This window comes from Hermetia illucens, chromosome 5 (assembly GCF_905115235.1).
Source record: "Hermetia illucens chromosome 5, iHerIll2.2.curated.20191125, whole genome shotgun sequence".
NCBI classification, from domain to species: Eukaryota; Metazoa; Arthropoda; class Insecta; order Diptera; family Stratiomyidae; genus Hermetia; species Hermetia illucens.
Window position 1 is genome coordinate 115,577,447 of NC_051853.1, and position 72,089 is coordinate 115,649,535.

Here is a 72,089-nt window from a genome sequence, read left to right on the forward strand (position 1 = left end):
CGTGCAACAATCCACATTGGATCAGGGCCTTGAAGTCTGTTAGAGCACTTCATTCAAGACCGTAGCGGTACACTACAGTACACTGTAGGAGGCAATGTGCTCAGCATTGCGCTCGCCCGAGATTATTACTCTGATTTGACTCAGGTACTCATTCACAGATGAGTCGACTGGCATCCGACGTCAAATCATGATACAAGTCCCACTGCCACCAATGAGATTTGAACCGCGATATATATGCATTTATCCGTAGTAAAAAAAATATAAAGTGTAATATAAAAAGAGCAACTCAGTTTATAACAAAATAAAAAATTCAACATAATTCATTACAGAAAATACTATAAAAATCGTTGTTTTCAAATACATATTTTTTTAATATAATTTTGTAGTTACTTTGCTACAATTGACAATGTTTTCTGACCTATTACACTACTATGACGTTTGGTCAATTCTTTTTTACATCTTTTAACCCCAAGGGTATATTCGCCTTCGTGAGTTTGGTAATTTGTTGAATGATTCATGAAATGGCTAACGTAATAAGTTTACACAATAAAGTTATTGAATATTCATGACATTTAGATCTAGCTTTCCTAGAAGTTTATGAAAATTTGGTACGTTTCATGCATACTTTAACTATCCTTTGTCCTTTGAGCGCTTTGATCCCTCACGCTTCATTACCCAAAACAACGTGTCTATTCCGATGCGTGGGTCCACACCGGATTCTAAACTCGACATTATTAATACGGATTTCGCGACGGCCTATCGAAGGACAAACAGAACGCGAACTAAAATTGGAAATTAAAAGAAAAAAAAAACAAAAACGGCTCGAACGCGCGCGACTACCTCCGTATTCCATCAAGGATCCATCTCACCCGTCACTTCATCCCTACGAAGAAGAAAGAATGTTTACTTTTCTTCAAATTCTTAAACGAAGAGATAGCCGTTTCACATAAAGGTAGGGAAGGACACTCCTCAGAAGCTCGGACGGAAATACCTTTCAGCTTATAGCCGCAAAGGCCCGTAGATCCAGAGGCTTCTGGGAGGCAATCACCTACGAGACGTTAAATCTCAAGTCAAACACAGCAAACGACTAGCTCTTATGGTATTCTACCAACGATAGGGCAGGAAACTCTACGTTACAAGGTGGGAAAGGAAATTGAGGCTTAGGAACACTTGCTTCTCGGGGAAAAGGCGTGAAACCTTAAATTAGAAATCTGAAGGCAAGTGTACGTGGAGCCTAGCCGGGAACAATATTTAGAATCTATTGATTCTCTATCCGACACCACCAAACGAAGTTGGGAGCCGGAATAGGCTATCTTCCACTTGATTCAGAAAACCTGCAAATACGAAATTAGGCCTGAATCCAGGAAATGTTGGGCCCCACGTTGGGCGCCATTTGTAATGATAAGAGTGGGTATAGGAGATCAGGTCGATCATCCTTAGTGGCCGATAACGACCTAGAGGGCAGAACTATCCCAAAAATCTAAACAAATTGGCTAAATTGACCGTGAAGGTCCGCCCACAAAGATTGAAGCTCCATCAAAGTGCTCGGTCGACTCGTTCTTGCACGCCTCTGTGCTAGCCAGGCTCGGGAATGTGGGGGGGTCTTTTGAGCGCTTTGATCCCTCACGCTTCATTACTAAAAACCAACGTGTCTATTCCGATGGGAGGATTCGATAGGGAGGAAGTCCTCAAACTACTATTAGACTATTTATGCATTAATATTCATTGTTCCAATCAATTTCATAACAATAATTAAAATAAAGAGAATGAAGATAAAATTCAACGAAGGAAAAGAAAATAAATAAAAGAAAAACAAGAAAAAAAAATAAGAAAATAAGAAAAAGAAAAATAAAAACAATAACTCACCCAGGACGTCACTCCGAGCTCGGATTGCGGCTGGTGTACAAAGTTCTAAAAACAATTTTATAAGAAAAACGATTATAAAAAAATTAATTTATTTATATATAAATATTATTAGCAGGCGTATTGCTTAAACTTTCTCCGCAATATTTGACACTCACGATCAATCCCGTCACAAAGTAAAGCACTTCTTCTTTCTTTTCCTTCTTCTCTCCCGTCTGGGCCGCTTCGCCTCCTTTCCTTTTTTTCTCTCCTGGCGCACCGCTTCAACACTTTCTTCTTTTCTTCTCACTAGTCACACTTCGCGGCTCTTCCCCGGTGCTCCTCCAACCTTCCACCTTCTCTTTTTTTTTTCCCAGCTGCTCCAGCCTTTCTTCTTTTCTTCTCCATAGTCTCACTTCGCGGCTCTTCCCCGATGCTCCTCCAAACTTCCACCTTCTCCGAAGGCCAAACCGAAACTCCCGCAGAAGACTCGGATGACCTAAAAGCCATCCCAACCTCATAAATTTTTTCCAACTGTGTGCAGAAAACTTCCACACACAGTGTTTTTTTTTATGAAGAGACAACAATCGAGTTGCTCCCCGTCACAGAATATTAAATCAAAAGAACAAGCAAAAAGGGATCGCGAGAATTCAATCTTCCTCGTCTGGAGTCAGAGAACAAAGTGAAGATGAATCATTGAGGACGGAACGGCACAGCATATAGCCGACTACCTCCGTATTCCATCAAGGATCCATCTCACCCATCACTTCATCCCTACGAAGAAGAAAGAATATTTAATTTTCTTCAAATTCTGAAACGAAGAGATAGCCGTTAAATATATATATATATATAAAGGTAAGGAAGGACACTCCTCAGAAGCTCGGACGGTAATACCTTTCAGCTTATAGCCGCAAAGGCCCGTAGATCCAGAGGCTTCTGGGAGGCAATCACCTACGAGACGTTAAGTCTCAAGACACACACAACAAACGACTAGCTCTTATGGTATACTAACAAAGATAGGACAGGAAACTCTACGTTACAAGGTGGGAAAGGAAATTGATGCTTAGGAACACTTGCTTCCCGGGAAAAAAGGCGTGAAACCTAAAACTGGAAATCTGAAGGCAAGTGTACGTGGAGCCTAGCCGGGAACAATATTGAGAATCTATTGATTCTCTATCCGACACCACCAAACGGAGTTGGGAGCCGGAATAGGCTATCTTCCACTTGATTCAGAAAACCTGCAAATACGAAATTAGGCCTGAATCCAGGAAATGTTGGGCCTGCCCTCTAGGTCGTTATCGGCCACGACTTGACTTGATCGACTTGATCTCCTATATTCACATTTATCATTACACTTTCTAAAAGAATCAATTCCAAAGAAACTTCACAAAATTAAAACTCGATGTATTATTTTCTGTAATTTTTTGACGATGAATTGTACATGCGTTCTCGATTTCAAGTTATGATCGATAATCATTCCGAGGTACTTTACCTCATATACTTCCTGCAGGTTGGTTCTCTTAAAACTTACGATGTAGTTCTCACAATATAAATTTCTAATTAATCCTATTCTCATGAATGATGTTTTTTGTTTAAGTTAACTATTAACTTATGGGAACTCAACCCTATTTAATCCATTATTTATAGCAACGCTTCCCTCACTTATTTCCTTACTTTTACCTTTAAAAACTAAGGCAGCATCATCTGAGAATGCTATTAACTTGCTGTTTGATTCGTTTAGGAATAATATTCGAAAATCGTTAACATACAGCTAGATGAGTAAAGAACTCAAAACAGAGCCCTGAAGTTACCGTGTTTAATTACACTATCCTGTCCAGTAATTTTCTGCACCACCGCACTCTATTTCCTTTCCATAAGATAGTCAAAGTGAATGCTCCCTAGTAATAAAACACATTTTTAAGGTTTTGTGTAAAACAAAACCTTGTTCAAATTGATTCAATGTCTGTCTGTCTGTCTGTCACACGCATTTTTCTCCAAAACAGCTAAGCCGATCGATATTTGGTGGACGGATGGAAGCTATGAAATCCCACGCATACAGCGAGTGGCATAAATTTAGGTGGAGTTTAAAGGGGGGCTCCCCATACATGCAAAGGGGAGATTCAACAATTTTTTTCACCGGATATAGTTGTGTAGGGTATCAAATGAAAGGTCTCGATTTGTACTTTCCGAAACTGATATTAGTTTTGGCATAAATTGCAAAGTGCATTAGTAAGGAATCAAAATGCACGCCCTTGAAGTGAGACAGGACTGATTTTCGGAAACTACCCAACCTAAAAATTCGAAAAAAATCAGGGTGGTGTGCCTAGATGAAATCTAGGCCTCAAAATATGTCCTATTACGATATCTGCTCAAATGAACTTACTAATAGTATATTACTTACTTACTTTTTAGAAATTTACTGAAAAACCCCCCTTAAATTCATCCCAGGACTTCCGAATTTTGTACCAATCTGGCAATTAACGCCAAAGTGATGGCAGTTCAAACTTAGCAATTTCACGGAATTTACTGCTTCCAAAGCCATGCAAATCAGATCCTGACGTCATAATTACCCGGACATTCGCGTGAAATATTAAAGTCGCATTTATGAAGAATCTATTTATCTGCAGCCCTTTTTAAGGTTTTGTGTAAAATACTTATGTCAAATCTAATTTTCGAGAGATGTCCCATTCCGGTATCTGTTCAAATAAATTTACTAATAGTATATTATCAACTTTTAGAAATTGACTAAAAAACTCCCCTTAAGTGCATCCTAGGTGTACTAAATTTTGCACCGGACATAGAGGACAGTCTCATGCATACACATGCCAAGTTCCATGAAAATCCAACTATTAATGTCAAAGTTATAGAAGTTCAAACTTATCAATTTCGTGCTAATTATGATAACAGCATCCTAGGCCATACAAATAAGATGCTGACGTCATAATTAATGAGAATAATTGAAATTCGAGTGAAATATTAAAATTCCATTCAAGAAGAATCTAATTCTCTCTAGCCCTTTTTTATATTTGATGTTGGTTAAATTGTTGGCATTTGCTAACAATAGTAAACTCAAGCGTATTGGTTGACCATTATCAACACAGGGCTTTCCATCAAATGACTTATTTAAATCGCTTTCTAGAGAATAGAGGGCAATGGAATTTTTAGCTATATTATACGGAGCTGTCGTGCACTCGTCGCTCCTCACATCTTTTTCTTTTTGTTCAGCCATCAGTTCACAAGCGGGGTCGGCTCGTGGTGATCGGTTTCGTCATTTTATTTTATCAAATGTCTGATCAGGATGTAATCTCGAGACCTTTACATCCAGCGTATCAAGCCACCATTATTTTGACCGGCTTTTTGGCTGCTTACCATTGCTTTCGATGTTCTGACCAATATTGATTGTTGAATTCTCGTTAGTATGAATTACGTAACCACACCATCGAAAACGCCTGTCTTGCAGTTTTCCCACGATCGATGCAAACCCACATCGATCGCGGGTATTCTCATTTCAGAGGTAATCAAAACGTGTCACGCCACCAGTGCAATGCAACAGCTTCGTCCCCATTACCGCAAGACGCCGTCCATTGTCCTTTATAGTCGGCCAACACTCAGAACTATAGAGAGCGGCAGACGGACAACATTGCAGTAAATTTTAGATTTGAGACGTGCGTTGATACGTCGATCACAAAGAACACCAGTTGGGGATGAAACTTCATCCAGACTGCATTAATGCGTGAAACAGTTTCATTACGCGGTTCTCCATTGGCTGATAGTATTGACTCGAGGTATTTAAATCGCTGAGTTCTGGCAATGGCAGTAACCTGCCCTTCGAGATATTTAAATCGCTCAGTTCTAGCAATGGCAGTAACCTGCCCAGAACTGAGCGATTTCAATATCTCGAGTCAATGCTATAAGCCAATAGAGAACTACGTTATGCTCCTCACATAGGGAAACACAAAACCTTTTATATCTGAAGCGTCAAGCTTCCGGTTTCCCGACTTCTCCTTTATCTAGAGATTCATATGCAAACCCAGTTAGATCACACATAACATCAGTCGTATCACAGCTCTTTTTAAATCCATATTGATTGATCGCAATAACATTGTATATGTCTAAATGGGAGAGCATCCTTTTCTTAATGCATTTTTCGAAAATTTTTGCAAATTTGAGATCACTGATATTGGACTGAACTACAAGTTCATCATTAATTCTTTTATTCCACTCTCATGAAATATCTCGGGTCAATGCTATCAGCCAATGGAGAACCGCGTTATGAGGTTGCTTCTGCATTAGCGCAAACTGGATGAAGTGGCGTTTCAAATCGAAAATTTACTGCAATGTCGTCTGTCCTGTCGCTCTCAGTAGGTCTGAGTGTTGGCCAACTATAAAAGGCAGCTTGCGGTAATGGAGACGAAGATGTTGCGTTCGACTAGTGGCGTGATTCACATCCGAAATGAGGATATCTGCAATCGATATGGAGTTGCACCGATCGTGGAAGAATTGCGAGAGAGGCGGCTTTGATGCTATAGTCACGTAATTCGCGCTAATGAAAATTCACAATGCATGGGGATTTGTAAGCCTCGCGATAACATCCATATTAGGCGTTTGATAGATGATAAATATTTACCCTGCATTATACTCGCATTAAATATGTAACAAAGAGGGACGTTAATACGTTAGAAGATATCCCATCAAGAACTGAAACCTTTGGTTTAAGCTGGTTAATTTGATATCGAATTTCTCCTTCTGTTATTTTTGAAAAGTCACATTGTAATTTCAACGTGGTATGTGTGTTCGGATAGCTGAGTGGTTAGAGCGCAAGGCTGTCTTACGGAAGGTCGCGGTTCAAATCTCACTGGTGGCAATGGAATTTGTATCGTGATTTGACATCGGATACCAGTCGACTCAGCTTTGAATGAGTACCTGAGTCAAATCAGGATAATAATCTCGGTCGAGCGCTATGCTGACCACATTGCTTCCTATTCTGTAGTGTACCGTTACGGTCTTGAATGAAGTGCTCTAACACACTTCAAGGCCCTGATCCAATATGGATTGTTGCGCCAACGATTATTATTATTATGTGTGGGGTGGATAGTGTAATTATTAGAGTTTACGACCGAGTTCGATATTTTTTACCTATATATATAAAGTAGTTATTAAATTGATTAGTTACCAAAATATTATCAGTCAATTTTCGACTAGTGTCATTTTTGATTTCAAGTAACCTATCTTCAAATTTTTTGCCATACGCAATCTCTTTAGTTATACTCTATGGTTATAAGGGTGGTTTTCCAGCCAAATGATACTATTCATATAATTTCTATATATTTTATGGGTACTTTTTAAATTAACATCTTCTGGATTCTTATTAGCAAGTTTCGCCAGTTTATCGCGTTGTCTTATCGAGTTTACTAATCCAGGCCTGATTCATGGCTTAATGCATTTTGAACTTACTTTGTTTTTAAGTGTTAAGTGTGATGATCGAGATTACTATCAAATTCTCCCTCGAAAAATCTATCTATCTATTTGTAGTGGTTATAATGGTGAGATGCCCTCTAGGTTACCCAGCGCTCTAACCACTTGTAACCACTTGAGCCATCCGGACATTCTTTATTAAACACTGGTAAAAAAGAATTGCATTTGGGTGCTAATTTTCATCCAAAACTTAGGAAACATTAATATGGTATCCCAAACAAATCAAATTCAGTACCGGATAAAATCAATAATGGAAAAATTAAACCTAGCAGAATCTCAATTCTGAGGAAGCAAATGCCATAAGAGATCTATGTACACGATATAATGACATCAACTCAATCGTACTTCAATTCTACAGCGTAGAATACGCATGAAAAGCGATCAGCCCCGTGTTTGTCAAAAACGATATGGCCTTCCACAATCACACAAAGAGAAAATCAATAAGCAAATAGAGGGTATGTTGGGAAGGGGCGTAGTAACACTATCCTTAGAATTCGCCTCTATTGCTCTATTCAGGTGAACCAAAAATAGTAACGGTGAAAGATGCTTTTCTACTTCCCAAGATAGAAGATATCTAAGACCAACTGGGAAATAGTTGCTTCTTCACCAAATTGTATTTAATCAGCAGTTATCTCCAGGTAGAAATCCAAGATAGCAGTCTGGGAAAAACTGCATTCAATAATAACTATGATCGTTATGAATTCGTCCGCATATCTTTTTCTTTGATGAGAGTATTTGATAGACTCAGAGAAAGTAATCCATAATTAAACATCGACAAATGTTGATTTCTCTGTCGAAAAGTTGTTTATCTAGGACACAATTGAACGGAGGAAGGAGCCCTACCGGATCCAGGCAGGACCGTTTGTGTGGAAAATTTTCCGGCACCACGTAACGTCAAACAGGTGTAATCCTTTCTTGGCCTTGCAAATTATTATAGGAAATACAATCCATCATTTACCAAGTTGGTAGCTCCTGAAAAGTCATTTGCATATATTAAACAAGTTGGGAAACCGGAAGCTTGACGTTTCAGGTATAAAAGGTTTTGTGTTTCCCTATGTGAGGAGCATAACGTAGTTCTTCATTGGCTTATAGCATTGACCCGAGATATTGAAATCACTGTTCTGGGCAGTTTACTGCCATTGCCAGAGCTGAGCGATTTAAATATCTCGAAGGGCAGGTTACTGCCAGAACTCAGCGATTTAAATATCTCGAGTCAATGCTATCAGCCAATGGAGAACTGCGTAATGAAATTGTTTCAGGCATTAACGCAACCTGGATGAAGTGGCATATCCCAACTGGTGTTCTTTGTGATCGACGTATCAGTGCACGTCCCAAGTCCAAAATTTACGGCACTGTCGTCCGTCTGCCGTTATCTATAGTTCTGAGTGTTGGCCGACTATAAAGGACAATGAACGGCGTGCTTCTGAGTGTTGGTCAACTATACCCGAGTCTGCACGGGGACTCATTCGGTCCACCGGTCAAGATAGAATAGACCGGTCGAAACCTTACCAGGCGTATACTGGTACCATGCGAACCGGGGTAGCCCCTGGACTCTTATACTTCGGGAGAATTCCTGTCGTATATGAGTACAGCTCGGTTGTTTGCGGTTGGCCCCCTAGCGGGAGCTTCATGGGGGCTGTTGGTGATGCTCACGTTCAACGCGGGTGCCGTATTCCTTAGTTCGGTACAGATTTAGGTAGGTCTTGCATCCACCAATATGAATGTTAAGCCATATACTTGCATAGACTGGTACCGTTACCGCTTGTCACAGCGGGGCTCTGATTGTGGTCCCAAAATCAATATGTGTCTTAACAAGACCGTAGGATTAAGTCTCCACGACAGGTACCTACGTTAAAACCCCAAGAACTTAACATCCGAAATGAGGATATCCGTGATCGTTATGGGGTTGCACTGATCGTGGAAAAGTTGCGAGAGAAGCGTCTTCGATGGTATGGTCATGTAATTCGTGCTAATGAGAATTCACCTTTGAAACATACAAAATCGAAAAAATATTGTAACAGTCTGTTTCAGACAACCAAGTTCAGACAACAATGTTGAATTGCTAAGGTGTTCTACTCAAACAATCAATTCATCAAATTGTTTAGAAACGCTGCAAATATTTAAATGAAAAATGAAAAACTTCTGCTTGCAGAAAAAAAGAAGATTTGTAGTCTTGACATTCGTTTGTAAAACGCTAATTAATAGTCAGCAAAAAAGGCAAATCAGTTTATATATCTCCTCCTTTGGAACAAATCAAACTTGCTTAGAATACGAATGGCTCTAGAGAGCTCAGTTTGCCTATAGTAAATCAAACCACTCTTTAAGCAAACATATTTATATCCCATCCCGAACAGTTTCTATTTACTCTCATAGTATACTTTAGCGATGTTCGGAGTAAGATGGCCCCCAATAAATGAATCTCCAAACAAATTCCATTATATAACTGTTCTAGGCGCTTGTAAGCTACCATCACTTGAATTTTTATTGAATTTCGAGTAAATGAAACTATTATGGCTGAATCAGATCTTGGGATTTTCGCATTGCCACTATGCCAGGCGACACCCAGTTTCAGCTAGCCTTGTCTCGGCAAAAAGGGGCTCTGCCGAGATCAACTTACTTTCCCCGATAAAATTGAGGTCATGGCAGCCAATTATGAAAAAACAAAAAACAACAAAAACATAAACCTGTTAAGCAAACACAATTAAACCTCGATCTTGAAGATCCAACCCCGAGTCAAGGGGCAACCCTAAGCTCATCGATGGAGAACCTGAGTCTAGACTCTGATTCTTCAGTTACTCAGGTGGGAACCAATCCAATTGGGACCCAGTCCTTAACGGACGAGCCGAAGCAGGCCTCTTCTGTCAGCACTCCTGACCCCAGGCTCCAATCGGCGCCACCTGCTGAGGCTTAAGTCTTGCCAATGGGTAAGCACCTGTCCACGGACAGCAAACAGCCCTCGGGCAAACCGCCTCCGGGAAAACCGCCTTCGGGCAAAACGCCTTCGGGCAAAACGCCTTCGGGCAAACCGCCTCTGAGCAACGCAAAACCCAAGACCTGCGTCAAGGTTGAGGGGAAAGGAGCGTTCGGTGCACCTGCAGCTAAGGGGAAACTGAAGCGGCAGCGGTCCTCGGACGATCCTAACTCTTCGACACAAAAGGCAGCAAAGAGGGCTCGGCCGGCAACGACTAGGCCATCCTTTGCAGCCAAGGCTATCGAAGCCTACGGGTGGGTCCTATATGACGACTCTAATCCATCCGGCTACGATACTAAGCAGTGCGAACAGCTTAGGAGAAAACTCCTCCTAGCTGTAAGGACTGCGTCCACGCAAGGCATTAACTTTTGCTTTGAGTTAGTAGGTAGTCAGGGGTCTAAACTTCCAACATCCTCACCTATTGTATGCCAATGGAAGCGATCGACCCTGCTCCTGCATGGTAGTCTCAAAAGACTTCCAGGCTAATTTGGTTAACGACCTATGTGATGGCGACACCACATCGGCTAAGTTAATCATAAAAAGTCAACAGGGAGATAAAGAGATACTATGGTGCTCTGCATATTTTCCCTATGACGCTGAAGACGTTCCCAGTGGAACATTCATCAGAGCTATCCAATATGCCAAAAGTAGAGGCATGGGGGTAATAGCAGGATGTGATGTTAACGCTCATCACATATGCTGGGGACGTTCGAACACCAATGAAAGAGGATCGAGACTACTGGAGTATCTAGTAGGAACCGATTTGCAGATCCTTAATTTTGGTAATGAGCCCGCTTTCTTCAACGTGGTCAGGCGAGAGGTCGTCGACATCACGATGGCATATCCTGACATCGCGGCTCTGATCGGGGAGTGGATAGTATCCAACGATATCACACTCTCGGATCACAGACGCATTCATTTCGTAATGGGCATGAATCCACCACCATCCACTCCATTTCGGAATCCGCGGAAGACAGATTGGGTGATGTATAAAATAGAATTGAACGCCCGAGTTACGATCGCTTCCCAGGGATCAAATCCATTGCTGGAATTAAAAAGACAGCCCAGATGATCACAACTAGCATGAGAGAAGCTTTCGAAAAAGCTGCCTACTCAAGATGCCAATGAAGTGCAAAACACCATGGTGGAACTCGGATTTGGCAAAACAGAGGATGCTCTCAATAGTGTTCTGAAGGGTGATTCAGGCGCTAGCTGGAATCGCCATAAAGAGGCACAGAAGGCTTTAACGAAAAGCATAAAATCGGCTAAACGATCATCATGCAGACGCTTTTGCGAAGAGACTAACTCTCTTGAGGCATTCTCAAAGCTGAAGCGGACTCTGGTTAAAGAACGTAGCCAAAAACTGGCTTATTTACGTTTACAGAATGGGAGGTACACAGAAAGCGATGAAGAAACGGCAAACCATTTGCTTGAAGGGCACTTCCCAGGCAGCATCCAAAATCTAATCTCGGGGCTAACAAGTGCATAAAGCCCTCAACCGGGAGACTGGAATCTGGCACGGAAAGTAGTATCACTGGAGCGAGTAAATTTTTCATTTAACTCGTTCCATAGATACAAGTCTGCAGGTCCGAATGGCATCATTCCTGCGCTAGTAACAGAGGGAATGGGTGCCTTGGGTCTACATATTCGGAATATATATCGCGCATGCCTAGCACACGCTTATATTCCAATTAAATGGCATGATGTGAAGGTGTTATTCATTTCCAAACCAGCAAAAACCACCTCCACAGACGCAAAAAGCTTCCGACCGATCAGTCTAACGTCCTTTCTGCTAAATGAACTAGAAGGACTACTAGATCGGTTCATACGGGATACACACATTCCTAAGTGGCCACTTCACTATAGGCAACACGGAGACAACACTCCATGAACTTACGGCAAAAATTGAAAAGGCGATGTTCGAAAAAGAATACGCCTTAGGCGCATTCATGGACATCGAAGGTGCCTTCAATTATACCTCATTCGCGGCAATTTGTGATGCGGCAAGACAGCATGGAATCGAACCGCTGCTAATAAGTTGGATCCTTCACATGCTAGAGTGGACAAAAATCCACATATCGGTCGGCTAGAAGTGTATTGAAGCAGGATGTCTCAGGGGCTGTCCACAGGGAGGGGTCCTCTCTCCACTGTTATGGCTCTTGGTAATGGATACCCTGCTGTGGCTCCTGGAGGACAAGAAAGTCTTCGCGCAAACATTTGCGGACGACTTGGCCGTAATAATCACCGGCAAGTTTGCGGACACAATATGTGACCGCTTGAATGCAAATCTGCATGAAATCCACAGCTGGTGCCTCCACAATCGACTCACGGTGAACGTTAGGAAGACTGGACTGCTTATGTTCACTAGGGCCCTCAGATGGGGCAGCTATACCTTAGCAGGGGCGGAAATCCAGTTGGCACAAACAGTCAAGTACTTAGGAGTACATTTCGACTCCAAGTTAACGTGGAAGCATCATATCCAGGAACAATATCAGAAATCCTACAGATTGCTCTGGGGCTGTAGGAATGCGATAGGTAAGACCTGGGGACTTTCACCAAAACGGATATACTGGATGTATACATCCATAATAAAACCCATTTTGATGTATGCATGCATCGTTTGGTGGCCAAGACTGAACTTTGCTAACAGCAGGAAGCTGCTAATGCAGATTCAGAGACTTGGTTACCTAAGTATTACTGGAGCAATGAGTACTACGCCGACTGCGGCACTTGAAGCTAACCTAATTTTTGTCATCAGGTGCTGCTGAAACTTGACCGACTGAACAAAACATTCCTGATGTGGGTGCCGGGGCACTCTAACATCGCCGGTAATGAGGAGGCTGACAGACTGGCTCGCAGAGGTTCTGGATCCACAATGGTGGGGCCAGAACCAGCTCTTGGAATTCGACCATCTACTGTCAAGTCTACTCTGCAGGGTAAAATTTCAAGGATTCACGCAGCCGAGTGGAGAAACTTGGACTCTTGCCGGCAGACGAAAATCCTTGTGAAAGAGCCTAGGGCCACTAGAGCGGCACTTTTGTTGTCCCTTAAGAAGTGGGACATGAAAACCCTAGTGGGGCTTTTAACGGGACACTGCTCCTTAAACTACCATATGGAAAAGATAGGGGTATATAATCGATTTTGCGGGCAACCATGACCTTGTACTTATGAATACATACTCGTAGTTCATCAAACGATTGTCCCATCTTCCTACATTTTATAGTGGGAACAGTAAAACGCAAATTGAATATATCCTCGTAAGACGCCAACATTTTACCACTGTTACTGATTGCAAAGTCGTTCCCTATGAGACCATCGCACCTCAACATCGACCGTTGATTGCCGTCCTGCGAATTAAGCCACCGATAAAACAGAGTGAGGAACGCACTGGCCGGCCGCGCATTAAATGGTGGCGATTTGGTGAGAAGAAAGAAGAAACGGTCTCACTCATACGATTGCCAACCATTACGAATGTGGAAGAATCATGGAACCAAATGAAAGACACGATCCACAAAGCGGCCTCTGCCACCCTTGGGGTCACCAAGCCGGGTAAGCGGTACATCAACCGAGACACTTGGCTTTGGAATGATGATGTTGAAATGAAGGTCCGTGAAAAGAAACGCCTCTACCACAAACTTCTACCCAAGCGAACCATTTCAAAAATCTTTACGATAAATTGGACACTCGAGATGGCGAGAGAGATCTGTATCGACTTGCTAAAAGCCGTAATGAACGCACACAGATATCGAACACTTTTGTTGCGTTAATGACACGAACGGTACTTTGCTTACCAACCGTCCGCCGAGGAGGCAATAAAACAAATGAAATCGGGGAAAGCAAGAGGACCTGACGACATCGCATCGGAGCTCTGGAAAGCGAAGAGCTGGGACCCAACACTGTGGCTCAGTGAATTCTTTAACCGGGTTATCCAGGAAGGAAGAACACCATCTGACTGGCAAGAAAGTACTACTGTTCCAATCTGGAAAAAGAAAGGTAGTCCAGCAGAATGTTCAAATTACCGTTCTACCCGGTTACTTTCCCATACCATGAAGATTTTAGAATGCATTCTTGACAACCGTATTCGCGAAATCGTTGAAATAACCGTGAATCAAGCCGAATTTGTCAAGAACTGCGGAACTACTGACACAACACACGCTGCGCGGTTACTCATGGAGAAACACCGTGAGAAGCATCGCCCTCTTTACATTGCCTTTCTGGATCTAGAGAAAGCGTTTGACCGTGTTCTATACGAACTCATCTGGTATGCTTTACGACAACACTTCGTGCCAGAAAAACTCGTGCGCTGGGTTCAATTGCTACCATGATCCAAAAAGTAAAGCTCGAAGTATGGCGGGTGTATCAAAACCGCTTCGTGTCTCTGTTGGTGTTCATCAAGGAAGCGCCCTCTCACCACTCCTCTTTGTCCTTGTTATGGACACCGTCACACGGGATATCCAACGTCCAGCGCCTTACACACTGCTTTATGCAGATGATGTTTTCCTAGCATCTGATAGCAAAAATGATCTCGAGCAACTTGTTCAAAAATGGAATGATCGCCTCATGCAACACGGTCTCAGATTGAATTTAAACAAAACTGAATTTTTGACGACCGATCCCCATGTGATCTGCCCAGAACTGAGCGATTTAAATACCTCTGGTCAACGCTATCAGCCAATGGAGAACTGCGTTATGAAATTGCTTCACGCATTAACCCAACCTGGATGAAGTGGCGTTCCACAACTAGAGTTCTTTGTGATCGACGTATCAATGAACGTCTCAAATCTTACCGCAATGTCGTCCGTCCAATCGCTCTTTATGGTTCTGAGTGTTGGCCGACCATAAAAGACAATGAACGGCGTCTTGCGGTAATGGAGACGAAGATGCTACGTTGGACTAGTGGCGTCACACGTTTAGATCACATCCGAAATGAGGATATCCGCGATCGTTATGGGGTTGCACCGATCGTGGAAAAGTTGCGAGAGAGGCGTCTTCGATGGTATGGCCACGCAATTGGTGCCAATAAGAATTCATTTGCCAAGATTGGTCTGAACATCGAAGTCGATGGTAAACGACCAAAAGGGAGACCTAAACAACGGTGGCTTGATACGCTAGATGGGGATTTGAAAGCCTCGAGATTGCACCCAGATCAGGCATTCGATAGAGCCAAATGGCGAAGCCGATCACGACGAGCCGACCTCGCTTGTGAAGGGGACAAAGGCTGAAGAAAAAGAAGACGGAAAAGATTGGGCTAGTGGTTTCGACTATGTGCAGCCAATGTGAGGTGGAGGAGGAGACGGCCCTGCACTTTTTATGCAGCTGCCCGACATCCTCAGATCTCAGACACCTTGGCAAAGTTTTCTTCAATGAAGAATCTGCACACCCTCTGCCTCTAGAGAATGTTCTCAGAATCGCTAGGGCCTGCGAACATCGTAGGCAGGAAGCCATTGAATAGGGGATTTACGGGGATAGTACAATGGGCCTAACAATGGCCTGAGAGCGGCTCCCCCCAGTATACTAAACTAACTAAGCATCGCCCCCCTGGAATGTACACTTCGGATCAAGAAAAGGCGTCTGTATACCAAACAAGCTTGTCTGGTACGCATAGAATAAAGTTCGAAGTGTGGCAGGCATATCAAAACTGTACCGTGTCTCTGTCGATGTTAACCAAGGAACCGCGCTCTTTCCTTTTCTTAATTCATGCCATGATACACCTTGCGTTGGATTCATGGTGTAATCCGCTATAACCACATCCGCGACAAATACGAGGTTACATTGATCGTCGAAAATTTGCGAGGTGTGATTCGTGCTGAAGAGAAATCAATAGCTAAGGTTGGCCTGAACATCCAAACCGACGAGAAACGACCAAAAAGGCCGACCGAAGCAGCAGGTTTGATAAACTAGATGGCAACTTGAGTCTCTCGATTCAACCCTGACCAAGTCTATGATCGAGGAAAATGACGAATTTTATCCAGGCGGATCGACCGTGCCACCGAACAAAGGCTAAACAAGAAGAATTACTCCGGCACAATTTTATTCTTCGGAATTCACCGTTTAAATTTCTTAGCATAATGGCAACTGCGCTTAACTTGTTAATGTTTATACAAATTCCATTCCTCCAGACAATTCTACGCAACTTTAAATTACAGGAAAACTCAAGCGAAGATGGCAATTTTGGTTGTATTCATTTGGTCCATGAGACTTTGGGGATGTCGAAATGTTCCGTGAGACCGTCCAAATGCTCATTGAATTTCTCCACTCTCTGCTTGTGTGTCATTGAGGCTTTTTCCAGAATTCGTTTGTTTTGCTGCAAAGACACAATCACAATTCAATCATTATCATGTATCGTAAAGACGATATTTACCATTTTTTCCTGCATTTTCTTAAAGGTCAATTCAGCATTGGTCAGTTTCCGTCCAGTTCCTGTTTGTGTTTCCGCATTTTGCTGCTCTTGAATAGCCTTTTCCAGCTTTTCTGCATCTTCACGCTTTTCCTGTTTCTTTTTTTTCTTTTTAATCTGGGAATCCGACTTTAGCTTGAGTCTGCCCGCGGGGACGTCATATTCCGAGGGCATTTTGACGATGTCGATAAATAATCAGCCCAAAGTGTTGCTATAAACTTTATTGTTGTGTCTTCTTCTTAGCGAGTATTATGGTTAACCATATGCTCCCATGTGGCAGTGTTGGGAAGAATATGAATCGAAAATTAACTTTCATTGGAACTTTTTATATAGAAATGGAGTATTTTATTTTTGCGTAACTCATTTCAGCGAGCTACAACTCATGTATGTGCTCCACTTAAAAATTATTTTCAACTTCGACTTGTCCCAATTATTCGCTGAATATAAACTGTCATGCGGCAGTACTAATGATGCCGGCTGCGTAAAAGCGACATAGATACGAATAAATGTCAACGAGAGCGTAATGGTGAATAGTCCATCGAAAATGACAAATTTCCAAAATTTTTCAAGTGAAGTGATTTGTCGACAGAATAACTTTTAATTAAGTGTCCGATAGTGCTACCCGTGCCGTCCGCATCTGATTTGGCTAGAAGATTCACCCGTATCCCTAGAAAATGGCCTCCAGTTGGCGAATACGCAAAAGAAGTTTTCGTCCTAAAGGTAAACAAAATATTTTTGATTGCTTACGACTGTATTGAATAATCATCACTCGCAAACTGCCCTGGAATGCACTTTGACAATCGATTATGACATTTTATGTGTAATAATTAATAGACAGGACCAAAATTAATGGATGCTAATTCGCTGTGGTTCGCAATGGCAGGGTGGGATTTATTTTGAGAGATTCGTAACCCATTTTTTGTAAACATGTCGCTATAGCTTTGCCTTATTCGTAATCATTTTTTTTACTTCCGTTTTTCTTTCACTATTTTTAGATGTAACCACGCTTATTTATAGTCATTCAGTGGATTTTCGCGACAATGTGCGCGTTTGGGTGGAAGCGGTGTGTTTTGATACCCGGAGCGGAAACAGTGGGTAATGGTCGTAGCGTGCAAGTTAAGGAAAGATGAAAACCGTGACATAGGTCAGCAATGCAAGCCTTCGCTGAAGGCAAATGCTCCTGGTAGTCGGCCCGAAGCATTCCGCAGTCGTTTCCGGCTTGTGTGCATTTTTACTCCAATTGGTCTTGAGTCATATTCTGACTCATTTCCTACCCAGGCTCTAGGTCTGACTTGGGCTCAGACCGGCTTAAAAGCAAGCTTCTATAAAGAAGTAACGCGACTTCTATGAAAATTATGACCTCGCTTTCAGCTTCAGAAATTTTTTAGGAAAAGCGAAAGCGATCTGAGTTCAGTTGCTGCTGTGGGTTTTTTGATAGCACAATGTAAAGATCGCCTCATCTCGAAGTAGATGCCAACCACTAGGATTTAGTGGAAATACCGGAACGGGACCCCGAAGCTGCCCAGAGACAATAAATGACATCGGAACCATGTGCAACATCTCGAAAGAACTTGGAGGTGGACGCAAGCCCTTCGATGGATCTATGGGGGACGTTAACCGTGGATCCCTCATTCATGATGATGACCAACTGCAGTGATGGAAAGAGCACTTCACCACGATCCTCAATCGTATCACACTCGGTGATGTTCTGCTTCTTGTGGATGATACGGATTGTTTTTCCAAGTAGTAATCCATGTGGAGCTGTTCATCGTTGTTCAGTTGCTACTTGCACTTATGGGGAAATCCTGAGAAACCGAGATTTTTCTCAGAGAGTGGAAAAACGAGATTCTGTAAAAAGGCCTCCGTCTTGAGTGCAACATTTCGAGGGTATTTGTTCCCTGCTTTTGCTAAGATAATAGCTAACATTTTCCAGGAACACATTAAAGAATATTCCGAAAGCTTCGTCGACAGAGAGGAGGCTAGTTTTGGCTCTAGATCCCTCTACACTGACCACATCAACCTCTTGCGGATAATTTTAGGACAATGCGAAAGTTCCAATCTGTTTGACTTCCTCTTCACCGATTTCGAGAAAGCTTTCGACAGGGTGAGTAAGGAGTGTATCTGGAATTCCCTACGCAGGAGGGGCATACGGGGGAAAATAATAGCTATTACCAGAGTGGCATATCTTCTTTTTCCTTGGCCTTTGTCACGGGGGGTCGGCTCGCCGTAATCGGTTGTGCCATTTTGTTCTATCAAAGGCCTGATCTGGATGCAGTCAGAAATTCCTATCCAGCGTATCAAGCCACCGTTGTTTCGGCGGTCTTTTGGTCACTTACCATCGACTTCGATGTTCAGACCAATCTTGTCAAGTGAATTCTCGTTATGATGAATTACATGACCATACCATCGAAAACGCCTCGATGATTGGTGGAACCCCATATCAATCGTGGATTTCCTTTTTCGAATGTGATCACGGAGTGTCATGCCACTAGTGCCACGCAACATCTTCATCTCCACTACCGCAAGACGCTTTTCATTGTCAACACTCAGAACCATAGCAAGCGACGACGGATGACATTACCGTAAATCTAATGTTTGGGACATTCATTGTGGAACACCATTTCATCTAGGTTTCGCTAATGAGTGAAGCAATTTCATAGCGCAGTTCTCCATTTGCTGAAAAGATTGACCCGAGACATTTAAATCGCTCAGTTCTGTTGAAAAGAAGACCTTATTAAAACACTGTCTGTCTGTCTGTCACACGCACTTTTCTCAGAAACGACCGTACCGATTGGCGCGAAATTTGATAAGAAGGTACAAACTGTGAATCCCCAAACATGCCGTTAACTAAAGGGGGGGGGGGGATCCCTTACACCTAAAAGAGGGATATACATTTTTTTTAAAAGCGCATATAGTCTTTTGGGATATCAAATGAAAGGTTTCGATTAGTACAGGGTGCGGTAGCATAACTTCCTTTTTTCAAAACTCAATAAAAACTATTGTATGCATCGGAAAATATTTATTTAATTTTTATAATGTAGGTACATGTCTATAGTTTTTATTTACATTGTTTTGAAGATCAAATCTGTTAGGTGACGTCGCCCATTCTCCATACATTGCGTAAACCGATTTCTGGCGTTTGTCATGACTCTTGTTAGCATAGCAGGTGTTATGTTGGCAATTTCTTCTTGGATGTTGGTCTTCAAATCTTGTAGGGTTCTTGGACGGTTCACATAAACACGGGATTTCAAAAAACCCCATAGAAAAAAATCACAAGGGGACAGATCGGGAGAGCGTGCCGGCCATTCCAAATCGCCTCTAATTGAGATAAGGCGCTCTAGAAAGTGTTCTCTCAAAACAGCCATCGATACTCTTGAAGTGTGTGCTGTTGCACCGTCTTGTTGGAACCAAGTGTCCCCCAAATCCAAATGTTTTGTTTGTTAATCGACCCACACAAATGAAACAATAGCACCCTCGGGAACGACATCAAGAAGAAGCTCACACGCGTTCATCCGAGAATTGAAGTCACGTTCTGAAAGTTCCTGCACTATCGCCATCTTATAGGGATGAAAATGAAGATCATCACGAAGAATTCTTCTCACAGAACGATCGGATAGTCCAAGGGCAGATGCGTGTTTGCGCGCAGAACGCCGTGGCGATCGCAACATTGACGCTCTCACTGCTTCAATGTTCTCAGGTGATCTAACGGGCCGAGGGACTCCAGTTCTTCCTTTTGTCGCACTTGTAGTTTGTCTGAATGTAGTGACCCATGTAACAATTGATTTGCGGTCTGGGACGGGAGCCAACGGGGCTAAATTAAAGCGATTCCGAAATGCACGCTGTGTTGCAATAACCGAACATCCGCTTGAAAAGTAAACCTCAACGGCAAAGGCACGCTCCTCACTATTCCGACGCATGATGGCGACTGAACCGTGTCGGGACAAAACTTTACAGTATCCCCTCTTGAACGAGGCCAATAGCGCTCCGTTATGACATCAACTAACTGAATGGCGCGCATTTTAAAAAAGGAAGTTATGCTGCCGCACCCTGCATTTTTCAATATAGATACTAGTTTTGACATTGGTTGCAGGGAGGGGAAGTGCGGAGGTCCCAAACGGGCAATTATTACTAAAGGAACCGTTCTCAGAAATTACGTAACCGAAAAATTTGTCTAGCCCTCAAAATACTCTCCGTTGCGATGCCTCTTCAAAAAGTATATGACTATATTTTGGAAATGGACTGTGCTGATCTGCGGTTTGCAGTTCCCACTATAAAATTTAGGGAGATGAGGTAACCGTAGCAAAGTACAAAGTCGTAAGTATTGGCAAAATGGACAATACGAACTGTGGAGCGTGAAGCGTTGGGTAATCGTCTTATTGAAAACGAATTTCTCTACAGGTGTTCAGTGGCTCATCGTTTAACAAATTCCCCTAATTGGTGTGGTGAAAACTTAAATAATAATCGGCGTTTAAGTTTCCATGCAACTCAAAGGGTCCAATAATTGTTTAAAATTCAAAAATTCAAGCACATGTTGATTTTAATTTGATACTGAGAATGGTCTTGACATCAATCAAATTCACTTGCTAGCTATGCAAAATAATGTAAACATAATTATTTGTCTTTTTTAAAGGTCGTTAATCATCAAATTCATTAATCCATAGAATTTTGTTTGAAAATTGCGGATCTCCATGATTCCTCGCCAACATTTTTCTACAAAAATCACTTCTAAAATCATAATTAGCAGGTGGCAAATTCTGCCACTTCTCGCAGGGTTGGGGAGCTGCAGACCCTTAAGTTTAACTTCGACCGATTGTATGATCCAACTTTTGCTCGACAGTGGGAAGCATCTTGCTAATCAGACGGCAGATATTCTAAGTAGCCCTCCTGAGAATGTCGATGAGCATTAAGGGGTCATAAAAAATGCTTTTTTTCTCGGGCGTTACACAGGTCGTTGGTCAAGTCGGAAGGGGCGTCATAAGATCTGGCTGACTGGGAAATAGTGGATGCGGATCGATGAACGGAGGGGATTAAGGTTCTATTGACTGCTGAGCCCCGATACCGAGTGAAATCCCGAGAAATTCAGTGTAGTGTACGCCAGGACAAGGGAGGATTTCCCATTACGCTAGTCAGGAAATAATTTCAGAAGTGTATACCGCATCACGAAAAAACTTGGATGTGGTTTTTCGATGGTCCTGTGAAGGACGTCAACGATCGAACATTCATTTACGATGACGAGCAACTGAACAGGTGGAAAAACACGGCGAACGGCGATCAATGCAATCAAACTGAGTTAAGCCGCTGGGCTTAACGGTCTTCCTGCAGATTTATTTATCGCTGTACCTGAAGTTACTGCTGATCTGCTGCTTTCACTCCCAGAGAGAGAGAGTAGGGGATGAGATCGTTAAGATTGTAAAGAAAGATATCGGTTTTGAATGTGACAATTGGTTGCCTGCTCCTTGCCGCCGCAAAGATGATAGCTAAAATATTTCTGAAACGCATCAAAGAACATCTCGAAAACTTGATCGTCAAAGAACAGACTGGTTTCTGCCCCGGATCCTCCTGCATTGATGGCATCAACACCCCACGGTTCATTTTAGAACAGTGCGCAGAGTCTAGAATTTGTCTGTATCTGCTATTCATCGATTTCGAGAAAGTTTTAGCGTGAACAGGGAGTGTGTTGGTGCTCTCTACGCAGGAGGGGCATTCCGGAGAAACTAACAGCCATTATCAGAGCGACGTATGATGACGCAAAATATCACGTGAAGTACCGAGATAAAATTTCGCAAGATTTTGAGGTCGAAATCGTAGTCGGGTATGATTGCATCCTGCCACTGACATTATTTCTTCTTGCTATTAGTGACATTATTGATACTGCCTTGTCCGGACATCGTGGAGGAATTCAATGGACTATTACATTTTCCTCAAACACTTTCGACTACGCTGATGACATCTGTTTGCTCACTCATCGACAGACCTTGGCCAAATGGCTCTAGATTTGGAAAGTGAGATAAACCGAGTTGGACTAAAGATAAACGCAAACAAAACCAAGGTTAACAATCTGACGAGTCATCGCACTCTCCCTACCTGCATTAATGGAAGGAGAGCATGGAAGGCGTCGATCAATTTGTAAATCTAGGAAGCATGGTTACTATCGTGGCTCCGAACTGAATATTTCTCGACACATTAACAGCACCAAATCCGCTCTCGCTGCTTTGTCTAAAATCTGGAAATGTAGATATCTCAACAACGAGATCAAGTTGAGATTGTTCTGTTTTAGTGTCTTTTCTGTGCTGCCATATCGGAGTAACACATGGAAAGTGAACTCCACTGTTACTCAAAAACTCCAAGCATTCGTTAATACTCATCTTCATCGTATCATCGGAGTGCGCTAGCCTTCAAACGAAGAAAATGGTCGGCGCACAGGGTTCGCACTCGTGCGCACTGTGATCGGAAAACGGAAATGGCAGTGGATAGGTCACATATTAAGGAGCGGCGACAATTGCATTGCGGACCGGCCCATGCCGTGGAGTCAATTCTCCCAAGATGACCGACGAGTGCGGCACTTCAAGGGCACATGGCGCAGAATAGTAAAGGAGGAGCGTGGGTGTCTTGGGAAGTCATGAGGGGACCCGAAACGCATTTCAGGCACTAGGTGTGCTCGTCGCACTATACCCCATCAAGAGGTAAATGGCAACCAAATATAATGCCTGATAATACCGGCAAGAACGGGGCTCATGATGTTAACCATGGGATTGACGCCAACGTTCCAATGCCCACGCTGCAAAGGAAGAAGCTAAAGTAGGAGCTAAAATGAGACTGCAGTTCGCTCTCTGGGGGAGCTAGCGAAGTATATAGGAATCCGTGGGGACCATCATTTGATCATCCGAAAAATCGAGGTCCAGCGGAAATCTTTTTCACTTAATGCCAAACAGATTGGCCGAGTTGTTTGAAAATTATTCTATACGGACCCTCCCCGAGGATTTTCTACTTTTCAATATGAAAGAGTTGCAAGAAGCAGGCCTTTCTATGAAAAAATGAGAAGGTACTAGTTCCCGACGGTATCTTAGCAGAACCATATAAACTGGTATTTTACACGGGAAGGAAACAAATAGTTCATTTTAAGAGGAGAGAAACCGACAGAGGACAACAACGGTGCGTCGTCAGACTACCAACTTACATCTCCCTGTCATCCGAGAACTAGTCTGGAACCGTTTGAAACATTACTTCGGGCTGGCCCTTCCGCTCTCCCGGCTTTTGGGGCCTTCAATTCAGAGAAATCCTTTCATCAATTATAGAGTGGGGTGTGGCTGAGGCCTGCCCCATTCAAATGCCCTAACATTAAAGTCACCGCCTACAAGGATTCGTTCCTCCATGCCCGAAATGGCGTCCTCCAAATTATGTAGCCTGCCCTGAAAGTCCGGTTTTTCCTTAAACACCTACGGACAAAGCCATTCCCTAGGCCTTGGATAATGACATAAAGTCGAACGCCATCTCGAACCCAGATGGCAGCGGTATCCGATAAGTCGAGAAACAATTAAGTCGGACCTTCATTCCAGTATTGCTCGCTGATTAGCAGTAGGACCTCTATTGCGGACTGCGCTAGCAACTGGTGAACGGTTGCACTCCGGTGCATGTTAATCTGCTGGATGCGGGTCATGCTAGTCGCGTCGTAACCCTTTCTGGTTCCCTCTAATGATTGGACACTGTCCTGGACCCGCAGTGTGTGCACCAGACGTGCCACGATCTTTGCAGAAAGCGCAATTTTCGCTCTCATTGCAGATCTGTCGGGTTCCTTGCAAGTTGCTTACGTGTGTCCATCTTCCAGACACCTATATCACTTGGTGGGGGTTATCCAGTCTGTTCTTCCTTCCCTGGTATTTCTTCGATTTTTTCTTGTTTTGTTATGTTTATTCTCCACGGCAATTCCTGCTGATCCCGGAACTCGCGAACACATCAGCGCAACTCGGGGCAATATGGTTTGCTAACACCAGTTCAATGCACACTGCCCGGCCAAGGTCCCGAAGGAGCGGGCTCCTGATACACTTTACAACTGCCACGCCACCTTGGCAGAGCTAGGCTGACATCACCCCATCGGCGTCGTTAAAAAACTGTCGACTGCTCCGGGGACTCCCAGTGTGTCCCGAAGTGTATCGTTCATTCGAATCGTTAAAGATCATCCTTTTTTCTTATGGAAGATGGTATGGAATTCGCCACCAACTTTATGCAGAACAATGGAAAAGGCTCTCTTCGGGCAACATTATCCGAGAGGTACTGAGAAGCACTGACAGATGGATCCGTATTGCACATTACGTTTGAGAACTTATTCTTGCGAAGAAGGTTGAGCTCGATCGGTAGAGGGATCGGATTGCAGGGGATTTTTTAAACTAGCAATTTTCTTCCTCCTCTCCCCTCCTTTGGGTGGCAGGGATTTCCTGATTTGAAGGTTCCTTAAAACGGCACATGTAAATAAATTATTTGTCTTAATTTTTGGGAGTTCTAATTTTCGAGCGGATAATGCCTATGCATCCGTATGCGGTAAAAATACATACAATAATACATTTGAACTTGATTAATTCGAAATCGAAGGGACCAACGAAAAACTTCGAATTGTCCAAAATTGAAATTACAGAAAAAGGTCGAATTATCTTCGATTTTCCAACTTCGAATTATCATTTGTTATTTTTTATGGCAGGTGAGAAAAAGAAAGATCATTGTTGTGTTTTAACAGTGGACTCATAAGGCAAATATGTATGTATGAACATTAAGATAAATTTTACAAAAAATAATCTAAAATATTGCTCGAAAGCACTTTGTAAACTTTTGAAAAAAAAGTGGACAAATGTTTAAAGTATGCTGTACATTTTATTTCGACGTTCACAGTGTATGTTGTGGATGTGGACAATAGTGTTTCCTTATATAAATAACTTTAAGCGTCCAGAATCTAACCTTTATGATCGTTGAAACCAGTCTCTAATCTGCCGCGCGAGAATAATTAACTACTACGTCCACCATGATGGTTGCTCAAAGTGCTGATGGGAGGAGTAATTGGTTCATGAAATACATGTCACCTTTGAATTGTAAAAGAAAATATTGTTTGAAGCTTGATAAAAAATCCACACGAGCATGCAAAAAGACTTATTTGTTTCTAAATCAATCTAGAAAGCTTCCTTTTTTACGCATCCCGCTCGTATTTTTCATGATGTTCACTTGGTACTGGTTACTACGGGATTTTCTCCGTAAGATCTGTCTAAATACCGGATTCGTCGGTACGTTTCACACATTTGGCCCTGTGGAATTTTGGCATCATCAAATGTTTTTAAGAGTGTGGAATCTTCTTTTTCTTCAGCCTTTGTCCCATTCACAAGCGGGGTCGGCTCATCGTGATCGGTTTCGCCATTGGGCTCTATCGAATGCCTGATCTAGGTGCAATCTCGAGCCTTTTAAATCCCCATCCAGCGTATGATGCCACCGTTGTTTAGGCCTGCCTTTTGGTCGTTTACCATCGACTTCGATGTTCAGACCAATCTTGGTAAGTGAATTCTCGTTAGCACGAAATGCGTGACCATACCATCGAAGACGCCTCTCTCGCAACTTTTCCACGATCGGTGCAACCCCATAACGATCGCGGATATCCTCATTTTGGATGTAATCAAAACGTGCCACCCCACTAGTCCAACGTAACATCTTCGTTTCCATTACCGCAAGACGCCGTTCATTGTCTTTTATAGTTGGCCAACACTCAGAACCATAGAGAGCGACAGGACGGACAACATTGCGGTAAATTTTCGATTTGAGACGTTCGTTGATACGTCGATCACAAAGAACACCAGTTGTGGAACGCCACTTCATCCAGCTTGCGTTAATGCGTGAAGCAATTTCATAACGCAGCTCTCCATTGGCTGATAGCGTTGACCCGAGGTATTTAAATCGCTCACTTCTGGGCAGATCACTGCCACTGACAGTGATTGTGCCTGTTTCATGGGGATCGGTCGTCAAAAATTCAGTTTTGTTTAGATTTAATCTGAGGCCGTGTTGTATGAGGCGACCATTCCATTTTTGGACAAGTTGCTGGAGATAATTTTTGCTATCAGATGCTAGGAAAACATCATCTGCATAAAGCAGTGTATAGGGCGTTGGATATCCCGTGTGACGGTGTCCATAACAAGAACAAAGAGGAGTGGTGAGAGGGCGCTTCCTTGATGAACACCAACAGAGACGAAGCGGTTTTGATACACCCGCCATACTTCGAACTTTACTTTTGGGATCGTGGTAGAGCAATTGAACCCAGCGCATGAGTTCTTCTGGTACTAAGTGTTGTCGTAAAGCATACCAGATGAGTTCTTGTGGCACACGGTCAAACGCTTTCTCTAGATCCAGAAAGGCAATGTAAAGAGGGCGATGCTTCTCACGGTGTTTCTCCATGAGCAACCGCGCAGCGTGTATTGCGTCAGTAGTTCCGCAGTTCTTGACAAATCCGGCTTGATACACGGTTATTTCAACGATTTGGCGAATACGGTTGTCAAGAATGCGTTCAAAAATCTTCATGGTATGGAAAAGTAACCGGATCGGACGGAAATTTGAACATTCTGCTGGACTACCTTTCTTTTTCCATATTGGAGCAGTAGTACTTTCTTGCCAGTCAGATGGTGTTCTTCCTTCCTGGATAACCCGGTTAAAGAATTCACTGGGCCACAGTGTTGGGTCCCAGCTCTTCGCTTTCCAGAACTCCGATGCGATGTTGTCAGGTCCTGTTGCTTTCCCCGATTTCATTTGTTTTATTGCCTCCTCGACTTCAGTTGCACTGACATGTGGAACTGGTCCAAATGTCGCCAATGATTGTGGAAGTGGAGGATGAGCAAATTCTTCAGTTGAAATCTGCTCGAAGTATTCTCGCCACCTATCCGTTGCGGCTCGACGGTTGGTAAGCAAAGTACCGTTCTTGTCATTAACGGAACAGAAGTTCGATATCCTGTGTACGTTCGTTACGGCTTTTAGCAAGTCGATACAGATCTTTCTCGCCATCCCGAGTGTCGAGTTTATCGTAAAGAGTTTTGTAATGGTTTGCTCGGGTGACAGCAACCGCTTCCTTTGCTTCTCGTTTGGCATTCTTATAAATTTGCCAATTAGCAGGCGTTTTATCGTCGAGAAATTTGTGGTAGAGGCGTTTCTTTTCACGGACCTTCATTTCAAAATCATCATTCCAAAGCCAAGTATCTCAGTGGATGTACCGCTTACCCGGCTTGATGACCCCGAGAGTTGCAGAGGCCGCTTTGTGGATCGTGTCTTTCATTTGGTTCCACGATTCTTCTACATTCGTAATGGTCGGCAATCGTATGAGTGAGATCGTTTCTTCTTTCTTCTCACCAAATCGCCACCATTTAATACGCGCTAGCCAGTGCGTTCCGCACTCTGTTTTATCGATGGCTTAATTCGCAGGACGGCAATCAACGGCCGATGTTGAGGTGCGATGGTCTCATAGGGAGCGACTTTGCAATCAGTGACGGTGGTAAAATGTTGGCGTCTTATGAGAATATAATCGATTTGCGTTTTACTGTTTTCACTATAAAATGTAGGAAGATGAGACAATTGTTTGATGAACCATGTATTCATAAGTACAAGGTCATGGGTGTCCGCAAAATCGATTATACGCTCGCCACCCTCATTGCGCGCTTCGAACCCCTTTCCCCCATGGCACCTGTTACCGTCTGCCTTTTCACCCACATGACCATTAAGGTTGCCGGCAATAATAATATAGTCGTCAGCAGGCACGTGACAAGTGTTTTCATCGAGAAGTTGCCAGAAGGCATCTTTCTCGGCATTAGGTCGACCTGTCTGTGGTGCGTACGCGGTGAAGAAGTGAATAGTGCGATCAGCTGATATAATGGTGAACTTCATCAGCCGATCATCAAATCGTTCGACTCCTTTAATGGCATCGCGGAAATCCTCTGAGATGGCAATGCCAACAACATATTGAGTGTGTGGGTTACCAAAATAGAAAAGTTTATAGCCATTTTTATCGAGTTCGCGTTCAATGTCGCAGCTTTTGGCACCAGACCATCGAGTTTCTTGCAGAGCGCAGATATCAATGCGCCTTTTCCGAAGGGCTCTTGCGAGTTCCTCAGTCTTTCCAGTTAGGTTTAGCGTGCAGACGCGTATTTGCTTTGTTTGTTTTGTTCGGACTAACTTGCTTACGTCCTGACGCATGGCCCATTTCTCGACAGCACCGGGGCCCGTCCTGCCGCGTCGACTAAGGTGGACGCCCTAGCATTTCTCCGAGGCTTGTAACTCAATCTGATCATCATGTTTGTAACGACATTGTATGCATTTTCTTGGTCGGCTTGTCGCGGGACCTGCCTCCAAGAGAGATCAGGTTGAATTTAGCATAGTAGAATAACTCCAACTATACTCTATTTATTTCTTTCCTTGATCTCAGCATTTTATTTTGATTTTACTGAGGATAGTACAAAGTATATTGCCCCAAACCCTCCTCCTTTACCTGGGCTTGGGACCAGCATATTATGTTAATAGCATAGCGGAGTTAAAAGTGTGGAATTTATCATTAATGTGTATAATTTACAGGTATTCAATCTCCAGATGATTATTATCGATTGGATTTAAAAAAAAGTAGCATTGAGAATGCTTACGAGATATACTCAGCACTTTGTGCAAGTGATACATCAGAGAGTAAACGTTTAAGTTTATTGAATGCTTTCGCAGCATTATTTGAACAGAGTTCTCAAGAGGATATGGGATTTACAACAGAAGAACTTCTTTTTTGGTAAATTTAATTTTAAATGGGCAATACTTCTATTGAATCTTCAGTTAATCATGTCTTGTTTGCAGCATAAGTGCATCTTTAGTTCATGCATTTGCACAAGTTAGGGCTGCTGCATTGCGAGCTATACGACACCTTCTGCGAACACCTAAGGATATTCAAATATTTAATTCATTGCAACTTCCCCAGCTCGTTTGTCGTAGTATAGATATTCTGTTGCAAAATGAGGAGGAACGAGTTCAGGCACTAAAATTGGTAAGAGCATTAAGGGTATTTTTGGGATATAGATGTTATTTAACGAGTTTGTTAACCTAGGTACGGAAAACATTGGCACTTTCGCCTGAACTTACAAGTCCGGTGATAGTTCGATGTCTTGTAGCTTTATGTGAAAGTGGAGTTGAAGATGGCGATCGTATGTTGCGTGCATGTTTGGCAACACTTTGCGAATTTGGCGTTCTTAATCCTACGTTATTTATATTGTGTGGAGGCGTTAGTGCTATAACGCGGAATGTTCTCGAATGTCATAGTCCGCGAATAGCGGAAAGTTTATGTGGCGTGCTGTTGCATTTGCTAGAATGGCCTCAGACTAGGAATATAGCTGGGGTGCGATTAGACTGCCTGGCGGCTCCTTATTGTGATTTTACCTATCGACTTGGTATTATGGATAAAAACAAGTATGTACATATAATTTAATTTTATATATATTTTTCTATTTATTTAATGGGATTTTAGAGATGCTCGGGAATTACGGTATACATGCAGCCGTTTAGCATTACTATCAGTTCTACGCAGTTGGGCTGGTACCATAGAATTTTGTGATCCGCACAAGCCGTCGGGATTGAAAGCAATAGTCGATGTGCTTTATCTTAACCAATTAGAAGTTAGAGTAAGTTGATTTTTTTAATATGAGATGTTCACTTCAACTTTGAATTTATTCACAGAAAGCCATCCTAGATCTCCTTTATGAGCTGTTAGGTCTTCCACAACCAATCTGGACGGACGAATATTCAGTTGCTCTTTCAGCAGTAGACCCATCTGATTTCCAAGATGCTTGGAGATTAAATGATGGCTTTGTTGCGTTGGAAGGTAGATGCATTCTCCCAAGCCTTGCTAGCCGCGTGCCAAATATTTGTGAACAGCATTTAGCCTTACTACTTTATTGTTTTTTGGAAACTGGACTCATAAACGCTTTAGTGGAAGTAATTGTTTCTAGTGACACATTTTTGTCTGTTCGAGCAACAGTTCTTGTTGGTGAGTAGTAACCATGTTATGAAATACGTATGTATGTTTGTTAATTTAATTTAATTTCTTGGTTTAAAAGGAAAATTGCTTCAACTCATGCATACACACCTTCCTGCGGACATATGTAGCATAAGTCCTGCTTTGCCAACGTTAATCACATATGCAACACAAGGGAATCCACAGGCGCATGCAGCAATTTCAGCTTTGCAGAGTTTACATCAAATGTTACAGAATAGACCTGCATCATGTAGCCTGTTTCTTGACAACATAATTCAGAGCGGAGGTAGACGAAATAATAAAAAAGTAATATTTGGTGATGACATTTGTATGTTTCCAGCATTGATAAATTCTAGAACGTTTCGAAGAGAAATCAGTAGTCAAGAGAATTTTAATATTTTACCGCCGTTGTTGGGGACGCTAGAGCGTCGACGGCACGATTCATTCTCATCAAGTCACAGTGGTGGGGAAGACAGTTCAACTTCGCAATCGCAGTCAATGAAGCGATCAAGTTTGCGTTCAAGACGCCGTTTAAAATTGCTTCACTTTTTTGATTCGTTGAAAGAAATTGAGCGACTCATTAAAGATTCAAATGTGTTGCTAAACAAAGATGGAAATACTTGGGATTGGGAGATCATTATTGCAATATTCAGGGTAAATAGAAAGTGTACATATTTTTATAGCAACACAAAAGGAACAATTGACATAAAACGCAAACTAAGACTAATCGAGGTAAAATTAAAAATTAACTAAAGTAATTTGTTTTTGATAGTCAGATGCAATTGGAAAGTTGGACGACATGAAATGTCGTTTCATTCGACGTCTTGTTCTCTACTTCAAACCAAGTAGCAATTGCTTTTCTCATCAAGATTTATCGCACGGTCGGCATATTCCCGCTTTTGTAACGGCTGGTTTAGAGCTAATTGATTGGCTTTTACAAAATCCAGAGGTAAATTCTATTTTGGATATTAAGAAAAAAATGTGAAATTGAGTCTTTTAGTTGGAGTATATGCGTTTGTTAACCGATTTGTTTGCGGATATAAATAGTCAGCTGTTTGCAATAAGTTCATCGAGAAGTGCCCATGATTGCCTATTTAGCCCAGAGCATATGCGAAGCACGATGTGTCAACAATATTTTCTATTCATTGGCCGTATGTGCCGTTATGATAAAGGAATAAGCATTTTGACGAATACAGCTGTGTTCAGACAGTAAGTACATTCACCAAACAATTGGTCGTTAAATTAAATATCGAATCGTTTCAGGCTTGAAAATTTAGTAATTTCAACAAATCATGTGTGCTACGTTAAATTGATTGTATCTGGGTTAGAATATGGGCATAGTGTGTATGCTAGACGAATATTGGGTAAGTTTTAAGTTATAATGAAAATAAAATGTTAATAGAAAGAAAGATTTTATTATCGGTTCAATTCGAGCCTGCGCTAACCAAATGGGATTTAAACCTAAACTTTAACTTTCAACAAGAAAAATAACTACTTAAATTTCGGGAATTATTCCAGTTCTATCGAACTTATACTCAATACAATAGTGTTAATACTAATTAATTAAAATGAGGACTACAGCACTTCGTCCTCGATACATTCTCTGGGGTGAAACTTTAACACATTTTTGATGTCTCTGTGATCTAATTTGTGATTATTACATCATACAATCATCCAACCATATTGAAAACTTTTCGTTTTTAAGGTTTTATGGAGACCAAAGCCGTGGGAACACGTAACCTGGACGATCGTCTAATTCAAATCTATAGAAATACTCAGGATAACCTTCACTCCCTAATCTCCCTTTGCTTTCTCTATAACAATTCCTTGATAGCAAGGATTAGCCTTTATGTTCGGTGTACCTTTTTTGTACATTCCTATTATTGGCTGTTACCATCTGTTTATAAATTCATACCTTTTCGCACCCTTTATTTGTGATGATGCTGCTGCATCATCCGAGACCATTCTGAAAGCAGAACAGATATTTGGAGCTACCATTCAGCAAACTAGTCTCGCACTATAAGCTTTACAGAAACCACGTAGCACCCTTTCAGAAACTGACTGTGTATAGACTAATGAGGAAGTATCACATTAAAGTAAATAGTCCACCATTCTAAAGACTATTTCCAAAAAAGAACTATATCCAGTTGGAACGTTTTTCACTGAATACGATTTTGTTTTTCAAGTTCATTCCTATGCAAAACAATAGATAAATATTATATACTGAAACTGTTTGTTGTCCACACTAAACCTATATCACGTCATGAACATATAAAGTGGACTCATCTGAATTGCAAGCATGTGAATATCTTATTTTTTCTTAGCTGTTTTTTTAATTAAGTGTATCAATTACTGGAGGTAGAAACACATATGTATCTATATGTATATCGTAATGGAGTTGCGGGTAGTGTCCAATTTAAATAGACATAATTTGCTAAACCGCGTTATGAGAGAGAGAAGAACACGAGAAATAATTGAAATTGAAATTGACCTCCTTTTCTGCCTTTTGTCTCATGATGAAAATAAATGAAATATTTGTCTTTCTAATTACAAATAAATAAGGACTTTATTAAAAACTATGTAGACAAAGATATTTGCAGGCACTTCTGCTTATTACAATTGACGGGCTGAGCGACTGATAAATCGTACAACTTACTTTTATTGATGTGAAGTGATAGTGATTCAGAAACATGGAATTTTGCATGGCAGACAAATTTTATTAAATGCAGCAACGGCAATTTCTACATTGTGGAAATTTAAGGTCGTTGTGCGTATCATATGTCATATCAACGTGAAACCTAGCTTTTGCCATGTAACAACGTGCCTTTGTTATTCAAAAGTTTTTGGCATGTAGCAACTCCCTTTTGTTATTCAAAAGTAAATCTCTCATTTTTTCCTTTTGGTCAATTCCCTTTTACAAAGTTAAAGTAGAAAATTTTCGAAAATATTTCAAAATGTTTACAAATATTCTAACATTTTTTTTTCAAACAAAATGTTAACAGGTTTTACTCTGTTTTAAAATTTCTCAATGATTTACTGAAACATTTTTTGAATAAATTAAACCTAAAACTACCATTAACGAGTGCTCAGAAGCTGTAGCTTCTCCCCCACCATACACACGCACACCATTAACGTAACATCTCGTAAATAAATATAAGAAAAGGATCAAAATGATAATCCTAATTAGTGAACTGTACCATTTGTGTTCTATAATAAATTCAGGTAGCGATTTTATACCCAGAAATTTATTTGTTCGACTACTTCTGCTGTTAAAACCTTTGGTTCATGGATGTTAATGTCAATTTGTTAATTTTTACTTTATTTTGCTTTATATTTTTTAATTCAATTTTGTAAGAGCAGTTGATAATTCGATTTCTTAGAGAAGCTATTTCCTCTCCTTTCCTAGTAGGTGTATTCCGGGTCGATTGAGAGAGAGATTGAAAGTTACTTTATTATTTATGAATTTGGTCTCTCCTATATGTTTAAAATAGGTTCCAGGATGATCTAATTTCCTGATCTTCAGCGCACTGATTCTGTAATATATTCTAGTGATTCTGTAATTCGCTATCCCACTTAATATCCTGTTTGTTAAAAGTTTTGAACTTATTTATAGAGAGTAATAGTACTTCTGGAATCTTTTATAACAACACTGTTAGTATCTAATTTGCTTATTTTATAAGGACCTATCCACGTCGGTTTCAATTTATCATTTGATATTACTAGATTTTTTGCTAGGTTAACTGTTCTATTTCATAAGTGATATTTTTTCATTTCGCTTTGCGATCGTAACGCTATTTTGATCTCTTTTACTTATCCCACTTGTTGCCCATCGCACTTCATCTAGTATTTTCTAAACGATTGGTAATAAATCCTACTTTGTCTTCTGAAATTTCATTGAATTTTGAAATCTTGAATACATTGGGTTTTATACCAAAGTGTAAGTCGGGTGGAGATTCACTCGTTGCACTATGAAAGGATTGGTTGTAACAAAATAAAGCTGCAATTAACTTAGTGTGTCAGTCTATGCCTTCTTTTAGCTCGTCTATTGTTGTATCCAAATATTCATCAAGCCTCACGTTCTACTGTTCCATTGGTTTGCGGATGGTGAGCGGTACTCGAATTGTTTCAATTCCCAATTTCTTGCAGAGTTTACGTAATGCTCCATGGTTGCATTATCAGAGAGAAATTCCATTAATACTCAAAAGTACGAAATCCAGTGTTATAAAATTGTATTCATTACTATTTCACCACACATTGCCTTCAATGGCGCGAATATATTTCGTCAAATTGTCTTGAATTGTAAGGTTATGGATTGAACCATCCTCTTGTGCGGCATATTTATAATAATAATAATCGTTGGCGCAACAATCCATATTGGATCAGGGCCTTGAAGTGTGTTAGAACACTTCATTCAAGACCGTAACGGTACCCTACAGAACACTGTAGGAGGCAATGTGGTGAGCATTGCGCTTGCCCGAGATTATTACCCTGATTTGACTCAGGCACTCATTCACAGCTGAGTCGACTGATATCCGACGTCAAGTCACCGGCGAGATTTGAATCGCGGCCTTCCGTATGACAACCACTCTAACCACTGAGCTATCCGGACACAGGCATACTTATTAGGTCCTACGATATTTATTGAAATACGCTGAAAAGGGTTTCTCTTCAACTCATTAATAACCATTAAAGTATCCGGATGGCGCTGGGCTGTCGTAGCGGAAGGTCCGGCGCCAACGATTATTGTTATTAGAATAACCTTGATGGTCTTATTCTGGCGTACTGTTTGAAATTTATGGCAATGCTCGTAGTTTCGTATATAATCTGATATATCTTTATGAATTCCAAGTCAGAAATCTTCTTTTTCTTCAGCCTTTGTCCCGTTCACAAGTGGGGTCGGCTCGTCGTGATCGGCTTCGCCATTTGGCTCTATCGAATGCCTGATCTGGGTGCAATCTCGAGGCTTTCAAATCCCCATCCAGCGTATCAAGCCACCGTTGCTTAGGTCTGCCTTTTGGTCGTTTACCATCGACTTCGATGTTCAGACCAATATTTGCAAGTGAATTCTCGTTTGCACGAATTGCGTGACCATACCATCGAAGACGCCTCTCTCGCAACTTTTCCACGATCGGTGCAACCCCATAACGATCGCGGATATCCTCATTTCGGATGTGATCTAAACGTGTGACGCCACTAGTCCAACGTAGCATCTTCGTCTCCATTACCGCAAGATGTCGTTCATTGTCTTTTATGGTCGGCCAACATTCAGAACCATAGAGAGCGACTGGACGGACGACATTGCGGTACATTGGGCAGATCACTGCCGCTGACAGTGATTGTGCCTGTTTCATGGGGATCGGTCGTCAAAAATTCAGTTTTGTTTAAATTCAATCTGAGACCGTGTTGTATGAGGCGATCATTCCATTTTTGAACAAGTTGCTCGAGATAATTTTTGCTATCAGATGCTAGGAAAACATCATCTGCATAAAGCAGTGTGTAGGGCGCTGGACGTTGGATATCCCGTGTGACGGTGTCCATAACAAGGACAAAGAGGAGTGGTGAGAGGGCACTTCCTTGATGAACTCCAACAGAGACACGAAGCGGTTTTGATACACCCGCCATACTTCGAACTTTACTTTTCGGATCGTGGTAGAGCAATTGAACCCAGCGCACGAGTTCTTCTGGTACTAAGTGTTGTCGTAAAGCATACCAGATGAGTTCTTGTGGCACACGGTCAAACGCTTTCTCCAGATCCAGAAAGGCAATGTAAAGAGGGCGATGCTTCTCACGGTGTTTCTCCATGAGTAACCGCGCAGCGTGTATTGCATCAGTAGTTCCGCAGTTCTTGACAAATCCGGCTTGATTCACGGTTATTTCAACGATTTGGCGAATACTGTTGTCAAGAATGCGTTAAAAAATCTTCATGGTATGGGAAAGTAACCGGATCGGACGGTAATTTGAACATTCTGCTGGGCTACCTTTCTTTTTCCATATTGGAACAGTGGTACTTTCTTGCCAGTCAGATGGTGTTCTTCCTTCCTGGATAACCCGGTTAAAGAATTCACTGAGCCACAGTGTTGGGTCCCAGCTCTTCGCTTTCCAGAGCTCTGATGCGATGTCGTCGGGTCCTGTTGCTTTCCCCGATTTCATTTGTTTTATTGCCTCCTCGACTTCAGTTGCGCTGACTGGTGGAACTGCTCCAAATGTCGGCAATGATTGTGGAAGTGGAGGATGAGCAAATTCTTCAGTTGAAATCTGCTCGAAGTATTTTCGCCATCTATCCGTCACGGCTCGACGATCAGTAAGTAAAGTATCGTTCTTGTCATTAACGCAACAGAAGTGTTCGATATCCTGTGTGCGTTCATCACGGCTTTTAGCAAGTCGATACAGATCTCTCTCGCCATCCCGAGTGTCCAGTTTATCGTAAAGATTTTTGAAATGGTTCGCTCGGGTGACAGCGACCGCTTTCTTTGCTTCCCGGTTGGCATTCTTATAAATTTGCCAATTAGCAGGCGTTTTATCGTCGAGAAATTTGTGGTAGAGGCGTTTCTTTTCACGGACCTTCCAAGTCAGAAATAATTTTCTCTAACCGCTTTTTCTATCGCACTGATTCCTCGATGAGTTCCGATATAGCTATTGTGATGATTTTTGATGAGTTTCACTTTATCCACTACTATAATTTTTTTCTGCGGTATGTAAGTTGTTCCCTTTTGATTTCTTTCTCTCTCCTAATGCCTTTGGAGTAGAATCTATTTCTTCCCAACGTAGTTCTGGGTAGTGTAATGGGTAGTTGATTCGGTGTCCCCTTTGTTAGTTTGGTCTCTCTCGTCTCTGCTTTCTTCACAGTTTTCGACAGTTGTTATCATCATATTCCTATTTCCACTTAGTTCATCTGTTATGTAGTTTTCTTTGCAGGGAATATATTCAATTTTGTAACTATATTGTTCGAATATCGTCCTCTTTGGAGATTCCTTGTCGACTACTTGGTTCTTTCAAATTTTTAAGCCACTGCAATGGTCGATGATCGGTTTTAACCGTAAATGGAAATGAAGTATTTCGTTTCCGCTGGGTTTAAAGATCTCGACAGAAATTGTATCGGTAGATCCTTCCCGTCGTACCCTTGACTAAGTATGACTCCTTCTTTACACCTTCCTCCGTTACAAGATGTTATAAGTATGTGACTTCATTTCGTAGGAATTCGCATTTGTCAGGCTGCGGTCTTAAATTATTAACTTTAATTCTTTCAAATACTTCTCTCAATTTATTGTTGTAATCTTGAAGATCGTAGCCATAGACGAATATGTCGTCTAAGTAGACAAAATACCTTATCCTTGAAGTCCTGACAGTACGCTATTCATCATGCCTTGAAAGCATGATCGAGCGTTTTGAAAGCCGAAGGGCATATGTTTGCTTTTATTGTTCTTTAATGTCCGTATAGAATGCTGAACGTTGTTTTTGGTTTATCAGATTCCTTTACCAAACACAGGGGTAAGGTCAAGTGCATTAAAGTACTTGGCCTTATCCAACTGGTATATTTCCGAAATATTCGGCGGTGAGTATTTGTCTACATCTATCTTACAGTGGGGTTATTGACTCTCCTCTAGTCAATGACTACCCTCCACTTTGTTTTACCTGAAGCATCTTGTTTCTCTGGTACTTCCCACAGACGCGAATTCCATGGGGAAATACTCTCTCTAATTGTATGCACTATTTTTCAACATTATTTTACTCGCTCTTCCAACTCTTTTTCGTGTATTTTGGGGTACCTATAGATCTTGAAGTAGACTGATTTTGTTCTTTCTATCGTATCTATTCAATGTTCAGCGACTTTGGTTAGATTTTTCGGATTAATTTTACGAAAAATAACCCTATATTCATTAATGATATCGTGCATCGATTCCTTTTCTTCTTTGTTCATATGTTTATCGCGGGTTCAAATTTTGTATTATATCCTCCTGAATTTTAAGTATTTTTATTTTTATAAACCTGCATACGACAGGCGATTCTCCTGGATTGAGTTTACTAACTGGAACTTTTTTTGTCTCGTCAACTACTTTAACGCTGTTAAGAACAGTGAGGCTCTTCGTCTTAATTCCAGGTACGAGAACCTCTTCGCCTACGTTACCATTGACGCTGACGAAAAGTAAAAGTTCTTGTCGATTTGGGACCTCGAAGTTGTCATTTTCAAGTTTCACAGTAACATTTCCGAAGGTGAGAATGTTCTCCTAGCGCGTTGTGCTTTCTCAAAAAACCCATATTTAAAAGTGCCCCAAAGTCCTGTAAGACAGATTTCACAACTTTGTGAAACTCAACTTCATATGTTAGCAATGAAACAATTGGCTGAAGCTTTACCGATAGAGTTTGCGTCCGCACCGTTTGTTTCTTTAAATTTAATTAACTTGATGTTTATAGGCATTTTCTTCTAAAATCAGTCTAACGTCTGCCTCTGTTTCAATCAACGCGTTAATGTAATCATCATTTATTTTAATAAAAATATAAAGACTTTTAGTAATTTCCCTTCGAATTTCTAAAAATTTGCTGTGTGTTGTGTGTTTGTTGCTGCGCTACTTTGCTCTGTCAGACGCCTGATCTCGATGCAGTTGGGGAGCTTTTCAATTACCTTCCATTCATTTCGGATGTAATCATGGCGTGTTATGCCACTAGTCCAGCATAAGAGCTTCCATTATCGCGAGACGCCGCTCATTATCTCTTATAGTCGGCCCAACACTCAGAACCATAGCGGGCAACAGGGCCGACAAGACTGGGTAAATTTTGGAATTGAGATGTTCGTTGAAGTTGGATATTCCATGCGACAGTATCTATAACAAAAACAAAGAGAAGTGGTGAGACGGTGCTTCTTTGATGGACACCGACGGAACCAGACAGAGCATACCAAATGGGTTCGTGTGGCACACGGTCAAAGCAAATGCAGATCCGGCGATGTTTTTCACGGTGTCTCTTCATGAGCAACCCGCAGCGTGTATGGCGTCAGTAGTTCCGGAGTTCTTGATAAACTCTCTTCACTTTTCACAACTCGGATGTGATGTCGTCAGGTCCTCTTGGTTTCTCCGATTTCATCTGTTATATTTCAAAAGAGCAATAAAACGAATAAAATCCAAGTGTGATTGGCGTTGATAGGTGGAATTGCTCCAAATATCGGCAATGCTTGTGGAAGTGGAGGTTGAACAAATTCTTCAGTTGAAACTGTTCGAAATCTTCTCGCTATCTTACTTACTTTTTCCATATATATGTGGAAGACTATGGGCCCGAGTGGAAATCATTCCTGCTCTAGTAATAAAAATTCGGAATATACAGGGGCGGTAAAAAAAAATAGCATTACTGACTTCATAAACTGTGAAAAGACAAAGGGTGAACTTCAAAGTTTGATTGAAACTAGAATATAGTGATAAAATTAAGTCAATATTTATAGCAAACATGAAACGACAGTAAATTTGTATAAAAAATTTTAATCGAAAAAAATTAAGCAGCATTTATGAGTTGGGTCTAGAAAACGGCGGTAAAAACCATGGCAGTTCAATATTTCGTCCAACAATAAACAAAGACCAAATAATGGTTAGGTGCAATATATTAACAAAGAAAGTTTCAATATTTGGTTGTGTCCTTTGATCTCAATAAGTGCTTCGCAATGATATTTCATTGAGTCCAAAAGTTTTTATCACCTTTCAACAGGGATCGCCTTACAGGAACATTCTATTACAGTCCAAAGTTTACTATTATTTTTTGGTTTTTGATTTTAAACAGCTTGTTTGTCGTCGAAAGACCTCTCTCTAAAGATATTCTATAGGGTTGAGGTCAGGCGAGTGACAAACCGCTCCTTTGCGGCAATTTTTTGGATAACTGTCCTGCTGGTGGACATATTTAAGAGGGATTTTGTGTTTAGTATATGAAAAGATAACCCCCTTAAAAAATGTCTGCATAGACATTTTGATCGACGGTGCTCATGATCCGATATATTGGACCAACATCATAGTAAGAAAGGCCGCCCTATATCTAGCAACACGATGCTGGCTCCTCCATCGTACTTAATCGTTTTTGTGGTCAAGCGAGAATCCTATTCCTAATTCGGCGGATTTCGAACGTACTGTCTCCCACCAAAAGACGACTTTACTTTCGCCCATCCGTAATATAGTTATCCATTTTTAGATGGACCTTACCTATGTTATTTTGCATATCGAGTTCTTTTTGTAATATGTGTTGCTCATTTCTTGGAAATCAGTTGTTCAAATTATTGTGAACTATTTCAACTCATGCCTTCAATTTGAATTCCTCTTTTATATAAGTTGCATACAATCACCGACTTTTGTTCGAGAACTCCACGATACAATTTATGCTCGAAAACCATAAAACCCGTTTTTGGAAAAAGAGTTTTGTTTTTTATATTTGATTGCAGTTGCAGCCATTTTGATTAAACAGGAAAGTGAAATTTGAATATTTTTTTATGTTTTATCCTCCGCGCTTCTCGGGAGTACAATATGGTCCACGTCTGACTTTTTTAAACAAAAAACTCGATTCTATTGCCCCTATTATCAAACATGGTAAAACTTATTGTTTTGGATACAAACTACGTCTATTATAAGGAAAAATAATAGTAAAATAATGCAAGAAACTTCCCGTTGCCCGTTCCCGTAGCACTGAATAGCCACATTTTGTCAGAAATTATTTTTTACAAATCTACTAAAGGGTTGGAAAGGCTGGTAGGTTGGTTCATAAGGGATACATACATTCCTAGATGGCCACTTCAGTGGAAGCAAAATGCCTACCAGAAATACACGCAAACAGCATTTCATGAGTGCATGGCAAAAATTCAGACGGCGATGTCCAAAAAAAAATACGGCTCAGGCGCATTCGAGGACATGGATGGTGCCTTCAATTATGCCTCATTTGCGGCTATTTTTGGCCCTTGAAAGCAGTATGGAATTGATTCGCTTCACATGCTAGGGTGGAGAAAAATTCACATGTTAATCTCACGGAAGTCTATTGATGCAGGATGTCTTAGGGGCTACCTATAGTGTGGGGTCCTCTCTCCTTTGTTGGGGCTCCTGGCAATGAACACTATGCTATGATTCTTCAAGGACACAATTATATTTGGACGAGCATTCGTGGACGATCTAACCGTAATAATTATCGGCAAGTATACGGATACAGTATGTAATCACTTGAGTGCAATTCTGTAAGTAATCTACAGTTGGTGCCTTCGTAATGAACTACGATTAACCCTAGAAAGATTGCACTAGTTGAGTTCACTAGAAACGTTAGGTATGGCAGCTAAACGCTACGCACCCTATCAGTGGTGGAAATCTAGCTGGTACAAGCAGTGAAGTATTTAGGAGCAAATTTCAACTTTAATAGTCTGGAAAAGTCAAAACTATGCAAGACGAGTTTTTTGGATCCAAATAAAGCTCCAGGATATGACCTAATCACGGAAAAAATGTTGAAGAAACTTCCGGGGATCGAAGTCACTCACGTTACTCACATATTCAACGCAATTCTACGTCCCGCCTATTTCCCTAAGGCTTGAAAGGTTTCATAAATTACACTTATTCCTAAATGTGGGAAGGACCAAACGCAGGTTGCATCCTACAGGCCCATAAGTCTGCTACCTATCCTCTCAAAGGTGTTCGAAAAACTACTATTTTGAAAAATCTCACCACACCTAGTGGAAAACAAAGTGATTTGTCAGCACCAAGTTGGCTTTCAAGGGAAGCATAGTACAATCGAACAAGTTCACAGGATCGTCTATGCGGTAAGGAGTGTACTCGCAAATAGAAAGTACTACTCACCGGTCTTTTTATGTTTGTGTTTGTCTCCAATTGGTAAAGAGTGTATAGTAATTGGTAATTCTCTCGAGAAAAGTACTAATTTGATGTACTATAACTTTGTTGATTTTAGTACCATTATCGCATCATATAACAAAGTTATAATAGGTAGAAGTTCTCTTTTGTGCAAAATTATTGCAATCTTAGACTGACCGTCAGTATCACTCTAAAGTGAACAGTCCGAGATATTCAATACATAAGCATTACGGGCAAGGTAGGTACAAATGGGACAAATATATACGAAACTTTCATTCCTAAAACGCTGAAAATTTCCGGTTTTCGACTTCTTTTTCTTTAGCCTTTGTCTCGTTCAGAAACGTGGTTGACTTCTGGTGATTGTTTTCGCCATTTTGCTCTGTCGAAGGCTTGATCTGGATGTAATCGCAAGACTTTCAAATCCTCATTGTCGAGCATTACGTGTCTGTACCATTGAAGACCTTCTCGCAATTTTTTCACGATCGTTGCAACCCCATTTGGGATGTGAAAAAATCGTGTTACGCCATTAGTCCAACGCAACATATTCGTCTCTATTACCGTAAGGCGCTGTTCATTGTCTTTTATTGTCGCCCAACACTCAAAACCATAAAGGGCGACATTAGATTAGATTTGAGACGTTCGTTGATACGTCGAACACAGAAAGGGAAGAACATCAATTGTGGAACGCCACTTCATCTAGGTTGCGCTAATGGAAAGAATTTCATAACGCAGCTCTCCATTGGCTGATAGCATTAATCCGAAATATTTAAATCGTTCAGTTCTAGCCAGGTCACTGCCACTGACAATGATAATGCTTGATTTATGGGGATCGGTCTGTTATATCCAAATTTTTTTCTTTTTTTACTCAGATTTCGTCTAAGAAATTTTTGCATTAAACGATCATTTCCTATTTGAACAAGTTGCTCGAGATCAGTTTTGTTATGAGATGCTCGGGAAATATCATCTGCATAGAAATATAATGTATATAATTTAGAATTTGTATATCCTTTTTAAAATGATTGGCTAACGATTTCGTCTAGTGCCATCAGACGCTTTCTTACCTCCGCCCTGAAAGCAGCGGGACCGAAAGTAAATACAGGTGGCAATTACTCCTTTATGTATAGTCGCAGACACTACATGAAGCGAAATTATTTTGTTTGAAAATTAAGGGATTCCTAAGCCCGCATAACTTCGCTTCGGTCTAGTTTGGGTCTGAATATAAGGCGGTTTTCACTTAGTTATAATTTGCACTCATGTCGTGTTTGCGATTATTCATAAAGGAGCGATTATCACCTGTAACCCCTTCGGTCACGCTGCTCCCAGGGTAGAGATGAGGCAGCATTTGATTAGTTGCCCCTAACCACATCGAAACCGTCAGTCAAGCTTTTGAAAATTTGGTTATTTAGCACAAAAATGGGAGGGGTCCATGGACCACAAACCAATTCACGCTGAACGTGGAGTTTTCAATTATTTAAACAAATATTTTTTTAAGTAAAAAACCCAAGACATTCGCTCAAATGCTTCGTTCAGTGAGATAACACTATATGCTAAGGAACATTTTTTAAAATTCTGATTTCGGATGGTCCATCGCAAACCATTCCCAAAAAAAGTTATAAAACAGCTGTAGATTCGTCATTTTTTACAAGTATGTCACATTATGTCTTAATGGATGCTGGTAACCGCTTTTTAATAAACATTTATTAAGTTGTCGAAAAAAAATCGAGAAAAGTCGCCATTTTATCCATTGCAACTTAACCCTTTAATAAAATTTGTTATGGACCGTAAAGTAAAGTCAGTCGTGTCTATATTATTATCGAATAGATATTAGATTTGACTATATTTGATAATAATCCAATACTTTAATTTCAGAAAAAGCATTGGTTTCCTCGAAAATTCGTGATGGACGCCTATATGCTACACAATTTATGCTCGTTCTGTTGCGAGCAAGAATTCCTAATTTTGAAGTATGGGGCTTACCGATGCTAATTAACCAAACGAAAGATACTGAACGTTGTGTTGTGCTAGCAGCATTGGAAATTTTAGATGAAGCTTGTCATGAGAGGGTAAATTATTTATTTCGACACTAAATCGTCTGCGATTTTCATTATCATTTATCTTGCAGACCTACCTTGAAGAAATAGTTAGCATATGGCCCGATTTCAAGCCACTCGGAGACATGGGCAATTTATTAATGGCTAGATATTATTCAATACCACGCGGTTTAAATCATCAGAAAGCGGAAATAGTAGACGAGATAGAACAATGGAAGAGAGAATATAATAAAAGGTGATTGTTTTTTGTTTCAACGTTCGTTTAATAAATATCCTTTTACGGTTTTTTCCACTTTTTAGATATGTTTTACTAGTTGAAGCAGACACACATGCTAGTTTAACATTACATACTAAAAACGAAGACGGATTCTACAGTAGACGAAATTGTTCAACTCGGCCAATAATGATTCCGCCAAATATCCCACCACATCTATATGGGCAGTTAATTCAAACGGAGCAAGGAACGAAGAAGTTAAAAAAGCATGGGGATCTTCCACAGCTTATAAGCATATTAACTGCAGCTAAATGTTCAGACGAAACAGAAAGCCTGGAATTAAAATCAGCACTTTGGGCTCTTGGCCATATATCGACAAACAGCGACGGTGTAGAATTTTTGAATGATCCTATTTCTAGGTAAACTTATTTGGAATTGAATTTGTAGATTATGGAGTTAATTGGCGTTATTTGCAGAGTATATGAGAAAATAATTGCTTTAACCAAATGTGATGTTTACTCCGTGCGAGCGACGGCGTTAAATGTATTAGGACTCGTGGGCAGTACTAACGCTGGTGCAAATGTTCTATACAAATTAGGTAAGTTGAATTAAAAGAAAGGTATGAAGATATGGTAATATTTTGTCTCTTGGTAGATTGGTATTGTGTTCGTCACGACCGTAATACTCTTTGGCCTGTTTGTCAACCAGAAGATTGGCTTACGAATAATCCGACACCAGTGAGACACCAGTACGAGGAAGTTCCCCCCTATAATTATACAGGTATTGACGAAAATATCAATGGATTTAACACCAGTAGCGATTCAAATTCGTTTTACTTTGACGAAAATGGAGATAGTAAAGATAGTAGTAAGGATGAGGTGAGCTTTCATTTACCAGTGAAAAACAGTTTATTTACATAATCGATCTGTTTAAAGTATGATGGACAAATTGGAAACAATTCACGGTCGAGAACACCGCCCGAGGCAATAACACGATTCATCAGGCACGTTCGATCGTTATCTGAATCGAAAACAACGGATGTGGTAAGCCTAATTAACAGCGGTGGTCATCATAGACAAAGGTTTAATTCTGGCACTGACTCGAATACCTCTGGGGTCAGCAGTTGTGAATCGGTTTTTGGTCGAAATATAATAGCGTAAGTTGTTTCAATATGATGAGAAAATCACCCAACTATATTTGCGAATACCAACGAGTAATTTAATAGTAAAAAGTTATCGCGGTCTTCAGGAATACATTTTTTTATTATTCTCTCAAGAGAATGTTTTACTCCACTGTTGTAAACTTACTCCTTGCACAGCACTAAGTTTGATGGATTCTAAAGCATTATCTCATTGAAAATTAAAATTAAATAAAAACAATAATGAAGAGTCTGTGTGGAGGCCCTTTACTCCGTAAAGCAGTGAACAGGAGACATACAAGGCCCTCCGAAACTCTTGAAACGCAGAGCTTTCTGGGTTACAATTGAAAATTTTGAATAGGTGTTGCTGCTTGCTGTTCACATAAATCAAAATGTTATAAACGTGCAATTGTTTCAGGAAACATTCCTGACTTCTATTTCGTTAGATTTGATCACCATTGATAATTTACAATTGAATAAAATGAAACATATAAAATTAATACAATGGAATAGACACGGCAACGGAACGGAACGCCCAGACATGCAGTGAGTGATATCCTATGTTGAGATTTAGAGGCGGTCCCGATACATGTAAAAGGGGGGTCTAAACATTTTTTTGACCAAATATAGTCGTCTGGGCTATCAAATGAAAGGTCTCGATTAGTACTTTGAGATTTGTTAGAAATACTATCCATATTGATATCCGTTAAAATTAAGTTAAAAATAGTATATTACCATATTCATTTCATACCTGAAGCGCCCACATTCCGGTTTCCCGACTTGTTTAAAATTATGTGCAATTATTCTGATTTTGGAGAAGGTTTTAATTTTATTGTTACATAGCTCTGAAGAAAAGAGACATCTTTCGCTCCCTACAGTGTATTGAGATTAAAAGGCCATCAATATTTAGCTTTTTCTGAACATTTTGAATTATTTTTTTCTCAAAATGGTGTACATGCGAATTTTTCTGAGTAAAAGTAAGGGACACATATGTAGTCACTTCTATAGTTCAGATATTCTCGAATTTCAAAATATTTTAATGACAGATAAAATGTCGACTTTTAAATGAATTTATCGAATTTCAGTGAAGTTCAGCAAACTCAACTGAGCCCGATACCAAGTACCTCGAATTTATTAGAACTGCCACTAAAATCAAGGAGAAGACGTATTACTCTGGCGTCTTCTGAATTTCGGATACAAGGGAAATTAAGTCCACAAGATATGCAGGGATACGCAACATTACGTTCGCTTCGAAAACATAGCCGGCCTGTTCTTTCGGAGTCAGCGGCAGATGAGTTGGCCGAAATATTCGATAATGATATCGAAACACCGCAACTTCGGCCACGGAAATTAACAATCAGCGAATCACAACGCAAAATTAAAGTCAGGAGTCTAGATCGCCATTCAACACAAATATTCGCGTATGAGCAATAATAACTTGATATATCGCATTGAGTTTGACATTGTTTTGTTTTACAGGCGAATTGACGAATTTCACGTTCCTTTACCAACGCTTACAACTCCTAAGTTCCTTAAGCAAACTGACTCGAAAGGGCCATGTTACTCAGGTGAGTTAAACATAATAACTTGCGTAAGTTCGTTATGTGTTACATAATCACCAAAAGATTCTAATACATGAAATAATTTACCCCATTCGTTGGGTATTGTTTCCATTGCAGGTATTTGTCTTCCTAAAAATATATTGGATTTATTTCCATTACGTAATCTCGGTCGAACCTATGTATCACATAATTTACAAGAATACATTGATATGAAAGTGAATATCTTAACAGCTAAATGTCAGCTGCTTTTGAATGATTTACTTAACGAAGGCGACGAGGGTTCTGTCAGTAGTTTATCTGATGTATCATCAGCTAGTAAACGGACTAAAGGAATTGGAAAATACAACCGGTTAAGCTGTTTGAATTGCTGCCGCTCGCTGCGGCTGGCAAACCGTTTGTACTCAAGAACCGATAGTGATATTAACATTTTTAAAAAGAAATCAACTGTAGGAAATCATAGTTCATCAGTTCAACAATTATCCGATATTTCATTCAATTCACCAGAGAGCATCCTAAGTGATGAAAGTATACCTGATCGGCTTACCACTAACATTCTACATCATGTGCAACGTATGGCCAATCCAGTTTGTAGTAAACAATCAAAACTCGCACTCCTAGAATTGAAACAAAAACACCCTTCTTCGTTTCAAGATGTCTGTCTCTATTCTGAAGTTTGTCGAGCTCTTGGACGAGGAACTTATCGCATGAATGCGCGCAGATTCCTGCAAGAGCTTTTCTTAGATTTGCATTTCGATAGTTTTTCTATTGAACCATGTGAAATTATTAGCAGTAAACGCAAAGAGACTAGTAGTTGTAATAATGCTTCGCTTGTGATAACCGAAGGTAGCTCAATGGCTTACAACAATGTGGCAACAGATTCGTCGGATCAATACTACCTTCCTATACCGTCACCAGTCATAAATAACGTGAAGACTCAAAAATTAGCTAGTGTTTATGAAACGAGTTTTGAAAATTTAAGCAATTCCCTTGACATGATATCTACCACTAATGTGAAAATAAATTCTTTTAAAAATCGAATAGATACAAATAACTCGGGATCGGATAGTGTTGACGGTGAACCCAATTCAAAGCATGAGAATAACGTGGAAAAGCGTCGACGATTCAGGACAGCAGATTCTTTAGATTTAAGTTGTACAGTAAACAAGTTTCCAATAACAAGGCGATGTACGCCACCTTCATCAGTGTTAACAGATGGATATTGTTTTAACGTGCCGGACTTATCAAAATCTGTATCCACGCCGACCGGCAGTTTATTTTGTGAAAAACGACTACAATCATCTAAATCAGAGGCTGTTCTATCAAAGACTAAGCAGAATTAATAAAAATACGGTTCTGTTTTGTTTCATTATTATTTTTACATAGTTGCATACCCACAATCGATGAAAGTTGTAACCCCATACACCTACCCTCTTCACTGTTGTTTTTCTTAGATATCTCTATTATTATTTAAGAGGCGCCAGATTCGCGTAAAACAAAAGTATATTAATGTGTATATATGTCCATTTATTCATGAAACATTCTTTTTTCGACGATCCTTTACTTTCCTTTTTATAATAATTTCTGTAACAAAGTTTGGCTATGGTTAATAATTGTTTCTTAGAGACCTGTCGCGTTTAAGCACGATTGAAATGTTTTAAAATCGAAATTTCACCGTACAATAAAAAAGCAAATTCATGATACTTGTAGTGTTTAATTTACTAAAAATCAGAGAAAGAATACTAGTGTCTGCGGAGGATTACCCCAGTTGGTATAAGACAATATATTTCATATCTTACCGACCGTGACGCCGTCAGCCAATGATTGAGGGGGTAGAGCGTTACCCTCTCGAACTCGTTGCTCCCGGTCATCATGGAAATGTTGTTTTCGGCTTTGTGTTTGTCTCGGCTGCTGTAAGCTTATGGCTTGCACAGCAATTAACTGTGATGATAATGCAACTGAAACGCAGTTTCATTGCAAATAAAATGTAGGAAAAAATAACAACAACATCGAATAGACTATGTGCATCCTCTGTACTCCACAAATGAGTGAACAGGAACCAAACAACTTATCTATGCTTATCAATTATTTTACGAATTATTCCAAAATTATTTACTTTGCCAAAGGCGGTGCCAAGCCCAATCGAGAGAAGAAAGAGCAGAGTCACTACAGTTTGAATTGCCACGTAAAACTTACGCGACTCAGGCTGTAGGTCGGATAGAACCCACTTGTTTTACTAGTGTTCAGTGTTAAGCTAGGGTAATAGATACCATAATAAGGTAATGACTCCCCATGTCAGTTAGGGCATACGGAGTTACCCAAAGTATTCCCCGCTTCTCTTAGGAAGCATTCGAATTTTTTGGCTAGCCCTCTGAAATCTCGATTTACATTTATACTACAAGAACTCTAATTTCACTTTGAAGGGGAGCTGTTTTTAGGAGTTGTCTTCTGGATATGTGACACAAGAGAGGTGCTAATACGGCCTCAAGGGGGATCCCCACTTGACGATTGCTTGCGCTATAGGGCGTTATAGGCCAAGGATATTAAACGTTAACGGTGAGCTCTATATTCATGACGACGATCAGCTTAAATGGTGGAAGGAACCCTCCACGATTTTATATCGTATAGTATTCAATCAACGTTTACCTCTCGCAGATGAAATGGCTATATACGAATAAGGGATTACTTCTCCGAATGAAATATAATTTCGGCAACCAATGCAGGCAAGGGCACTGGGCCTAACGGTTTCCCTCAGAAGTTGTTTACTCCAGAAATCCGCCTGGGATGTTTCTTTGCTAATCAAATCAACGCGTTGTGGATTGTGGTTGAGGCGGCAGATTTTCGACAGTGCATCTGGAGTGTCCTTCACAAAAGGAAGTTTCGGCAGAAAGAAAACGACGCAAAATTTCGCGTGATTCATCATTGTAAAATTCAGAAGGAGCGGAGCCCACCGTGTATGAATTCTATCATTGATATTATTCTTTGTTGTTATCGGCGCCTTTTCTCCCCGGCGGGGAGACTGACTAACATTAAGCTTTTAATTATTACACATAACCAAATTTTGCACAAAATTATCACAGGGCACGTGCATATGAGCATATAAATTGAGCTTTACCAGACCACTGACAGAATACACTTATATGTACATATATATGTATGCTTCCGAATTGAGACTATTGCAACTGAAAAAAATAAAAGTATCGCAACAAAGAGGCCGTTTCAGCATAGAATCTTTCTTTATTCGATCGAACAAACTTAAAAACGTGTCACTCTAGAGGGTTTCAATTTCGGTCGAATAAATTATGTTAGTCATCAAAGGGAGACGAACAGAAACTTAGTTGTTTTCAAAACGGATTTATCTGATGTCAGTACACAACCTTAAAAGCAGTCTTATCAATTTTGTCGAGATACCGAATTCTCTCATGGCCGTGTACAGTTTTACCCTGGCTATGCTATCATAGGCGGTCTTAAAGTCGATGAAAAATGGTGCAATTGATGTCCATATTCCAACAGTTTTTCCATCGCTTGCCACAGAGAAAGAATCTGATTTGTTGCTGATTTGCCTGAAGTGAAGCTTCTTTGGTATGGGCTGATGATGTTCTGGGCGTATGGGACTATCCGGCCCAGCAAGATAGCGGAGAAAATCTTATAGGTGGTACTCAGCAACGTAATACCTCTATAACTGCTGCACTGTGTGATATCTCCCTTTTTATGTACGAGATAGATAATACCTCTTTGACAGTCGTCAGGCAGTGATTCGCTGTCCCATACCTTGAGCACAAGCGCGCCTGGTGCGGTTGCTTCCTGTACTTTTCGAGTTCACAGACCTGTTGGTTCTCCCAGGCTTCCTTTTTCCGTCTGTGAAGTCGCTTCTCCGCTCGCCAGAGTTCGTGATAAGTCTCCGCACGCGCCCGCGTCCTTTGAGAATTCAAAGGTATGCAGCATTCTTCCGTTCCGTTGTTAGCTTACATTCATCGCCGAACTAGCCGTTCCGATTCCTTTTGCGGTTAGGGTCAAGTATGTTTGCTGTCGTATTTATGATACGTTCTTCAAGTGATTGTCAAGATCATTTGTTGATGCTTCATCTCCTCGTCTGTTGATTTTCCCTTATAGGTGTTGCGGAGGGCTATATTGTGGATGGCTTCAATGTTAACTCTCACCTGATTGTCACAGGGGATTCTGGGCGGTGTTGTTATTCAAGCTTGGAGCATTGTGCCAACGAGATAATGATCAAAGTCTATATTGGCTGCCCCACATGTTCTGACATTCATCAAAGCTGAGAGGTGGCGACGTTCAATCAACACGTGGTCGATTTGGTTGAGAGTGGTCTCGTGTGGAGTGGGCGCAGTTCGTTATCATTTGTATTTTGAAGTAAGTTATGGGAGCTAACGTATCGCCTGAATATAGGCTCCGTCCCTACTTGACTGTTGAAATCTACATCTATATGATTTTAATATCATATTTGGGACAGGCTTCGAGGGTCCGCTCAACTGCCTCGTAGAAGGTATCCTTCTCCAACTCTATAGTCTCCTCTGTAGGGCGTGAACGTTAATGAAGCTTATATTTTTAAATTTGCCTCGTAAGCGCAGAGTGTATAGCCATTCGCTTATGTTTTCAGAGCCGATAAGAGCAGGTTCCATTTTTTGGCTAATTAAGAAACCTACTCCGAGCACATAGTTTCCTGGATGGCTACTATAATATATGGTGTAGTGACTCTTCTCCAGGAGACCGGTCCCTGTCCAACGCATCTCCTACAATGCATCTTCTGCAACGCTGTGATATCAGCCCTATATTGGGACAGGGAATCGGCTAGCTGCTTGACAGCTCCATCTCTGTACAGGGAACGCACGTTCCATGAGGAAAAGCGCAAATGGTTATTTCGTTTACGTTGACGGGTTCGTCGTTGTGTTGTTAGTCCAGTTCGTGGCTCCTTTTTTGGCTTTGTAACAGGTTATTTTCCATTTAGGGTTATCAGTCATACCGAACCACTAACCGGGAGGACTAGTTGGTACAATTTGTCACGTTTTTAGGCGCGGGAGACTCGTCTTCATCCTTCTTCGTCTGCAGTTTTTCGTTAAGAAAGAATTCCCCACGTGAAAGTGGAGATAGGGTTTAGTAGTAGAGCAGTTGGTGTTGGTTCAACAGGCTTTTTCCAGGTTTAATGCGCCATCGTGGGTACCAATCCACGTTTCGCCTTGGGACCTATACTACCCTTCGACCACCGACACTACTACCTAACATTTCAGACATTATGTAATTCTTCCATATATTTATTATGAGAGTGTTCATACAATTTTGCTGGACACGGAGCACCTGCTGTTGGAGTTTGGCAAAATATGAACGATTGCTTGCATTCTTAATTATGTATGAATTGAAAAACATGCATAAGATGAACACGAAACCTTCATACCTGAAACTTTCAACTTCTATTCTAATTACAATTTTGCTGGACACGGAGCGCCTGCTGTTGGAGTTTGGCAAAATATGAACGATTGCTTGTATTCTTAATTATGTATGAATTGAAAAACATGCATAAGATGAACTCAAAACCTTCATACCTGAAACTTTCAACTTCTATTCTAATTCTGCCACAAATAATTATGGATTCACTTGATCACCTAAAATTCGGTGGATTCCAAGATTCAGGTTTACCGTAGGCGCCGATTTGCGTAGTTTAATAGTTTTTTCTGAGTTTACTTGCCACTTTGGGAGACTTGTGTGATTACCATTTCTTCCGTGGCTGTCTTTTACCAAATCCCTTTTACGATTGGTGTGCTGTAAGTAACTTTGTTGAAACGCCCTATTATGTGGAGGGAAAAAAATTTAAAAGTCTCCTTTGGATATGAAGATATTTTTTATTTTTAATTACAAAAAAAAGCAAATATTATACAATAGACCCCCGCCTTATTTTCACTAATGACAGAAATCACTTCTATGGTGCAATGTAACAAAACTCTCAAACACCGTTTTGGAAAAAAATGTGGTTTTGAAATTATCAGCATTTCACCATATTCAAACAAAGTGAAATACCCGCACCGTGTTGTGTTACGTCGCAACTCGAATCAAGAAACTTCAATAGCCCGACAACTGGCAGTGATTCATAAAAATAAACTGTCAATATTAATTTCCCGGGTGAAATGCTAAGGAGGACGATGAAATATTGTTTCATGGCTTGCGGCATAAATAACTTTTCCAAAAAACCGCAGAAAGCTTTGTCGGCTGTCCTGAAAAAAAATTTTCAGAAGAAATGGATCATCATCGTCCGACAGAATCCACTTTCTTTGAAGTCAAGTTTAAATTGTGAGGATCATTTCAATGTGTGTGTTAACATTTTTTAAACTTTAACTCCAATCTTAACTGGTAATATACGATTGCGTTAGAATTTTGTGTCACTATTATTCAAATTCAAATCAAGTCACAAAAGAAGAGATACCGCAGAATATTCGACGTGCCCAAGATTCGAATCCTTCTCAGTCCAAATCCACTTTTTAGCGGTCTGGGAATCTTTCAGAAACGTACGTTTAATTGTCGTTCAGGTAAAAATGTCAGAATTTGTAACCATTATTGGCGACACGTAAAGTAAACTGAAGGATTGTCTATTCACGCACCAATTTCCCAATTTCCTGTTAAAAATTGATTGATTACTTGAAAAGTAACAAGTAACAAACACTAAACCGGATGCCTTCACATAGATAAGATTCAAGCTCGCTCGATGACGTGATCGTGTTTTCTTTTCCGCCTTGTGAGAATTCAATTTTTAAACCATTATAATTAACAAATGCGCGTTCCGAATTGAGTTTTTTAACGGATATCGCCATAAAAAATATATAGTCATTTTCTAACGAGGGGAGTCTATTGTAGGAGGGGATAATGACGCCAAGTATTTATAAATACGCTATTTACTTAGCGTTACAAGATTACGTGTGCGCTCGGACCTAAGCCTGCACCTGCTAATTGGTTTCACGTTCATAACATCGAAAGGAACATGAAGCTTGGGCTTTCTGCAAGATATTCTGGGATAGCAAAGTTAACGATCTCTCCATCCGATCTATTCATAAAACTTCCTAATGTTATTTCCTCCCTTAAGTAGAGTGGTCACTCTTTAGAAAAGTCAGTCTACACCTCCGGCAATTGAGTAACTTTTAGGAGGAAGATTATTTTACTTAGAAAGTAAAGTAATTAAAAATGTAATGGTGCTCGGGGTGTCTGGCTAGAATTCATTTTTTTTAACTTGTGGGAAGAAAGAAGGCGACCATCAGTGAATCGGAACCACAGTTTACAGCCACAAGTATGGACGAACAAAATTAATGGGCTGCTTAGAACTTTTTCAAAGATTCCTAGCTGTATCTGACCCAGTGGTAAAATAATTTTACTATTGATTGGATCAATAATCCAATTGGATCAAGGCCTTGAAGCGTGTTAGCGCACTTCTTTCAAGACCGCAACGGCACACTACAGAACTACGGCAACCTGTAGGAGGCAATGTGGTCAGCATTGCCGTCGCCTGTGATTACGCATTATATTATTTAAATCTCCATAACTAAGTCGACTGATAACCGGCATCCAGGTCACGATATAAATCTCTCGGCCACCAATGAAATTTGAACCGCGATCTATTGCTATGACAGTCTAGCACTTTAACCACTGGGCCATGCGAATATATGGTGAAAAGGTGGTATAAAACCTGATTTGAAGTGAAAAATTCTAAAATTGGGTTGAAAAATTCTAAAGTAGATTTGGAACGATCTGAAATTAATTTGGAAAATTTTGATTTTGATAGGAAAAATTTTGAATTTGATGGTTACAATAAAATTGGCAACCTCCTTCAACTATCTCACGGCAGTAGTAATTACCTGTCAGAAGCGTTCACCTGTAACAATAATGTCGGGAGCTGCTTCGAGAATCTGATCGCTACTGAAGTGATTTTTTCTTAAAAATTTGAACAGCTTATAAACAATTGCCAAAAAGTCAGCCTACTCCGAGTTCTTAGTTAATTGTTTTGTGTAAAACAAAACCTTATTAAAATCGGTTTACTGTCTGTCTGTCCGTCACAGGCATTTTTCTCGGAGACGGCTATAGCGATTGACACCAAATTTGGTGGAAAGGTGGAAACTGTGAACGCTCACGTGTACAGTGAGTTACATCCTTCTACGTCATCGGGTGTACATTTTTTTTAACAAATATAGTCAAGTGGAGTATCAAATGAAAGGTCTTGGTTAGTACTTTCCAAAGCCTGGCCTAGTTTTGACAGTCGTGGAAAAGGTGGGGAGTGCGGGGGTCGAAATTGATTATTTTTTTAAAGGACCCATTTTCAGAAACCGAAAAATCTGAAGAAAATCAGGAGGCTGCCACTATATGGTGGCTAGCCTCCGAAATACCCTTCATACCGATATATGTTCAAATAAAGTAAATAATAGTAAATTACTGCAATTTTTGATAATTGACTGCGAACCCCCCTTAAGCTCATCCAAGAATCATGAAATGTAGGCTATAGTAGAGAGCATGATCCTGCCAAGTTTGATGGAAATAGTACTATTACTAAAAAAATTATAACAAGACACATTTGCCGTTTCTGTGCAAATTTAAACCTTGAATGTTATTATCACGCGAAAGTGGATATTCTCAGATAATATATGCATATATAAATGGCATAATCAAATGGCTTTATAAAAGAAATACACAAAATCTTTCGTACTTGAAGCACCGAGCTTCTGGTTTCCCGACTTGTTTACTTGTGTTTATGTTTCAATTTTGAATTCATCGACACTTTGTACAAATATAGCGAATTATTCGTGAAAATAAAAAAGAGACGAGTAGAATGTTAACAATAATTCGAACAGTAGAGAAGAAGCGCCAATATTGTTCCATCGGACCATGAAAGTAGTGGAACTTATGATAATTACGATAGTGACGAAAACGTCGAGACATTAGACTAAAGTACAGATGAACTAATGGCTGCAGATCCGCAAAAGGATGCTAAGATCTGATATTCTTCGGAGGTATTTAAATTCAGCAGAAGAAATTCATTTCGAGCAGGTGAGAATTTTATTCCTAGTTAAAATATTATATATATGTTAAGGGGGTCATCCCGTGTGAAGGCCGTTTTTTTTGGCTTTTTTTAGAAATATGTTCTGAAGAACTGGATAACGATACAAATACAAATTTTTCACCATAAATTTAGTAATATCTTGAGCGTGCATGGTAATTTTTCCAGCCCGATCGTATAGTTCGTTATTGAAATATACTCCCATCTCTAAAAAAAGGTGTTTTCTGCCGTCACGCTAGAGGACGCTCTGATCATCTTAAAGAAAAGAAAAGTAAACGGTATTTTAATGTACAGAGTTAACTACGGTCCGCAAACTAGGATTATTAAAAAATATTAAAAGCCAAATTGATGTTTTTTCACGGCTTCTTCAATGAATAAAAAAAACTACTGAATGAATCGCAATTATCCTAGTTTGCGGGCCGTAGAAATATGCTCTAAATAAGCCCTGAAAATTTCAAAGAATTTCGTTGAATAGATTTTGGGGTATGGTGGCAGCCGATTTTCAACATGCAGTTTCGAGAAAAACGCATTTAAAAAGTAGAATGCGATTTTTAGCCATAAAACCGTAACTGGCCATTAGTCTGCTATACCTAGTCCATAAACCTTAGGTTTCTTCAGGAAATACATGTACAGCCTTGGCTTCGATTGTTGTCCTTTTAGCGAAGTCATTCCAACATCATTCGGACCAATAAATACGAGCTTTATTACGGGGATCGACATAAGTCTGGCATGCGACTGATCACGTGTTTAACATTATAATTTCCGAACGACTTCGAATATCAAAAAATCACTTTGCCCATATATTCTACACTATATCTAGATACAATTGATGCCTAAAAAACAAATTTGATTCCGGGGATACGACACACGGGATAACCCCCTTAATGGTTTTGTGCATAACGAAACCTTTATCGGTTCACTGTCTGTATATTTGTCACACGCAGAAATGGTTATACTTATTGACATAAAGTTTGATGGAAAGTTTGGAAGTGAGAACCCTCCATGCGTGCAGTTAATGACATTATTGTAGGTTGAGTGTAAGAGGGGGATCCCCTCACCTGTAAGAAGAGATGCACATTTTTTTGTCCGAATATATGTGTATCTGGGGTATCAAATAAGAGGTCTAGAACTTGAAAGCTGATGAAAACCTCAGTCTTGACACCAGTTGCAAAATGGGGGTGGGGTTTAGCAAGAGGTCACTCATTTCAAAGACCCATTCTCAGAAGATACCTAATTAATTGCCTGTATACGGTATCTAGACCTCAAAATATTTCCCATCTCGATATCTGCCAGAATAAAGTTAATAATTGTATATAATTATATTTTGGAAGACTTGAGGCTCCCTTTCAACTCCGCCATGCTTTTAACATAGTATGCTAGTCCCAAGCTCAGGTAAAGGAGAAGGTTTTGAGGCAACATTGTACATTGTACTATCCTCAGTAAAACAAAAATAAAATGCTGAGATCAGGGAAAGAGATAAATAAAGTATAGTTGGATTTATTCCACTATGCTAAATCCTACCTGATATCTTTTGGTGACAGGTCCCATGGCAGGTTGATCAAGAAAATGCATCCAATGTCGTTAGGAACAAGATGATCGGATCGAGTAATAAGCCTCGGAAAAATGCTAGGTCGTCCACCTCAGTTGAGGCAGCAGGACTGGCTCCTGTCGAGTAATCGGCAAGGGTTCTTGACGCATGGACGGCTTCAGGACGTAAGTAAATTAGTCCGAATAAAACAAATACGTGTCTACACGCTAAATGTTGGCACCCTAAGTGAAAAGGCCGAGGAACTTGCAAGAGCCCTTCGGAAAAGGCTTTGCCATCTCAGAGGGTTTCCGTGATGCCATTAAAGAAGTTGAACGATTTGATGATCGGCTGATAAAGCTCACCATTATATCAACTGATCGCACTATTCCCATCTTCACCGCATACGCACCACAGCAGGTCGACCTGATGCCGAGAAAGATGCATTCTGGCAACTTCTCGATGAAAAGACCAGTAACGTGCCTGCCGATATCTTCATTGCCGGCGACCTTAATGGTCATGTGGGTAAAAAGGCAGACGGTAACAGGTGGGGGAAAGGGGTTTGGAGCACGCAATGGGGGTGGCGATCGTATAATCGATTTTGTGGACTCCCACGATCTTGTACTTATGAATACATGGTTCATTAAACGATTGTCTCATCTTTCTACATTTTATAGTGAAAACAGTAAAACGCAAATCGACTATATTCTCATAAGCGCCGACATATTACCACCGTCACTGATTGCAAAGCCGTTCCCTATGAGACCATCGCACCTCAACACCGACGGTTGATTACCGTCCTGTGAATTAAGCCACCGATAAAACAGCGTGAGGATCGTAGAACTAAATGAAAGGCACGACCTACAAAGCGGCCTCTGCTACCCTCGGTGTCAAAAAGCCAGGTAAACGGTACAACAACCGAGATACTTTGCGTTGGTATGACTATGTTGAAATGAAGATCCGTGAAAAAAAACGTCTCCATCATAAGTTTCTCAACAATAAAACGGTGGCCAATTAGTAAATTTATAAAAATGTCAACCGGCAAGTAAAGAAAGCGGTCGCTGTCACCCGATCGGACCATTGCAAAAAATTTTATGATAAACTGGACACTCGGGATAGCGAGAGAGATCTGTATAAACTTTCCAAAGGCCGAAATTAATGCACACAGGATATTTGTTTCGTTAATGACAATAAAGATACCTTGCTTATCAACCGTCGAGCCGCAACGGATAGATGACGAGAATACTACGAACAGATTTCGACTGAAGAATTTGCTCATCCTCCACTTCCACAATCATTGCCGACATTTGGCGCAGTTCCACATGTCAACGCAACTGAAGTCGAGGAGGCAATAAAACAAATGAAATCGGGGAAAGCAACAGGACCTGACGACATCGCATCTGAGCTCTGGAAAGCGAAGAGCTGGGACCCAACACTGTGGCTCAGTGAATTCTTTAACCAGGTTATTCAGGAAGATAGAACACCATCTAACTGGAAAGAAAGTACCACAGTTCCAATATGAAAAAAAGAAAGGTAGTTCAGTAGAATGTTCAAATTACCGTCCGATCCGGTTAGTTTCCATACCATGAAGATCTTTGAATGCATTTATGACAACCGTATTCGCGAAATCGTTGAAATAACCGTGAATCAAGCCGGATTTGTCAAGAACTGCGGAACTACTGACGCAATACACACTGCACAGTTACTCATGGAGAAACATCATGCGAAGCATCGTGCTCTTTACATTGCATTTCTGGATTTAGAGAATGCGTTTGACCGTGTGCCACACGAACTCACCTGGTACGCTCTACGACAATACTTAGTGCCAGAAGAACTCTTGCGCTGGGTTCAATTACTCTACCACGATCCGAAAAGTAAAGTTCGAAGTGTGGCGGGTGTATCAAAACCGCTTCGTGTCTCTGTTGGTGTTCATAAAGGTAGCGGCCTCTCACCATCATCATCAACGACGCAATAACCGGTATCCGATCTAGGCCTGCCTTAATAAGGAACTCCAAACATCCCGGTTTTCTTCTTGCTAAGAACCCAAATCTCCGAAGAATACATGAGGACTGGCAAGATCATTGTCTTGTACAGTAAGAGCTTTGACCCTATGGTGAGACGTTTCGAGCGGAACAGTTTTTGTAAGCTGAAATAGGCTCTGTTAGCTGACAACAATCGTGCGCGGATTTCATCATCGTAAATATTATCGCATTGCCACCATATATTTTGTTTTGCCTTCATTGATGTGCAGCCCAAGATCTCGCACCGCCTGCTCGATCTGGATGAAGGCAGTTTGTACGTCTCGGGTGGTTCTTCCCATAATGTCGATATCGTCAGCATAGGCCAGTAGTTGGATGGATTTAAAGAGGATCGTACCTCTTGCATTTACCTCAGTATCATGGATCACTTTCTCAAGGGCCAGGTTAAAGAGGACGCATGATAGGGCATCCTCTTGTCGTAGACCGTTGTTGACGTCGAATGGTCTTGAGAGTGATCCTGCTGCTTTTATCTGGCCTCGCACATTGCTCAGGGTCAGCCTAGGCAGTCTTATCAATTTCGTCGGGATACCGAATTCTCTCATGGTCGTGTACAATTTTACCCTGGCTTTGCTATCATAGGAGGTCATAGAGTCGATGAACAGATGGTGCAACTGATGTCCATATTCCAACAGTTTTTCCATCGCTTGCCGCAGAGAGGAAATCTGATGTGTTGCTGATTTGCCTGAAGTGAAGCCTCTTTGGTATGGGCCAATGATGTTCTGGTCGTATGGGGCTATCCGGCCTAGCAAGATAGTGGAGAATATCTTATAGATGGTACTCAGCAACATGATACCTCTATAATTGCTGCACTGTGTGATATCTCCCTTTTTATGTATGAGACAGATAATGCCTCGTTGTCAAACGTCATTGATTCGCTGTTCCATACCTTGAGCACAAGTTGATGAACCACTTGGTGTAACGTAACTGGTCGCCTCCATATTTAACCAATTCGGCTGTAATTCCATCAGCTCCTGGCGACTTATGATTTTTTAGCCGAACTTGGTGGTGGCAGTATTTGTCCGTCGTCTTCAGTTGGCGGGACCTCCAACTCACCGATGTTCTGGTTGTTCAGTAGCTCATCAAAGTACTCAACCCATCGCTCTAATATGCCCATTCTGTCGGAAATCAGATTTCCCTCTTTGTCTCGGCAGGATGAGCATCGAGGTGTATAAGGCTTCATCCTGCTGACTTGTTGGTAAAACTTCCGCGCCTGGTGCGGTTGCTCCCTGTACTTTTCTAGTTCACAGACTTGTTGGTTCTCCCAGGCTTCCTTTTTCCGTCTCTGAAGTCGCTTCCCCTCTCGACGGAGTTGGTGATAAGTCTCTGCGCGTGCCCGCGTTCTTTGAGAATGCAACATTACTCGGTATGCGGCATTCTTCCGCTCCGTTGCTAGCTTACATTTATCGTCGAACCAGGCATTTCGACTCCTTTTGCGGCTGGGGCCAAGTATGTTTGTGGCCGTATCAATGATAATGTTCTTCAGGTGGTGATGAAGATCATTTTTGGATGCTTCATATCCAGGTCCTCTGTTGACTGCGGTTATTGCGGCATCTATTTCCCTCTTATAGGTGTCGCGGAGGGTTGTGTTGTGGATGGCTTCAGTGTTAACTCTCACCTGATTTTTAAGGAGGAATATAGGTGGTGTTGTTATTCGAGCTCGGAACATCAGCCAACGAGATAGTGATCCGAGTCTATACTGACCCCCCTATATGTTCTGACATTCATCAGGGCTGAGAGGTGGAGGCGTTCAATCAACACGTGGTCAATTTGGTTGAAAGTGGTCCCCTCTGGAGAGGCCCACGTATGTTTGTGGACCGCTTTCCGCGCAAACCAGGTATCTCCAACAATTGAATAATCCGCAGTCCGTTACCATTTGTATTTTTGTGTACGCTATGAGAGCCAACGTATCGCCCGAATATGGGCTCCTTCCCTACTTGGTTGTTAAAGTAAAGTCCCCAAGTATTATTTTATTATCATATCTGGGACAGGCTTCGAGGGTTCGTTCTACTGCCTCGTAGAAGGTATCCTTTTTCGACTCTGCAGTCTCCTCTGTAGAGACACGAACGTTGATGAGGCTCATATTTTTAAACTTGCATCGCAAACGCAGAGTACGTAGTCTTTCGCTTATATTTTCAAAGCCGATAACAGCAGGTTTCATTTTTTAGCTGACTAAGAAACCTACTCTGAGCACATGGTTAATTGGATGGCGACTATAATATATGGTGCAGTGGCTCTTCTCCAGGAAACCGGTCCCTGTTCAACGCATCTCCTGTAACGCTGTTACATCAGCCCTATATTGGGACAGGGTATCAGTTAGCTGCTTGGCAGCTCCATCTCTGTACAGGGAGCGAACGTTCCATGAGAAAATGCGGAAATCGTTATTCCGTTGTCGTTGCCGGGTTCGTCGTTGTGTAATCCGGCCAGTCCGAGGCTCCTGTTGTGGGTTCGACGGACAATGACCGAAAGGCAGGCCAAAACAACGGTGGCTTGATATGCTGGATGGGGATTTAAAAACCTGGAGATTGTATCTAGATCAGGCATTTGATAGAGCCAAATAGCGAAACCGATCACGACGAGCCATCCTCGCTTGTGAACGGGTCAAAGACTGAAGAAAAAAAGACTTCAGGTTCTCTTTAAGTTCATCCTACAACTGCGATAATATAGGCCGTGATATCCGGCATGAATCTCTAAAGTTTGGTGGAAACCCTAGTATTCTTCAAAGTTATATGTCGAAGTTGTCCAGTCCGACATTCTCAATCCATATACGCTACGAGCTATATATAAATGGAATCATGGTAGGCTGATGGATTGTCATCAGTATGGGTTGAGAATGAAGGGAAGCAATATTTCTTTAAAGATGTAGAGACCCCCCAGACAACAGGTTTTTCAATAATTTGTTTTGCAAGAAACTGGGTGTATTTATTACATTGAATGAAATAGCATATTGACATTAGTGCCGGTTCTGTATCAAAATCCCATGTATTTTTGAAGGGGTCTCCCATTTGGTTTTTTCCGGCCCTTTGGATTTTCGGATGACCTCACAAGCTTTTTCGTAACGAATTGCATAATTTGCGGAGAGTTATAAAGCTCATACGTAATATTGCATTAAATCGGGAAATAGTTTGGCAAGATCGTTGTCCGCTGTGGATATTCGCAGTGATTTGTTATCACAATAGATGTCGCTGCCGCTGGTTGTGACATCGGAAAGCTCAACGTAGAACAGTTAACTTGCGATTGGTTGTGATCTAAGATATTTATATTTGAAACTCAATTAGAATCTCGACTTAAGTCAGAATAATAAGGTTCCTAAAGATAGGAAAGGGGTTCGAAGCGCGCAATGAGGGTGGCGAGCGTATAATCGATTTTCCGGACACACATGACCTTGTACTTTTGAATACATAGTTCATCAAACTGCCTACACTTTACAGTGGAAACAGTAAAACGCAAATCGACTATATTCTCATAAGATGTCGACATTTTGCCACTGTCACTGATCGCAAAGCCGTTCCCTATGAGACCATCGCACCTCAACATCGGCCGATGATTGCCGCCTTGTGAATTAAACCACCGAAAAAAACAGCGTGAGGAACGCACTGGCCCGCCGCGCATTAAATGGTGTCGATTTCTTGAGAAGAAAGAAGAAATGATCTCAGGCGATTACCAACCATTACGAATGTGGAAGAATCGTGGAACCAAGTAAAAGACACGATCCAGAAAGCGGCCTCTGCAACCCTCGGGGTCACCAAGCCGGTACACCAACCAAGATACTTGGCTTTGGAATGACGATGTTGAAATGAAGGTCCGTGGAAAGAAACGTCTCTATCGTAAATTTCTCGACGATAAAACGCTGACCAATTGGCAAATTTAAAAGAATGCCAACCAGGAAGCAAAGAAAGCAGCCGCTGCCACCCGAGCAGACCATTACAAAAATATTTAAGATAATCTGGACACTCGGGATGGCGAGAGAGATTTTTATCGACTTGCCAAAAGCAACGAATGAAATCGGGGGCCCAACACAGCGGCTCAGTGAATTCTTTAATTGGGTTATTCAGGAAGGAAGAACACCATCTGATTGGCAAGAGAGTACCACAGTTCCAATAAGGAAAAAAAGGTAATCCAGCAGAATATTCAAATTACCGCCCGATCCGGTTACTTTCCATACCATGAAAATTTTTGAATGCATTCTTGACAACCGTTTTCGCGAAATCGTTAAAATAACCGTGAATCAAGCCGGATTTGTCAAGAACTGCGGAACTACTGACGCAATACACGTTGCGCGGTTACTCATGGAGAAACATCGTTAGAAGCGTCGTCCTATTCACATTGCATTTCTGGATCTAGAGAAAGCGTTCGACCCTATGCCATACGAACTCATCTAGTATGCTTTACGACAGCACTTAGTGCCAGAAGAACTCTTGCGTTGGGTTCAATTACTCTACCACGATCTGAAAAGTAAAGTTCGAAGCATGGCATGTGTATCCAAACCGCTTTGTGTCCCTGTTGGTGTTTATCAAAGAAGCGCCCTCTCATCACTCCTCTTTATTCTCGTTATGGACGCCGTTCCACTGCTTCATGCAAATGATGTTTTCCTAGCATTTAATAGCAAAAATTATCTCGAGCAACTTGTCCAAAAATGGAATGATCGCCTCATGCAACACGGTTTCACATTGAATTTAAACAAAACTGAATTTTTGACCACCGGTGCACATGAAACAGGCACAATCACTGTCAGCGGCGTGTCGACGGGTCGGGTCAACGCTATCAGCTAATGGAGAACTGCGTTATGAAATTGCTTCATGCGCGTTAACGCAATTAAGTATAATAGTGCAAATAATTCATATTTCAACTGGACTGGCCCGATAATTATTGAGCAGTATTAAATTCAGGTTATTTTACGTAATTTGAAAAATTGATATGGGATGGGATGTTATGTTGGGCATTGACGCCGGATGTGGGTTTAGGTTGTTACGTCGGATATAACTCCTCCCCCTTTGGATAGAAGCGATGGCCAGAAGGATCGCACTGGTTCTTCCTGGACAGGAACGACTATTGCCTTTCGTCTGGAATATGATGATGGGATGATCAGGATTCCCATGGTGAAGATGACGATGACAACAATGGAAATAACAGAGGTTGGTATTTCGTTTAAGGGATTCCAGAATTCGGTTGGGATGTTTATTGATGGTTTTCTGGTAAACTGGTACTGTTGCAAACTTTCTATTTGTAGATTTCTCTCGTGATTAGTTTGCTTGTGAGACGTTGCGTTGATTTTGTTGAAATTCGTTGGGTATATAGTAATTTGAACCAAATGTTCCAGGTCTATTGAAGAATAAGTGATGCTGTTGACTGAAATTTCACAATTTCGAAATTTAATTAGCATTGCTCCCTGAATCGTTATATTTTCTGGACCGCAGGTTGTATTTATTGATACTTTCGGAGTATTTATGAATAGCAGGTGATTAGGTTCAACTAAAATAGTGTCGGTCGTCATCTCTCGATCATGTGTTTGGTTTATTGTAAATAATTTCCTCGACGCAGCTTGATTCGCATTTTTCCCTGCTCACCGGTGAATTGTGACAGTAATATGTCTTTTCGATGGATTGGCATGGTTCGTCAAGGTATTGGATTGACTGAGAGTTCAGGATTGCATAGGGTTTGGTGGTAATATATTTGTTTTTCTCTATGAGGATCGGGATTATATGGAAAAGCGAATACCTGTCTGTAGACATTATATGGATCTTTATATTGAATAAGATGTTTGTATCATTATAATAAGCTTGTATCATAGTTCTAATAGTTCATATATATTTTCATTGGATATTAAGTCCATAGGTTGAGCTTTGAATATTTCCAGTTGGATGTAGTATTTGTTAAATAATTATGAAGAAGATCTATATTATAATTTATTTGACTGAGGTATTGAAGGTAGTGTAGTGTAGCACCTTCAGTATTGATCCTGCTCTGGACCGATTCTTGTGTTGATTTTAAGTAACTAGTTATCGCTCTTTGCTGGTTGTTTATATGGTTGGTAATATTACTGAATCGCTCTATCATTTATTCATCGGTTCAATGTCTGTCTGTTTGTTTGTCCGTCTGTCTGTCTGTCTGTCTGTCTTTTTTTTTGTAAAGGAGGTGGAAATCTTCAAAAGACACTGGCCTGGACACGCCAGCGTGTCGGATTCTTACCCACTAAAACCACCCCCGACTCTCCCAAGCCCCGTGAAACTACCTTACGATATTACATCACAGGGCGGAGTCAGCTGGTCCCCTTTCGTCTCTACGCGGCGTACGTAACTGCGCTTTTCTAGTCTCCTCTGCCTTTCGCAGTTTGTTCTGGATAGATGCTACCATGAAGTTGATCGCATCCCAGTCGCAACCACTCCTTGATTGCAGGGATGAGCCTGTGTGTTCACCGACCCTTTCCCGAGCGTTCCCAATGCTCTTGTCATCTATTTAGAGATGTCTCCCTTTCGGCGTTCTTCGTCTGTGATAAAGGAGAGATAGACTTTGCATTATATATATTCGTCATCTCATCTGCCAAGATGTCAATGGGCATCATTCCAGAGATGACGAATGCTGCATCATCTGAGACAGTCCTGAATGCCGAACACACTCTTAGGGCTGTTCTTCTGTGGACTGAACTCAGTTTGTTAGCGTTAAATGCAACGTGTAATGCCTTCCCCCAAACTGGACCTGCATAGAGCAAGATTGAACACACGACCCTAGCTATAAGCAGCCTGGAAGCATACCGTGGCCCTCACGTTTGGCATCATCCTTCCCAGGGCCACACTTGCAGTGGATGCTTTGTCGTAAACATACTGCCCGTATTACTTATAGCTAATCTTGCCGTCTATCATAAATCCCAAGTATTTGATGGCAGGCTTAGAAGTGATGATATGATTCCCAATTTGAATACGGGCAAAATTTCTCTTATGGCGCTTGGTGATGAGGACCACTTCCGTTTTTTCCTCGACAAGTTTCAGGTCAGAACTCTCTAGTCAACCTTTAACAGCACTGATCACTTCGCATGATTATAACTCAGCACCTTCGAGGTGGTCAAAGGGTAGTATAGGTCCCAGGGCGAAACGTGGATTGGTACCCACGATGGAGCATAAAACCTGCGAAATGCCTGCTGAACCAACACCAACAGCTCTACTACCAAACCCTATCTCCACCTCCACGTGGTGACCTCTGGGAGCTCTTTCTTAACGAAAAGCTGCAGCCGGAGAAGGATGAAGGCGAGTCTCCCGCGCCTAAAAACGGGACAAATTGTGCCAACTGGTCCTCCAGGTTGGGAAACAACTTGTTACGAACCCACAACAGGAGCCTCGGACTGGACGGATTATACAACGACGAGCCCGGCCACGACAACGGAATAATGTACAAAGATGAAGAATATAGGGCTGAGGTAACAGCGTTACAGGAGATGCGTTGGACAGGGACCGGTTTCCTGGAGAAGAGCCGCTACACCATATATTATAGTAGGCATCCAGAAAACCATGTGCTTGGAGTAGGTTTCTTAGTCAGCCAAAAAATTAAACCTGCTGTTATCGGCTTTGAAAACATGAGCGAACGGCTATGCACTCTGCGCTTGCGGGGCAAGTTTAGAAATGTAAGCCCCATTAACGTTCACGCCCTTACAGAGGAGACTGCAGAGTCGAAGAAGGATACCTTCTATGAGGCAGTAGAACGAACTCTCGAAACCTGTCCCAGATATGATATCAAAATTATACTTGGGGATTTTAACAGCCAAGTAGGAAAGGAGCCCGTATCCAGGCGATACGCTGGCTTCCATAGCTTACACGAAAATACAAATGATAACGGACTGCGGATTATTCAATTAGCAGGGTCACATGAAATGGTTGTTGGAAGTACCTGGTTTGCGCGGAAAGCGGTCCACAAACATACGTGGGCCTCTTAGATGGGACCACTTTCAACCAAATTGACTACGCGTTGATTGAACGCCGCCACCTCTCAGCCTTGATGAATGTCAGAACATATAGGGGGGCCAATATAGACTCGGATCACTATCTCGTTGGCATCGTGTTCCGAGCTTGAATAACAACACCACCTAGAATCCCCTCTGACAATTAGGTGGGAGTTAACACTGAAGCCATCCATAACACAGCCCTCCGCAGCACCTATAAGAGGGAAATGGATGCCGCAATAACCGCAGTCAACAGAGGACCTGGAGATGAAGCATCTAAAAATGATCTTCACAACCACCTAAAAACGTTATCATGGATATGGCCACAAACATACTTGGCCCCAGTCGCAAAAGGAGGCGGAACGGCTGGTTTGACGATGAATGTAAGCTAGCAACTCCGTCGAGCGGAGAAGCGACTTCACAGACGGAAAAACGAAGCCTGGGAGAACCAACAAGTCTGTGAACTAGAAAAGTACAAGGAACAACCGCACCGGGCGTGGAAGTTTAACCAACAAGTCAGCAGGATTAAGCCTCATACACCTCGATGCTTATCCTGCCGAGGCAAAGAGGGAAATCTGATTTCCGATAGAATGGGCATATTAGAGCGATGGGTTGAGTACTTTGATGAGCTACTGAACAACCAGAACATCGGCGAGCTGGAGATCCCGCCAAATGAAGACGACGGACAAATACTGTCACCAGGAAGTTTAGGAGAAACAGTCCGTGCAATTCATCGACTAAAAAATCATAAGTCGCCAGGAGCCGATGGAATTACAGCCGAATTGGTTTAATATGGTGGCGACCAATTACACCAAGTGGTTCATCAACTTGTGCTCTAGGTATGTGACAGCGAATTAATGCCTGACGATTGGCAACGAGGCATTATCTGTCTCGTATCACATAGTGCAGCAATTATAGGGGTATCATGTTGCTGAGTACCATCTATAAGATATTCTCCGCTATCTTGCTAGGCCGGATATCCCCATATGCCCAGAACATCAGTGACCCATACCAAAGAGGCTTCACTCCAGGCAAATCAGCAACAGATAAGATTTTCTCTCTGCGGCAAGCGATACAAAAACTGTTGAAATATTGACAACAGTTGCGACATCTTTTCATCGACTTTAAAGCCGCCTATGATAGCATAGCCAGGGTAAAACTAAACACGCCATGAGAGAATTCGGTATCCCAATGGAATTAATAAGACTGACTAGGCTGACCCTGATCAATGTGAGAGGCCAAATAAAAGCAGCAGGATCACTCTCAAGACCATTCGACATCAACAACGGTCTATGACAAGGGGATGCCCTTTCTTGCGTACTCTTTAACCTGGCCCTCGAGAAAGTGATCCGTGATGCTGAGGTAAATGCAAGAGGTACGATCCTCTTTAAGTGCACCCAACTACTGACCTATGCTGACGATATCGACATCATGGGAAGAACCACCCGAGACGTACAAACTGTCTTCATCCAGATCGAGCAAGCGGCCATTGGGGCGAGATGTTGGGCTGCACATCAATGAAGGCAAGACAAAATATATGGTGGTAACGTCAGCATCGACAAACAACCAACCAACAACATCAAACCGCACTGATCAAACGGGAAGAATAAGGATAGGAGAATACAACTTTGAGACCGTTGATGATTTCTCCTATCTAGGGTCGAAAATCACAACTAATAACAACTACGATGCTGAAATCCGCGCACGGTTGTTGTCAGCCAACGGAGCCTATTTCAGCTTACAAAAACTTTTCCACTCGAAACGTCTCACCATAGGGTCAAAGCTCTTACTGGACAAGACTATGATCTTGCCAGTCCTCATATATTCCTCGGAAACTTGGGTTCTTAGCAAGAAAAATTGCGAACTCTTAGCCGCGTTCGAGTGGAGAATCCTCCGAAGAATTTTTGGTCCCCTACATGAGGATGTACGATTCCGTAGCCTACACAATGACGTAATCTATGAGCGATACCATGACCGCCCGGTTGTGGATAAAATCCGGCTCAATAGGTTACGGTAGGCGGAAAGTCTATAAGGGCAATATCTATGGTAGAAAAAAAAGACGAGGCAGGCCTAGACCGGATACCGTTTGTTGCGCCGTTGATGATGATGATGATGATCTTCGAGGTGCTTTGCGACCACAACCAGCGCTATATCGTCGGCATAGCCCACCACCGTGGCTGCCTCCGGAAGAAGAAGATTAAGTACATCTTCTTCTTTTTCTCCAGCCTTTGTCCCGTTCATAAGCGGGGTCGGCTCGTCGTGATCGGCTTCGCCATTTGGCTCTATCGAATGCCTGATCTGGGTGCAAACTCGAGGCTTTCAAATCCCCATCCAGCGTATCAAGCCACCGTTGTTTAAGTCTGCCTTTTGGTCGTTTACCATCGACTTCGATGTTCAGACCAATCTTGGCAAGTGAATTCTCGTTTGCACGAACTGCGTGACCATACCATCGAAGACGCCTCTCTCGCATCTTTTCCACGATCGGTGCAACTCCATAACGATCGCGGATATCCTCATTTCGGATGTGATCTAAACGTGTGACGCCACTAGTCCAACGTAGCATCTTCCTCTCCATTACCGCAAGACGCCGTTCATTGTCTTTTATGGTCGGCCAACACTCAGAACCATAGAGAGCAACTGGACGGACGACATTGCGGTAAATTTTAGATTTGAGACGTTCGTTGATACGTCGGTCACAAAGGACACCAGTTGTGGAACGCCACTTCATCCAGGTTGCGTTAATGCGTGAAGCAATTTCATAACACAGTTCTCCATTGGCTGATAGCGTTGACCCGAGGTATTTAAATCGCTCAGTTCTGGGCAGATCACTGCCGCTGACAGTGATTGTGCCTGTTTCATGGGGATCGGTCGTCAAAAATTCAGTTTGGTTTAAATTCAACCTGAGACCGTGTTGTATGAGGCGATCATTCCATTTTTGAACAAGTTGCTCGAGATCATTTTTGCTATCAGATGCTAGGAAAACATCATCTGCATAAAGCAGTGTGTAGGGCGCTGGACGTTGGATATCCCGTGTGACGGTGTCCATAACAAGGACAAAGAGGAGTGGTGAGAGGGCACTTCCTTGATGAACTCCAACAGAGACACGAAGCGGTTTTGATACACCCGCCATACTTCGAACTTTACATACTTTCGGATTGTGGTAGAGGAATTGAACCCAGCGCACGAGTTCTTCTGGCACGAAGTGTTGTCGTAAAGCATACCAGATGAGTTCGTGTGGTACACGGTCAAACGCTTTCTCTAGATCCAGAAAGGCAATGTAAAGAGGGCGATGCTTCTCACGGTGTTTCTCCATGAGTAACCGTGCAGCGTGTATTGCGTCAGTAGTTCCACAGTTCTTGACAAATCCGGCTTGATTCACGGTTATTTCAACGATTTCGCGAATACGGTTGTCAAGAATGCGTTCAAAAATTTTCATGGTATGGGAAAGTAACCGGATCGGACGGTAATTTGAACATTCTGCTGGGCTACCTTTCTTTTTCCATATTGGAACAGTGGTACTTTCTTGCCAGTCAGATGGTGTTCTTCCTTCCTGAATAACCTGGTTAAAGAATTCACTGAGCCACAGTGTTGGGTCCCAGCTCTTCGCTTTCCAGAGCTCAGATGCGATGTCGTCAGGTCCTGTTGCTTTCCCCGATTTCATTTGTTTTATTGCCTCCTCGACTTCAGTTGCGCTGACATGTGGAACTGCTCCAAATGTCGGCAATGATTGTGGAAGTGGAGGATGAGCAAATTCTTCAGTTGAAATCTGCTCGAAGTATTCTCGCCACCTATCCGTTGCGGCTCGACGGTTGGTAAGCAAAGTACCGTTCTTGTCATTAACACAACAGAAGTGTTCGATATCCTGTGTGCGTTCATCACGGCTTTTAGCAAGTCGATACAGATCTCTCTCGCCATCCCGAGTGTCCAGTTTATCGTAAAGATTTTTGAAATGGTTCGCTCGGGTGACAGCGACCGCTTTCTTTGCTTCCCGGTTGGCATTCTTATAAATTTGCCAATTAGCAGGCGTTTTATCGTCGAGAAATTTGTGGTAGAGGCGTTTCTTTTCACGGACCTTCAT

General features: G+C 41.4%; 2 protein-coding genes across 2 annotated transcripts; one reads left to right on the forward strand and one right to left on the reverse strand.

Annotated features, from left to right (window-relative positions):
* Positions 1-16,300: 16,300 nt before the first annotated feature.
* Positions 16,301-16,920, reverse strand: LOC119656948 (protein FAM32A-like). Its single transcript, XM_038063661.1, has 2 exons — positions 16,650-16,920; positions 16,301-16,592 (listed from the first exon to the last, which is right to left on the reverse strand). Exons 1-2 carry the CDS (start codon positions 16,857-16,859, stop codon positions 16,470-16,472), a joined length of 333 nt encoding a protein of 110 aa, XP_037919589.1. The 5' UTR covers positions 16,860-16,920; the 3' UTR covers positions 16,301-16,469.
* Positions 16,921-17,161: 241 nt separating this feature from the next.
* Positions 17,162-49,177, forward strand: LOC119656947 (rapamycin-insensitive companion of mTOR). Its single transcript, XM_038063660.1, has 20 exons — positions 17,162-17,405; positions 29,265-29,463; positions 29,529-29,715; positions 29,776-30,134; positions 30,193-30,346; positions 30,402-30,711; positions 30,782-30,985; positions 31,040-31,353; positions 31,472-31,648; positions 31,700-31,908; positions 31,963-32,063; positions 44,382-44,575; positions 44,635-44,798; positions 44,864-45,196; positions 45,254-45,375; positions 45,432-45,655; positions 45,713-45,933; positions 47,001-47,336; positions 47,395-47,483; positions 47,595-49,177. The coding sequence occupies exons 1-20, from the start codon at positions 17,360-17,362 to the stop codon at positions 48,815-48,817; spliced, it is 5,166 nt and encodes a 1,721-aa protein (XP_037919588.1). The 5' UTR covers positions 17,162-17,359; the 3' UTR covers positions 48,818-49,177.
* The last annotated feature ends 22,912 nt before the right edge of the window (positions 49,178-72,089 follow it).

Coding starts and splice junctions, on each gene's coding strand:
- LOC119656948 (XM_038063661.1), bottom strand. CDS start 16,859: ATGCCCTCGGAATATGACGTCCCCGCGGGCAGACTCAAGCTAAAGTCG. Junction 16,593..16,649: donor AGAAAATGCAGGAAAAAATG/GTAAATATCGTC, acceptor GTGTCTTTGCAG/CAAAACAAACGAATTCTGGA.
- LOC119656947 (XM_038063660.1), top strand. CDS start 17,360: ATGGCCTCCAGTTGGCGAATACGCAAAAGAAGTTTTCGTCCTAAAG. Junction 29,716..29,775: donor GAGTTCAGGCACTAAAATTG/GTAAGAGCATTA, acceptor TTGTTAACCTAG/GTACGGAAAACATTGGCACT. Junction 30,712..30,781: donor TCGAGCAACAGTTCTTGTTG/GTGAGTAGTAAC, acceptor TTGGTTTAAAAG/GAAAATTGCTTCAACTCATG.